Consider the following 72,089-nt stretch of genomic DNA (forward strand, 5'->3'; position numbering starts at 1 on the left):
ATTACAGCCGTCTTCGGCCCGGTTTGCTTGAATCCTGATGGTGCAATGAGCAAGGGTCTCACATCTGAGAATACCCTTCCACGCTTAGGGTGGACAAAAATATTTACAACAAGGGGTGGTGAGGGACAGAGTCTCTGAATTAAGCAGAAAGCTCTCACCCAGTCAAGAGATCAGGGCTAGATCCAACACCGTTTTTTAGCTCACTGCACCATCCCAGTTTCAGAACCTGGCTGTATGCAAATTAGTCTGTTCCTGTCCCAGTGCATGATGGGAACAGGGCAAACCAAACTACAAAAGCCAATTCTTACACTGGGAAGGAAACAAGCTCCCGGGGACCGGTTTCTGGCATTACAGCCGTCTTCGGCCCGGTTTGCTTGAATCCTGATGGTGCAATGAGCAAGGGTCTCACATCTGAGAATACCCTTCCACGCTTAGGGTGGACAAAAATATTTACAACAAGGGGTGGTGAGGGACAGAGTCTCTGAATTAAGCAGAAAGCTCTCACCCAGTCAAGAGATCAGGGCTAGATCCAACACCGTTTTTTAGCTCACTGCACCATCCCAGTTTCAGAACCTGGCTGTATGCAAATTAGTCTGTTCCTGTCCCAGTGCATGATGGGAACAGGGCAAACCAAACTACAAAAGCCAATTCTTACACTGGGAAGGAAACAAGCTCCCGGGGACCGGTTTCTGGCATTACAGCCGTCTTTGGCCCGGTTTGCTTGAATCCTGATGGTGCAATGAGCAAGGGTCTCACATCTGAGAATACCCTTCCACGCTTAGGGTGGACAAAAATATTTACAACAAGGGGTGGTGAGGGACAGAGTCTCTGAATTAAGCAGAAAGCTCTCACCCAGTCAAGAGATCAGGGCTAGATCCAACACCGTTTTTTAGCTCACTGCACCATCCCAGTTTCAGAACCTGGCTGTATGCAAATTAGTCTGTTCCTGTCCCAGTGCATGATGGGAACAGGGCAAACCAAACTACAAAAGCCAATTCTTACACTGGGAAGGAAACAAGCTCCCGGGGACCGGTTTCTGGCATTACAGCCGTCTTCGGCCCGGTTTGCTTGAATCCTGATGGTGCAATGAGCAAGGGTCTCACATCTGAGAATACCCTTCCACGCTTAGGGTGGACAAAAATATTTACAACAAGGGGTGGTGAGGGACAGAGTCTCTGAATTAAGCAGAAAGCTCTCACCCAGTCAAGAGATCAGGGCTAGATCCAACACCGTTTTTTAGCTCACTGCACCATCCCAGTTTCAGAACCTGGCTGTATGCAAATTAGTCTGTTCCTGTCCCAGTGCATGATGGGAACAGGGCAAACCAAACTACAAAAGCCAATTCTTACACTGGGAAGGAAACAAGCTCCCGGGGACCGGTTTCTGGCATTACAGCCGTCTTCGGCCCGGTTTGCTTGAATCCTGATGGTGCAATGAGCAAGGGTCTCACATCTGAGAATACCCTTCCACGCTTAGGGTGGACAAAAATATTTACAACAAGGGGTGGTGAGGGACAGAGTCTCTGAATTAAGCAGAAAGCGCTCACCCAGTCAAGAGATCAGGGCTAGATCCAACACCGTTTTTTAGCTCACTGCACCATCCCAGTTTCAGAACCTGGCTGTATGCAAATTAGTCTGTTCCTGTCCCAGTGCATGATGGGAACAGGGCAAACCAAACTACAAAAGCCAATTCTTACACTGGGAAGGAAACAAGCTCCCGGGGACCGGTTTCTGGCATTACAGCCGTCTTCGGCCCGGTTTGCTTGAATCCTGATGGTGCAATGAGCAAGGGTCTCACATCTGAGAATACCCTTCCACGCTTAGGGTGGACAAAAATATTTACAACAAGGGGTGGTGAGGGACAGAGTCTCTGAATTAAGCAGAAAGCTCTCACCCAGTCAAGAGATCAGGGCTAGATCCAACACCGTTTTTTAGCTCACTGCACCATCCCAGTTTCAGAACCTGGCTGTATGCAAATTAGTCTGTTCCTGTCCCAGTGCATGATGGGAACAGGGCAAACCAAACTACAAAAGCCAATTCTTACACTGGGAAGGAAACAAGCTCCCGGGGACCGGTTTCTGGCATTACAGCCGTCTTCGGCCCGGTTTGCTTGAATCCTGATGGTGCAATGAGCAAGGGTCTCACATCTGAGAATACCCTTCCACGCTTAGGGTGGACAAAAATATTTACAACAAGGGGTGGTGAGGGACAGAGTCTCTGAATTAAGCAGAAAGCTCTCACCCAGTCAAGAGATCAGGGCTAGATCCAACACCAATTTTTAGCTCACTGCACCATCCCAGTTTCAGAACCTGGCTGTATGCAAATTAGTCTGTTCCTGTCCCAGTGCATGATGGGAACAGGGCAAACCAAACTACAAAAGCCAATTCTTACACTGGGAAGGAAACAAGCTCCCGGGGACCGGTTTCTGGCATTACAGCCGTCTTCGGCCCGGTTTGCTTGAATCCTGATGGTGCAATGAGCAAGGGTCTCACATCTGAGAATACCCTTCCACGCTTAGGGTGGACAAAAATATTTACAACAAGGGGTGGTGAGGGACAGAGTCTCTGAATTAAGCAGAAAGCTCTCACCCAGTCAAGAGATCAGGGCTAGATCCAACACCGTTTTTTAGCTCACTGCACCATCCCAGTTTCAGAACCTGGCTGTATGCAAATTAGTCTGTTCCTGTCCCAGTGCATGATGGGAACAGGGCAAACCAAACTACAAAAGCCAATTCTTACACTGGGAAGGAAACAAGCTCCCGGGGACCGGTTTCTGGCATTACAGCCGTCTTCGGCCCGGTTTGCTTGAATCCTGATGGTGCAATGAGCAAGGGTCTCACATCTGAGAATACCCTTCCACGCTTAGGGTGGACAAAAATATTTACAACAAGGGGTGGTGAGGGACAGAGTCTCTGAATTAAGCAGAAAGCTCTCACCCAGTCAAGAGATCAGGGCTAGATCCAACACCGTTTTTTAGCTCACTGCACCATCCCAGTTTCAGAACCTGGCTGTATGCAAATTAGTCTGTTCCTGTCCCAGTGCATGATGGGAACAGGGCAAACCAAACTACAAAAGCCAATTCTTACACTGGGAAGGAAACAAGCTCCCGGGGACCGGTTTCTGGCATTACAGCCGTCTTCGGCCCGGTTTGCTTGAATCCTGATGGTGCAATGAGCAAGGGTCTCACATCTGAGAATACCCTTCCACGCTTAGGGTGGACAAAAATATTTACAACAAGGGGTGGTGAGGGTCAGAGTCTCTGAATTAAGCAGAAAGCTCTCACCCAGTCAAGAGATCAGGGCTAGATCCAACACCGTTTTTTAGCTCACTGCACCATCCCAGTTTCAGAACCTGGCTGTATGCAAATTAGTCTGTTCCTGTCCCAGTGCATGATGGGAACAGGGCAAACCAAACTACAAAAGCCAATTCTTACACTGGGAAGGAAACAAGCTCCCGGGGACCGGTTTCTGGCATTACAGCCGTCTTCGGCCCGGTTTGCTTGAATCCTGATGGTGCAATGAGCAAGGGTCTCACATCTGAGAATACCCTTCCACGCTTAGGGTGGACAAAAATATTTACAACAAGGGGTGGTGAGGGACAGAGTCTCTGAATTAAGCAGAAAGCTCTCACCCAGTCAAGAGATCAGGGCTAGATCCAACACCAATTTTTAGCTCACTGCACCATCCCAGTTTCAGAACCTGGCTGTATGCAAATTAGTCTGTTCCTGTCCCAGTGCATGATGGGAACAGGGCAAACCAAACTACACAAGCCAATTCTTACACTGGGAAGGAAACAAGCTCCCGGGGACCGGTTTCTGGCATTACAGCCGTCTTCGGCCCGGTTTGCTTGAATCCTGATGGTGCAATGAGCAAGGGTCTCACATCTGAGAATACCCTTCCACGCTTAGGGTGGACAAAAATATTTACAACAAGGGGTGGTGAGGGACAGAGTCTCTGAATTAAGCAGAAAGCTCTCACCCAGTCAAGAGATCAGGGCTAGATCCAACACCGTTTTTTAGCTCACTGCACCATCCCAGTTTCAGAACCTGGCTGTATGCAAATTAGTCTGTTCCTGTCCCAGTGCATGATGGGAACAGGGCAAACCAAACTACAAAAGCCAATTCTTACACTGGGAAGGAAACAAGCTCCCGGGGACCGGTTTCTGGCATTACAGCCGTCTTCGGCCCGGTTTGCTTGAATCCTGATGGTGCAATGAGCAAGGGTCTCACATCTGAGAATACCCTTCCACGCTTAGGGTGGACAAAAATATTTACAACAAGGGGTGGTGAGGGACAGAGTCTCTGAATTAAGCAGAAAGCTCTCACCCAGTCAAGAGATCAGGGCTAGATCCAACACCGTTTTTTAGCTCACTGCACCATCCCAGTTTCAGAACCTGGCTGTATGCAAATTAGTCTGTTCCTGTCCCAGTGCATGATGGGAACAGGGCAAACCAAACTACAAAAGCCAATTCTTACACTGGGAAGGAAACAAGCTCCCGGGGACCGGTTTCTGGCATTACAGCCGTCTTCGGCCCGGTTTGCTTGAATCCTGATGGTGCAATGAGCAAGGGTCTCACATCTGAGAATACCCTTCCACGCTTAGGGTGGACAAAAATATTTACAACAAGGGGTGGTGAGGGACAGAGTCTCTGAATTAAGCAGAAAGCTCTCACCCAGTCAAGAGATCAGGGCTAGATCCAACACCGTAGTTTAGTCTGCCCTGTTCCCATGATGCACTGGGCCAGGGACAGACTGATTTGCATATAGCCAGGTTCTGAGCTGGGATGGTGCAGTGAGATAAATAACGGTGATGGATCAAGCCCTGATCTTTGGACTGGGTAAGAGTGGTCTGCTTAATTCAGACACTCTGTTCATCACCACCCCCTTTTCTGAATCGTTTTTGGCCACTATAGGTGTGGCAGGGTGTACTCATACATGAGTCCCTTTCTCACTGCACCATCAGGATTCGAGCAAGCCGGGCCGAAGAAGGCTGAAATGCCAGAAACCGGCCCCCGGTAGCTTGTCTCCTTTCTGGTGAAGAATTGGCTTGGTAGTTTAGTCTGCCCTGTTCCCATGATGCACTGGGCCAGGGACAGACTGATTTGCATATAGCCAGGTTCTGAGCTGGGATGGTGCAGTGAGATAAATAACGGTGATGGATCAAGCCCTGATCTTTGGACTGGGTAAGAGTGGTCTGCTTAATTCAGACATTCTGTTCATCACCACCCCCTTTTCTGAATCGTTTTTGGCCACTATAGGTGTGGCAGGGTATACTCAGACATGAGTCCCTTTCTCACTGCACCATCAGGATTCGAGCAAGCCGGGCCGAAGAAGGCTGAAATGCCAGAAACCGGTCCCCGGTAGCTTGTCTCCTTTCTGGTGAAGAATTGGCTTGGTAGTTTAGTCTGCCCTGTTCCCATGATGCACTGGGCCAGGGACAGACTGATTTGCATATAGCCAGGTTCTGAGCTGGGATGGTGCAGTGAGATAAATAACGGTGATGGATCAAGCCCTGATCTTTGGACTGGGTAAGAGTGGTCTGCTTAATTCAGACACTCTGTTCATCACCACCCCCTTTTCTGAATCGTTTTTGGCCACTATAGGTGTGGCAGGGTATACTCAGACATGAGTCCCTTTCTCACTGCACCATCAGGATTCGAGCAAGCCGGGCCGAAGAAGGCTGAAATGCCAGAAACCGGTCCCCGGTAGCTTGTCTCCTTTCTGGTGAAGAATTGGCTTGGTAGTTTAGTCTGCCCTGTTCCCATGATGCACTGGGCCAGGGACAGACTGATTTGCATATAGCCAGGTTCTGAGCTGGGATGGTGCAGTGAGATAAATAACGGTGATGGATCAAGCCCTGATCTTTGGACTGGGTAAGAGTGGTCTGCTTAATTCAGACACTTTGTTTATCACCACCCCCTTTTCTGAATCAAAGACTGTTTAGACGCGCTTATTGCTACCAAGCTTAAATTTAACCAAGACACAACTAACAATGCCTCTAATTATTTACTAAAGTCTAGTGCAAAATTTTACGGCGGCCAAAACAGAGCTGGTAAATTGCTGGCCAATTACTTAAAAGCTAAACAAAATCGGGTTAACATAGACACTATTCATGGTCTGGACGGCTCTCTAAAGCATAAGGATAATGACATTCTGCAGGAGTTCCAACATTTTTATGAAACGCTCTACTCCTCTGAGTCTACTTCGTCTGAGGACTCCATTTCCCAATTCCTTTCTCACATTGAGCCTCCTTTTGTTTTCCCTCCTGATCTTTCTTCCTTAGAATCGGATATAACATCATCGGAACTCTTGCGATCTCTGCGGATTTTGAAACCTGGGAAGGCTCCAGGTCCTGATGGGTTTACTGTTGAGTTCTTTTCTCACTTCTCTCACTTACTTATCCCTAAATTGCATGCTCTTATTTCTACTTTTCTTGAATCTGGTTCCGCTTCTGGCTCCTTTTTAGACGCTCTTATCTGTATTATTCCCAAGCCTGGTAAGGATCCGCAGCATTGTAAGAATTATCGTCCAATTTCATTGGTTAATATTGATTATAAGATCTTCTCGAAAGCACTAGCTTTGCGTTTGGAATCGCACTTGCCTGATCTTTTGGGCAAGGAGCAGTCTGGCTTTGTTAAGGGCAGATTTCTTGAAGATAATACCAGGCTATTTTTCGATGTTATCTCTAAATCTTCCCGCTCTTCTCAGTCTCTTGCTGCCATTGCGCTTGATGCTGAGAAAGCTTTTGATAGAGTTGAATGGTTATACCTTTTTCAAACCTTGAAGTGGTTTGGTTTTGGTCCAAAAATTTCCAAATTGATTTCCCTCTTATATTCTCACCCGAGGGCGGCCATATCGGCGAATGGGGGTATTTCTCCTCATTTCTCTCTCAAGCGAGGGGTTCGTCAGGGTTGCCCTCTTTCCCCCTTTTTTTTTGATCTTGCTTTGGAACCTTTTTTATTACGAATTCGCCAAAATAAAGACATTCATGGCTTTACTTTCCAGCAGTCCCAAATTAAGATGGCGGCGTATGCAGATGATATTCTTTTATTTCTTTCCCATCCTAGTTCTTCCCTTCCTGCATTCTTAAATGAGGTGGATTTATTTGCATCTGTGTCTGGCTACAAATTAAATAGGGATAAATGCGAAATCCTGCCCCTTACGAAATTTACTCTTAAAAATGATTTTACAGCTTCTGGTTTTTCTTGGAATTCTCAGTCCATTAAATATCTGGGTCTTAACTTTACGGCTTCCCTAAAAGGTACAGTTATTCGTTGTCTTGATGACTGTGTTAAAAAATTAACCACTCTTACTGCTAAATGGCATCCGCTTTACTTATCCTGGTGGGGGAGGCTTGACACGATTAAAATGATGTTATCACCTATTGTTCTCTTTACTATTTCCAACATCCCGGTCTCTATCCCCTCCACATATTTCACAAAAATCAACTCTCTTCTTTCGGCATTTTTATGGGGTCACAAAAAGTCTTGTATGTCCTTGAATAAGTTGTTTCGCCCCAAATCGGAAGGTGGAGTGAATTTTCCTAATTTTCCTTTATATCATAAATCCTTTTTGTTGCATCATGTTTCTAAGTGGTTTTTGGAAGATGATGTTTTCTCTCCTCTTTGGTTAGATTTGGAGAAATCTTTTATTTCTCCATTTCAGTTTAAAGAATATCTTATGTTCTCTCGCAAACCACAATGTGTGACTACTCCTATTGTTAAACACACTTTCAGAATTCTCCCTAGTCTCCCGATTCCGTCCTTTTTTGATCAAACCATCTGGAATAATGGTTTGATTTTGATCAATAATAAGCCCATTTTTTGGAAGGCTTGGAGAACACATGGTCTTATTTGGATACACCAATTATATCATCATGGCCGGCCTCATACCTTTTCCTCAGTCGCTTCTCTCTTCCACTTTCCCTCTTCCTTTGTTACCAGATTTGATTTATTAATGTCTGTTCTTCAAGAGGCTCGTAATGCTTATCTGGTTTCTTCTTCTCCTGCTTTTCCTTTGCCCTCCAGCATGCCTTTCCTATATTCTTTACTTCTCAAACGTGTAAAGGCTTCCAAATTGAATTCCTCTCTTTTGTCACCCTCCTCTCCTAGACCTAAAACAAAAACAGAGGAGTTATGGGAAAAGGATTTCCAGGTTTCCTGGCCCATTGCTTTATGGGACAAGATTTGGCTGAAACTGCGCAAATCCTCTAGAGCTGCTAATGCGACCCAGACACTATTTTTTATCTATAATCGTTTATTATTTTCCCCACTTGCTCTTAGCAAGCAGTTTCCAGTTGCCACAGACTCATGGTGGTCTTGTTCCAAGTCAGGTGCAGATCTTTTTCACATGATTTTTGATTGTCACCTGGTGCATGCCTTTTGGTTATGGGTATGGTCCCAGATTAACAAAGTTTTTTTTATCCGCACATCCCTTTTCTGTTATACACATTTCCTTGGGGAGTGTTTCTCCTATTTGGAAACAGTGTACCATGGGTACTAGGATTATAGATTTATTATTAGTGGTTGCTTTTCAGCAAATTACCAAAAATTGGAAGGATTTTACCAAAATATCGTATCAGGCCTAGTGGTATGCAGTCTGTTATAATCATAGATTGGACACAACTTTCGTTTACCCTATGTCCCTGGCGACCAAGAGACGAGAATTATGGGAACCTGTAACCTCCTTGTTCGATGACTATGCCAGACGCTCTTTGCCAATTTCTCCTTTGCAACAAGAGGTTCCTAAACCCCCATGAAGGCTTCTTCATATTCCATAATGTTTTTATTATTTCATGTCACATGCCTAATTTTGCTTTAATGACTTTCGCTTGTTCTAGTACGAGTCTCTGATCTTTTATGTGGTTTTTTCATGTGCATTTTGGTATATTTATTATTCATGATTATAGTATAATTCCATATTTTTTTTTATCATGCTTTATTTATTCCTTTTTTTCTTTTTTTTTTTCTTTCTGATTTCCTTTCTTTTCTCTTTTTATTTTTATATATCTCTTCCTTTCTTCTGATATGTTACTTAGAATTTTAATGCCGTGTACCATGTTTTTATGATGCTAATGTGATTACTTTGTTTCAATTCTTTCAATAAATATTTTCTAAAAACTTAAAAAGCATTTGAGTATATGTTTACGGGGAGAGGAAGCGTAGCATAATAGACCTCATTATCGTTACTGAAAACCTGAGTCCATTTGCAGTCAATTTTCAGACCCAGAGTACGTGTTGTAGTGACCACAATCCATAGTGCATTGAGATTATACTTGGAAAAGATGCAGAGCCACCCAAAGACACAGTACTAATGGAAGATATGGAGGTAATCAGAATGACTAGCCTGCGTTTAAGGTGAGATATCTGTAATTCAGAGTGGCTCCTCTGCAATTTTATTGCAAAAGTAAATTCCACATTGATATCTGCCTGAATGAAAATTAAAGTAAGAGGGTTTTTGTGGAAATATCTAGAAATATTAAAGTGAATGAAATAAAATGCCCTAAACTAGTAAATCTACGCTGAAGGGCTGAAAGGCAGCTGTGAACAAATCCATGAGATTGAATGCGGACATAGCAGACTGTAAAAGGAAATATAAGCATGGCCCATAAATAGGCAGAACACGATAAAGACAGAGACCTGAGCTGCCTTACAGGAGGCTAATAAAATTCAGGACAACGAGCCTACTGATAAGTGCTTAATACACTGTATTTAAGAGAGTTTGGTGATCTGTCATTGAAAGTTGCCATTCTGTCCCAATAATAGGGTGCTCATTTTAGAAGAATTTATACAGATTAAGGATGTGTAGGGCATGATAGTTCTGAGAACTTGTGTGCCTCCAGCCTTAATCTCCAGTCAAAGGAGGCAACGCCTATGATGTGTTCATTGATGCTATTGTTAAAACGCCCGGTGCTAAAGCCCTATGTCCTGATGGTTTCCCGTTGGACCTTTTTGAGAATAACATTGAGTTCTGGGGCCCTCGCTTAACCCATATTTTGAAGGCAGTATGTGATATGGGTAAACTGGATTCATGGTCGGAATCACTAGTTATCCCCATTAATAGAAAGGGTAACTGGTGCAACCCCAGTTGCTACTGTTCGATATCTGTGCTAGATGTTTTAGTTAAAGTTATAGGTAGTTTTTTATAGGGCAAGCTTAAACAGTGGAATGAAAACCACTCCATTACCTCTGAGTGTCGAAATGGGTTCCGCAGAGTTATCGGAACTGCAGAGCAGTGCCTAAATTTGCAAATAGTGATCAACAAATATAGAGTGGCTAAATATGGTACAATGTATTTACCCTTCATGGATTTATTAAGCACTTATGATTGGTTTCTCATCACAAATATGGCACCAAATAGAAAAGATGGGGGTGGAGAGGCCAAACATCAAACTTCTCCAGGACATTTATACTGGAGCAAGAGCCAAAGTAATGTATGGCCTTAACCGGGTGTGCAAAGAACATTTCCTCATAGCCAGAGGAATGAGGCATGTTAGTGTACATGCTCCCTTCCTCTTCCTAATACAAATCAACAATTTTGAGAGGATGTTTATTGAAAGGTGCAGGGACATACCTGAGATACCTCATAGTCGAGTCCTGGCCCCTCCTGTATGTGGACAATACAGTGCTAATGGCTGGCACCCCAAAGGGCCTCCAACTACTTTAAAAAATGCTTGTAGAGTTTTTTAGGGTGAGTCAGGCCTTAGAGTAAATTTGGGTACAACCTAAATCCTAACCTGTGGGTCTCTGCATCTATTGTACTATAAATAGTGGTACATGCACTCCTTTTTGTAAAGATGCAAGAATTATATAGTTCTGCGTGCAGATAGGGTGTGGCTCACTGGTCCAGGAGCGTCTCTGTGAATATGTTGTGGGAGACGTCCCCTCAATGCACAGCAATATATTCGGAAAAATTGAGTAATTCCATTCAAAACGCTTTGAAATATTTGGGTTGCATCAATTGAATTTCTGTTTCCTTCATTAATTCTTTCTTGGTTTGTTGTAAGCAAACTTCATATTAATTCCAAAGAGAACAATTGCATTAATTTGGTAACAAAATTAGTTGGGTCCCAATTTGTCAATTAAAATGCATTTCAGGTTCGAAGGGACCCTTCATCAGGGGAATATCAATATCTGTATAAATAAAGCACAAACATGGTCTCTAGTGGTTATAATAAGTATGAATAATAAAAAAGATTTTAGTGCAGATTACACTGATGAAATGTGAAGTGACAGTCATGCAAAAATATGCACATAGGAAAAAATCTGTAGGGAGAAAGTGCAAACAATTACTGAATCAAAAGTGTAAAACTGAATCAAAAGTATAAGAATGAATTGAAAATTACTCCCATTCATGCATAGAGAGGTCAAGGTTAGAAGTGCTCCCATGGAGTTAACAGAGAGTCTGTCTCTCACTTAGTGATAGCTACTTAAAATGCTGTAGTGCAACTCATTTCATAAATGCGGCATGCACATAAAATATCCAGTGGCTGAATAACTGTGTTAACGGCAAACAGATCTTCAATGTGTACTGGTGTTTTAACCTTCTATCTACGCAAAAGTTCTCCAAAGAGCCGAGTCCCATGCGGTCTATGTAAAACAGTACGCATTCCGTGTACAAAATGAAAAAAACGCTCACCTTCCAACTCATTATAAAAATGCATCATGCATTTAGAATATTAAGTGACTGAATTTACATGCTAACGGCAGACAGTTTAACTTTGTGCAGCGATGATTCAACATGCTATTTACACAAGAGTTTTCCAAAGTTCTGGGACCCATGCGGTCTGTGTAAAAGCATGTGATGAGTGAGACAGTAATCTGTTCCATGTGCAGCGCAAAAGAAAAGCTTGCGAGGGACTGAGTTAGTACGTAGACACTTCTAAACCACACACCTTAGCGCGTGTGTAATACCACAAAAGGGATCGCGTGGCACAAATCACCTTTGCCACTCACTTTCTCCCACTTTTTTGGTCCTGAAGAAAGCCCTTGTAACAATGTATATGGGCTGAAACATGTAGACCGCCACACATACAGCAACGTACGGTAGATAAATCCAGATTCGTTGCATGACACACATATTATCCTTTTAACTATATCTTGAACCGCCACTATTAAAGTTATTGGCAAGGATCCCCACAGATACTTTTTAACTGTAAATACTTCACCTCACATCACATTTATGCACAACACCAGCTCCGCTGTAATCAGGCATCCTAGCACAACGGGGAGGCACTTGGCCGCCCGGATGGCCCCCCAATGATGAAGCATGACACCAACTAGGTTGGTGTGTGAGGGGTATTTTAAGAACACCTAATGGGTCCATGTTCTTACTACTCACAGTGATTTAATTGATTGCATACACATAGTGGGTCCGTCCACATTGTTTAGTCAAATATTCAGAGTGGTCAATGGGGCAGAAAAGTCTTGGCGGTAGGGAACACCAACCACTCCTAGCTCCATGGCCGTGCCTCATGCCTCAGTGGGGCTCCAGGCATGGCCCCCATGGGCATCTATGCCTACGTCCCACAGTCAAAAAGCATCTACTGGTCATGCAGGCCTTCACAATGGGAATCCACACTACTTCATCCTGCGGGTAGCTATCCCCAGGTTCCCCCCATGGTCATCCCTCTGCCATCCCAGGCCTCAAGCACTTCTGCAGGTGGGCGTCATGGTATCCTATGTGCGTCCTCACTAATTAGTGCTTGCTTCTCCGCCCCAGCCCAAATGTCAACATCTTTTTCCCACACTGCGATCATCGGGCAATCCAGGCCTACCACTGCACTGCTATCTGTCTTTTAGCTAACACTAAGGCCAGATCCACAAACCTTGTAGCAACATTGCATAACCTGGGTCTGGGAAACAACCCAAAGGGGCATAACACAGCTGTGCAGGAGAGTGTATGGTCCAATACCCCAATAAATGTGTAAACCACTGTGTCCCACAAGACTCAAATCCCTGGGTAGCTCTCTCTGGTTCCATGCACCTTGTGCAAGTCCACGGATCTCCCTCGCACAAGACCTGCAATCTTCGGGGGGGGTCAAGTAAATCATGTGTTGGTAACTAAATGATACATACTTGTACGTAGTATTCCTAGAGATATACCTAGGGCTCGTCACAATCTTACACACTCCAGGCCCTGAAGTTCTCTACCCAATAATGCTCCCCACTTCTCCTGAATCATCACCAGTGGCTTACTGATCATCTCCAGTTGTGCCATACAGAGCCACTTCAGCAGGTGGCGTACTGAGTCCAGGGACACCAGCGCCTCAAGGACAGCATGGGTCTCAGTTCACCATGGGCCATCAGACCACAGGTCTCCAAACATCCTTACTAAAGCATGATAGGTCAAGAACTGGCCAGGGGGTCCTGTAAAGGAAGAGGAAGAGGAAGTGTCACCACGAGGCAGCCCTACCAATGGCAAATCTGGGGCATATAAAGGAGTTCCAAAACTTTACAAATATTGTTTGATTGACTGATTGATTGATGAATACATAAAGATGTCACTGGCTGGGATTTCAAGGTCCATTAGATTCTGGAAAACGCTCCTCCTTTCATCACAAGTTTGGGTGGCAATCTTTAAGATGATTGTCCTATCAAGATTTTTATATCTGTTTGCAACACTGTCGATCATTGCCCTAAAAATCCTATTTTGGAAAATGAATGACTAATGTGGTATGAGAGGTGAACACCACAGATGTTCTATAAAAAACAGTAGCTGCTTACGAGAAATAGAGGCCTAGGTTAGTCCGGATTTGGAATTTTTTTATGTGGTGTCACAACTGCAGTGGGTGGTCAGATGGTTCTCAGAGGCTTTTAATCCCGAGCTAAAATATGTAATGCATGGTTATGGGATAAGGACTTCGTGTAAATCAATTTGAAAAGGGAGCAAGACATACTAAATATTTGCAATTAATGTCTGAACAAAATACAGCACAGCGAGAATGCTGACCCTCACTAAAACAAAACTGCATTTCACTCTTTGAATATAAGTATATCAGCTTCTACCCTTCTGTACACTTACCAGAATTTGTGGACACCAGGATCTGGACTGCTGCAGGGATAGAGGCCCTGGGAGATTCAGTGAACAATGACAAATGTAACACTATTCAATCGCTCACTGGTATAGGAACAAGACTGTTTATATAATTTAGAGCTATATTTGAGATGCTGCAGAAATATCAGGGCTCTAAGGTTGAACCCCGTCCAGAATACACTATGCTGAAAGTGATCTTCATGTTGGGAAAAACACGCATAACAGTGTCACAGACCTATAAGGGACTAGTAGAGATGACCAATATATCTTTAGGGCAGCTGTGATGGATTTGGACAGAAGATGTTGGTGAGGGCACAACAGATAGGGACTGGGACAAGACAGTGTCCAAGGCTGGCTCCTCCTCTAAGGTGGAGGAGCATTGTCCTATTGCTCTTTGAACAGGAAAAATAAAATGGTGATAACATAGTTATTATCATTTTATTTTTCGCATGTTCCGGGCTGGGTTAGGGTGGGGCAGGGCTGGAGGTACAGGGGGAGGAATAGGTTGCACACTACAAGTACCCATGACTGCTTGTGCAGCTGTCTTGGTCTGGCCAAACAGTCATGTTCACTATGCATATTCCCCACCAAGATGCATCACACAGCCTGGTGGGGAACATGCCCAGGCTCCCAGTCCTCATCTGAGTGCCAATCCATGGCAATCAGACCAATGACAATGGTGCATTGAGCCGTTGTGATTGGGGTAGGTGAGCCAATCACAACTCTGCATTGCAGGGTTGTGATTGGCTATCGGGAGAGTGGGTGCTACATGTTCTGGGACTCTAGAAGCAGAGGAGAGACACGACCATTGAAACAGGTAAATGTTATAGTTTTCTTCCACAGACTTGCAAGATGGGTAATGGTGGAGATTGTGACTTTGACTATGTTGGGCTCTCACGCTAAAAACTAGGAGAAGGTGTGATGAATGGGAACTCTATTCCCTTAAAATCAAAGACAAAGAGAACACTAGACCACCATAGATTATCTTAGATTATCGACTCTTATATATGAAATACTGGATTATCTGGGAATCTTTTGCCTAAGGATAAAGCTCCCTTCTGGCTGTAGAACAACTAATGAAGCCTTTTTTCATGAAATAAGAATTTGAAACGCCTACTGTTTGTCCTGGCCTTACTTGCTGAATTATTGCATTTGCATCATTGAATTTAAATAAAAATATGGAATAAACAAAAGCATACTTTATTTTATAATGAAGTGAATAAAGAACTTTATTTCACCAAAGACATACACCCTTATAATGTTTGGTCCGATATTTACTTGCAATAAAACCTTCTGGGGAAATAGCATTACCACCAGGTATAATTTTTCCCTGGTTCTATTTTTATGTCCCTATTTCAGATTTTGCTGGTCAAATGAAGGGTATGCTGGAGTATGAGCGTTTGCACAATCATCACTGCAGATGTTCTCTCTTTCTGGTCAGAGTTTCCAATGCAAAGTTTAATTGTGTTTTCCCAGTGAAATTTGCAGAGGGAGAGTTCCTAGGACCTGTCTTCATTTTGCCTATTTGTTGTGTTAAACTTAGAGTCTTGGCCCATGCTTGAATTAGTAACTCCCCTCAGAATAAGAGTCTTTTTACATTATTTATACACAGGTTACTCACTGTACAGCCATTATACAGGGATTAACACAATTAATATACATTTTTACATGTTCTAAGAAATAAACTATGTTATTATGCCTTCACTCTTATTGTAGAGTGCTGTATGCCATGTATCCGTGTGGAGAGCTGAGACAAATGTTTAACAGAGGCAGTGTGTGGGCCAAAGATAAAGAAATGCTGGTTGCTTAGTCGGGTGGCATATTCTGTGGTAAGAACAACAAGTAGTTCTAACGTCCCTCCTTGGTCAAACCAAAGAGGTAATGATTTGCAAAAATATTTGACCAAGTCACTCGAAATAATGATATGTTCATCATGTAATTATTGCAAAACAACTGTTTTATAAAAAGAGGCAGGATCTTATTTATATTTTCTTGTTATTCAAATAGCTAAATCATCACAACATATAAAAATATATATCAATAGATGGTTGCTTTAGGAAAGAGTGCAAAGTAAAAAGTGCTCATCTGTGAGAAGAATAGAAAAAAAACAATAAAAACAAAAACAAATGAAGAACACAATATTATATTTTTCAGTGAAAAATGGCTGAGATGCTGTTTGGAAAAAGAATCAACCAGTGTGAATGGGCCCATCTACAAAACAAATGTGTTTTATTTGTCAGGGAGAGGTGGTGATCCGTAGTGAATGTCCTATAATTCGACCCGACTAAATGCATAGAGGGTAACTTAAAACCTCCACTTGCGGGTCTTCATCAGGACAGAGGGGTATGTAGGAGACAACTTAAATGAAATAGACACAGAATTAGAAGATGTCTCTCTGGTGTGTTGGTTAAAAAGTAAATATTAGTGTGGCCTACTGAACGGTGGTTGGCGCCCAATTTGGAAAACCAGGACACATATCATGCATACGTGGTCTGTAAAATAAGGTGCATACATGAGTCATTCATGTTATGCTGATCCACAAAGATGTGAAGGATTTACTAAGAAACAATAATTTAACTTACCGCCACATTAATGCGAGTACGTAAAGACTTAAATTAAGCATCCAATGGGATTCCATTTGGAACAAATCACCAGGATTAACTAACCCTATTGCGTGGAGTATATATATATGGTGACTGGGAGGCTCTTTATGTGGAGGAGAGGATTGACAATACAACCTTCAAAATGTCAACCGGCATTCCACAAGGGGTGATGTCGGTCCCGGGAGCATGTACCAATTGCCCGATTTATCTAAAAATAGAATAAGGGAAAAGGTTCAAAATCCCATATTGCGGCTCAGTGAGCTGTCCCAAACAGTTCACCAGAATTTTAAGAATGCTGGAATCTGTCTCTTTCCTCCTCACACAGCTAACTGGCAGAAGACACACGTTCCTGTCCAGGCTGCAGCCTTCAAAGACTGACAAGTGTTCCGGGAGACTCGTGGTTAAAAAGACCTCAGCGTGCAAGCATCATGTGCACGTGGAGTCTAAACAGCATACATGGCCTATCTTCCCCGTCCATCATAGACACGGTTAGTGTCCACGCTGCTTAGATACTAGGAAGAAAATCTAACCTTTCTATTTTCCACTGTAGGAGAAGTGATTCTGCTAAATAATTTACTATCTTGTAATTTGAAGAATGAATTCTATATCAAATACTATCTTACATTGAAATATTCCTGAGAAAGCCCAATGTGCTGTGTATAAAAGTCTAAATACGTCTATTTTGCATTGTGAGATTGGGATACACCTGTCAAAGTATTGCATATACCAATCTGTGATTGATACAGTCATATTAAGACATAGCATGTTTTGTTCTGTCCATTTTGTTGCCACATTGTGTACATCATGTTTTGTTTTGTACATTTTTTGTCACATTGTGTATAGCAGCAAACGTGTTGGTTACCCTTTTCCATGTGAATAGAAATTCTCAGGAATATTTCAATGTAAAATAATATTTGATATAGCATTCATTCTTCAAATTACGAGGTAGTCATTTATGTAGCGGAATCACTTCTCCTACAGCGGAAAATAGAATAGGTTAGTCTTTCTTCCTAGTATCTAAGCAGCGTGGACACCAACGGTGTTTCTGATGGAGGGGAATGCTGGACCACGTACGATGTTGAGACTCTACGTGCACACAACTCGTGCATGCTGAGGTCTTTTTAACCACTTGTCTCCTGGCACGCTTGTCAGTCTTTGACAGTGGGTGCCTGGGGAGAATGTGTGTCTTCTACCACTTAGATGTGTGAGAAGGTAAGAGATGGATTCTAGCATACTAAAATCTCTGGTGAACTGTTTGGGACAGCTCACTGAGCCACAATATGTGAATTTTGACCCTTTTCCCTTATTCTATTTGTAGATATATTGGGTGATTGGTTCGTGCTCCAGGGACTGACATCACCCATTATGGGAAGCTGGTTGGAGTTCTGAAGGTTGTATTGTCAATCCTCTCCTCCGTATATGGAGTCTACCCTCTACAATATATATACTCCACTTAATCAGGGCGGATGCTCCTGGTGACTTGTTCCGATTGGAATCACATTGGATGCATAATTTAATTCTTTACATACTTGCATTAATGTGGCATATGTCTACATTATTGTTTCATAATAATTCCTTCACATCTTTGTAGATCAGCATAAATGAATGACTAATGTATGGACCTCATGTTACAGACCACATATGCACGAGCTGTGACCTAGTCTTCCAAATTGGGAGCTAGCCACCGGTCAGTAGGCCATGCTCATATTTCCTTTTTAACCAGCACATCAGCGAGATATCTTCTAATTCTGTGTCTATTTCATCTAGGTTGTTCCTTACATACCCCTCTGTCCTGATGAAAACCCGCAAGTGGAGGTTTTAAGTTACCCTCAACGCATTTAGACGGGTCGCAACGTCAACAGCCTTAACTTTAGGGGCTGGACTGCGGCTCACCACCCCTTTCCGAAATTGGATGATGCATTCTGAACTTGCTGGCATCATTCTGCTGAATGGATGTTGAAGAAAAAAATAAATTGGCTTTGTAGACATTCCCGTTCATACTGGTTTATTCTTTTTCCAAACAGCATCTCAGCCATTTTTCACTGAAATTTATACTATTGTGTTCTTTATTTGTTTTTATTTTGAATTGCCGTTTTTCTATTCTTCTCATACTTGAGCACTTTTTCCTTGCACTCTTTCCTAGAGCAACCATGTATTGATATAATGTTAGATGTTGTAAGGATTTTTCTAATTGAATAACACGAAATATAAAGAAGATCTTGCCTTTTTTTTTAAACAGTATTTGTTTATGCCTTTTTGGTGTGTCTTGAAGAAGAGTATTTAATTCTCTCATGTGCAATATTTACATGAGAAAAATAATATTTTTTTCGAGAGACTTAGTCAATTATTTTTACAAGTCATTACTGCTTTGGTTTGACCAAGTTGGGACGTTAGGTATACCCTGGTCCCTTGAAGTTTAATGGGTCATCCCATTGGTTCATAAATGCACATGGAACCACGCTCAGCCATGCTCTAAACACTTACTCACCTCAACCTCCCTGGCATCTCTGCTCCTATGGACACTCAGAGGGGTGCCTCAAGAGATGAGCAGAGTACTGAGAATGGATAACAGAAGTGGGATCATGAAATGCACTGCTGGTTGAAAGATGACACACTTTGACTACTTCTTCATTTACCATGTGAACTCTCTGAATCTTGGAGAAGGTGTGTGGTCAAGTTTAATAAGCAAGCTTCCCCAAAATGGTAGTTTGCCCATGGGATGTTAACACCAGTTTTCAAACCAAGATAAAGTAGATTCTATTGTTTGTGTTGTATTATTAGAAACATAAATAAGGAGGCATTTCCAAGTGAAGGGTTTGCCACAGAGCGCATTACTGATTGCCCACAAACACAGTCTATTTTAAGGACACATTCCGATGAGACAAATATTTGCATTATTTGAAATACTCTGTTTATTCTTATCACCTGCTGCACCATGATACTCGCATCTTAACAAAAAGGATATATTGAAAAATATTATTATTACGAAGAATGTTGGACACACTTATTTTTGTTTCATAATGTGACTCAAGGCAATAGTGCCTATCTTGGTGATGGAGAAACCAAATTACTCTTTTCCTCCGTCATTTAAACCTTCATTCTGCCCATCCTTTAAGACAGGGGTTCCCAAACTTTTTAGAACCACGAGTTACTTTTTAGAGAAATAAACTTTCACCTACCTTCAATGGACATGAGGTAGGGTGATTTATCAATGTAGCTAAATTATCATGTGGTTGCACATTGTCTTTTACAGACACCACATATTCCATTGGAATTGCTACTAAACTTGCACAAACATACAGTTTTACTGGTAAATATTCACAGAAGCACAGTTTTCTACACACTATCATTTGTGTGCTGAAAGTGCTAAATAGCACACAAATTATAATGCATGGAAATTGGATTTCTCTGAAAATGTTTCATTGTGCATGACCAAGTAAGTGTCTTTATTTGTTTGAGCCTGTTAAAATCTCTGTTTCCAGCACACTTCAGAATTTCAAAAATAGTGCTTCGTTTTTGCTTCCCTAACTGCTGATGTTTAAATTTACATTTTGTGTTGTAAAAAACAACATTGTGCATTGCAACATAATTGAATTTAAAATCTTATTTCACTTTGCAGTCATAGAAAGAAAAGTAAACACCAATCCTCACATTAAAGAATAAAGCATCTGACATTTTATCTCTGTTTTAGAATCATGGGCAAGTGTGACAAGTTAAATACAGAGAGTCAGATTTATCAAGGTTTTGTGTTGCCCTTATGCCACGCATGGGGTTGCAAGGGTGATTCAACACTTTTCAAGCCATGCAAGACCACTTTAATAAATCTGGAGTAACACAAAGCAGTGCAGATTCCGAAGGAAGCTTTCCAAGGGTGAACGGTGGGTGTTCCATGCATCCACCATGGATTTTGGTGCATTTCTAGATTTACTATCAGTGGTAGACTTGGGAATTGTCAAAATGCTACTAATCCCAGGTGAGGTGTAACAAGGAGAAATATCCTTACTCTCTTCGTTTTCTCTTCTTTTTGTGTGTGCTGCATTCTGCAGAAAACCAAGACACAGTAGGCACTTGTTTTTGTGCAGGAAAGTGTCCCTTCCTGCACAAAAACAATCCTGCCTACAACTCAAGCACCCTTGCGCCATGAGCACCCTTGCACCATGACGCAATTATGCCTGCTTTGGCACTAGGCAGCCAAACATGTACCAGAGCTAGGAAAAAGGACAGGAATGCGCTGTATAATGTTTAATACGGCACATTCCTGCCCTTTCATGTAGTACAGCACAGCAAGGTGGCTTGTTGCATAGCGCCACCTGAAAAAATCATAAATATTGGCCGGAATTTAAAGGCATCTTTATTTATTGCCCTGACTTTCACGACCCACCAAAGTTCAGCTTACGAACTGCCAGTGGGTTGCGACCCACAGTTTGCAAAACACTGCTTTTAGAGACAGCTCATTTTAAGCATAGTCTGGGATTTATTCTTTATCCACCGACTGAGCTGGCTCTGTGTGTTGTAAAGTTCAAACTTGCTCAACACTGCTGCAATGAGTCATATTCGGAATGAACAAGCCTCGAGCTGTTTCAGTAATGTATGTGTTCCCTTTCATGGCTCAGAAGTGTTGTCTGGATTTTGAAAGAGCTATTTATCTTTCCAAGGGGTTGACCGGCTATTTATTCTGCTTTTCATATTTGCCTCCGTTTCAGGGAGCTGGAACAAAAGCTTTAATGTTGCCTGATTGTCTAACCCAATAGGTATGTCTGAGAAAAGGTGAGTTGCTATTTCTGCAGGTGGTCCCTATCCACAATGAGCAGTTGCTACATGAATCTTTAGTGCAAATTACCACCTTGTGTACAATACAACCTATTGAGAGCTGAGAGGGAGATCATTATAGAGGCTCTGCATCGTTTGTTGATAGGTCAGATGCATAATGTTCCTTCTGTGACATCTGCGCAATTTATGGATCATACATTACTTTGGATAATCTCGACATCAATAAGAATGTGGTGCGCATAATGTAACTGGCTTCCAGCAAATATGTCCTTTCAAATGATATTGTTGTTGATTAAAAGAAGCACTAAATGTTTCTCAAGATGGTATGAAATGAGCCTTGCGTCAGTGCCTATTTACCAGCTTCTGGACTTGCGCATTTACACAGTCACTCAAGTGCAGTTTTACAACATCATAGTTTCAAATGCTTTCAGAATTAGGTCCAGATGTCTGTGACAGTCAAGGCTCCCAGGCGTGTTGCTGGAAAACGTTTCTAAATTAGCATTTGCAACAATGAGTAGGAACAGTAATTGGGCAAAGGAGAAATTAAATGCCATCACATTTTATTCAATTGCACTTAAATATCAACAGAGAGAATTTCCCACCTGCAGAAACCCCTTCTTCTAAACGCCAATTTTGAGGTATGATCCATCCCTTTGAGCTGATGATTTGCAGAAAAGTTTGAGAATACTATTAAGGGGCCGATCATGATGGAGGCTTTCCGACCCCCTTCGTCGGTTTGAATTCTGACAGGCTGATTATGTACCAGCCGGTCGGAATAGAAACCGGTTAGTCATTCTGTCTGGCTTCCAATAAATGCCAGTCAGAACCGGCTCATAAACCGAAAGGCTGGGGCTTTCCGCCCTTGGGATTACGATGCACGGCTTCTGGCATGGTTTCCATGCTGACCGGTCGACATGGAAACTGTGGCGGAAAGCGTGTTTGAGGGCCCCAGCAGGGCCACCTTGTGTGGGCAGCCTCTGGTTGGGGGCCGAGGAGTCGCTTATGCTGCACCCCTGTTGATCCCTACATCCCAGGATGGAGGGAATAACAGCACCTCCTATTTCCCTATGGGAGTATGTATTACAGACAATTACGGCATTCTCCCATAGGAAAATGTAGGAATGCAACAGGACAGTGTTCAGTCGCATCCTAATTAGACGGTCGGGACCTCCGACCAGAAGTTGGGTGGTCCCAGGACTGAGAGGGTGTCAGGCTGACTTAAGTCTGCCCAATATTGAAATTAGGCCCTTTGTGTCAGTCATGAGAAGGGAGAAAACAATGCTTGATCTGAGCTGGTGGCGGGCAAAGGCATTTATTTTTAGGGACTAGCACTTATTTTTCTGCATGAGATATTTACACTACGAAGGAACAGAGAGATGGAATACCATAACAAAGGGAAAAATCTGAAACCTGCAGGAATAAGATAAATGGCCCAAGGACTGTGTGGCAGTAGATTTAAAAGTCATGAGTGGATTTAGGACTACCGGTCTTGGTATTCGGCATGCCTGTATTCAACTGTACCAGCTGCTGGCTTCTGAGCAGAGCTTCCGGCATGGGCACTCTTTCTTTTACAAATCAAGCACTGAAGAAATTGTTTTAAATAATGGGTGGGCAAGTAGAATTTTTAGGAACCATTTTCCCAGTTTTCAGTTCTTCCTTGGATACTTCAGTTTCCGAGTTTTTCGGATCTTCCTTGGATACTTTTTCGTGTTTCCTGATCCTTGTGCACACATGACAGTCTTTATGCATCTTCCATTACTCCTCACCTACCGTTATCAATTTTCTTAGATCACCCAGCCAAACTATGTCCTGGTCAACCTTGTCATGTAGCAAAATTTTTTATTTTAATGTGCACTTATGATGTTAGCCTTTGGTACATTGGAGTTTATGAAGCTGTCTCCATCTTTTATGAATTACATGATTTCCGCCATTTTAATCTCTGGAACTTGAGTTTTGAAGTAACAATCACCCCAAAAGGCTTCATGTTCGGATTCATAGAGGGTTAAATGAGAGAGGTTCTTTAGGTTTTTGGGTGGAATTTTGCTTAATATAGCTGGCAGAGTCAGCCTCACCGTTCATTTTAGATGTGGGTAACTAGACTTTGTTAGTGTTTGGGCTTGGGTTAGACTTTTGGTCACCATTTGTTTTGAATGGTTTGGAAATGGATCACAGCTGTTGGGGTCATGTGGCTTTCATGGGTGGAGAAAGATTTTTGTCCAGTGTTCCGCCTGCAAACGCTCTCAGTTTTGGCGGTGACCAAACCAGTGCAACCTCAACTGCAGAGGGAAAGCACAGCAAATATAAAAAATAGTCTGAATATCAACAGGTGAAATAGGAATTGTACCTTGTAGGGGGTTACAGAACTCAGAGCAAGCCTAGTGGCCGTCTTTGATTTAAACAGTCATTTGAAGGATAAAGGTCAGCCGCGGTCCGTGCAGGTAATAGCAGTGGGGCGGTGGGGCCAGGTGGGGTGATTTTGAGGGACGATGCTGAGTGAAAATGAAATACATTATTATTTCTACCTAGGCCTCGTCCCTCAAAATACCCCTCCACCAGGCCCCACCACTGTTACCTGCATGGTCCGCGGCTGACAAAGGTGATCATCTGGTGTCATCATGGCTGAACATTTAATTGGCCATTACTGATACCATTTACTGTTCTGCTTTATGCTTCTAGTAGCACATTAATTAGCACAATAGAGTACTCCAGGTTTACCCAAGTCCACCCAATCACTGAGCCAAACCCTACACTGTGCCTCTACATGAAGCGACTCTTGTAAGCAGCCACTGTATATGCATAATACCAACACTGGTTACATCAACAACTTTGTCTGAGGTCACATTCAAATCTTTTTCACTGTGGTAAGAGACCAGGACTCAGTCACAGGAATAGGTCTATGCTCTTATAGTTTACAGGAGGTTGGGTCCCATGTTAATGATAACGGACCTTCATACAGCCAACCTATATTTTCAATAAATCCTACTGACTCTCTTCTCTGAAGCCATCCCTTTCTCCATGCAGAGCAGGTGGCCCCAGTCTTTAACTAAGCTCAAAAACAATACTTGAACACACAACTCTCTGGAGTCCTTTACTAACTTACTACAGAAGGTCACCTGAATATTTTAATACATGTATTTTTTACCATAGTGCATACATCATGCACATAACAATGTAAGCCACACCCAGACCCAGACCACTGACCTAATTTCTTACACCGCAGTTGTAGTGATACACCAATTGCTCTGACAAACCTACATAAACATCACTAACTAGAGGTTTTGAAAGCACAATACGAAAGTATTTATTGTTCAAGAAAGTATACAATTGCATCGTTCTTTGCTTTTTATTCCCGGTCACAGGTACTGCTGACCTGACTCGATAAATAAATGGAGTGGTAAGTTAACCACGTCTAGTAGTCGCCACAACGCGCCACTACAAATTCATCCGGTCAAAAAGAAAGCCTCTAGATGCAACACAAGGCTGAAACATGTCGACCATCACCAGTGCGGTAGATTGGTAACTTTGTCTACGCACGCACCTTGTTTTTACTTTCTCACACTACCGAACTCATTAAAGTATCTACCACGAAGGTGGTGTAGGGAATTTAAAACTGACTTCACAAGGACACGTCCCCCCCTTCACCCTTTATTTCTGAGCCCAACTGTAACACCAGTTGGTCTTCCTCCAGGTGGAGGTCAGCAAATTTTCAGAACAAACCCTATGATGATGCTGTCACATTAAAACAAAGGCGTAGAACCAAGATATACCGCCCCATCTTGTGTATGTGAATGAGGGTTTTTACAAAAAGGAAAATGCGTCCCTGGTACGCAGGACAAGTGGTCCATTCTCCCCCTTCTTTTTATTTTTTGTGTATCTTCGTTTGGAAACTGAATGGACCATTGCTTCTCCTTCCCTCCTTCCTGATTATACCCCAATTAAAAAGAATCTTAAGAAAATACCTGTCTGGTTTTGGGACAAGACTCGAATAGACCCAATAGCAGAGTTACCATCTAGCTTCACTACTAAAATGTGTATGCATCCCCAGTTGTTCTCTGTCTTAGATAAATACGGATAGATTTTGATACACAGGTCCTGTGCCTTGGACATCACCATAGCTCACAACTTGAAGCATGCTTGCTCTAAACATCGGTTACCTATTGTGTGTTCTAGCAACTTCTATCTGTATTTCCTGCTCTCATCACCGGTTTTCATTCTTGGTCCCCCTGGATTGAGATGAGTCTTATTCCTTATACTTATTATTTGTAAATACACAACAGGTGATTTATATTCTTTATATCAACTCCTTTTCGACCCACATTGGTGATTGGTAATTTTAGTTTATCTGTAATTTTGTGTGAATTCAAGACTCCTTTGCAACTTCGTTTGGCAACTTCTGAGTAAATTGATTCTATTTAGTTCATGTTTTGAAAGACTTGAATCTTTTAATTACTCTGTAGGAAAAATATTTGTGGCCCTCCTGATGAAGGCACTTCCAGTGACGAAACGCGTGTTGAGAACTTTCATCACCAGCCATGTCATATCAGTTTTTGTTTATAAATGTTTGCTACAACTATATGTATGAATATGTATCACATGTTTGTGTCCATTCAATGTTTTTGATTAACTGTTCGCTTGCTATAAGAAATGGTGACCACATTGTACCTGACTTATGATGCATCAATATGTGTTCCTACCTGCTATTTAATGCTTATTTTTAGATAAATATGAATAAAGCTATTTTTTATATGTTTTAAACAGTTGTCTTCACTTTACACTGAGTTTGAGTTATCCCTCTGGTCATGTTGAAAAAATATATTGATGTTATCTGAATTATTTGACTGCCTAGGAATTTTCCTTCCACTGTTGAATAGACCCAGTTACAGAGTACAAATATTTGGGGGTGATCATTGACAAAGGTGGGCACTTTGTAACCCAAAGAGGTACAATTAAAAGGAAGGGCATAGCCCTAGCCGCCTCAATGAGAAACGTCAATGCCAAACTGATGAGTCCCTCACTTGCCCCACTGGTTGATGCTATACGAGCACAACTCCTACCTAAAATAACTTATGGGAGCGAGGCACAGAGGGGAAGGGATTCAAAGCTCTTGGATGTTGTGGTCACAAAAGTGTATTTAATAATTTTTTGTTTACCAACACAAGTCTCTCCAGCACAAATTAGGCTCGAGTTTGGTGTTCAAAAACAGACCATTGCAAGAACAGGTGCAATGGTAATTTTCTGGGACAAAGTCAGGAAATCCAAATCAGGTACCCTAAACTGGCACTTGTGGTCTGAGCTATAACGGAAAGAAGCATCATCAGCTGCAACATATTTAGCAACTAGTCTGTCCACTTTGGGTCTTACCGAACTTATAGGTAACTCCTATAAGTCACTGCCTCCTTAAAAAATCAACAAAGAAAATAGTAAAGAATTAATCTTGGATCGGGGATAAGGCAGCCCTACCACGGAGGTTACATGGCTGGATGATCTTGAGTTCCTATTCCTGCTTGGTTGCACAATATTATCTAACTTCGGGTTTTCCCAAATGTACAAAAATTCAATTTTTAAAATACAGATTAGGTTTGCTGCCATGCACAAAGCACTTTTGGCTGAAAAACCAATCTGATTCCAATTGTTGCTTATGTGGTACATCGCAAGAAGATATGCTGCATCTTCTCTGCACATGCAAAGAACTAACAAAGGAAAGGAGAAAGCTTTTAAAACCACTTTTTAATCAGAGAGGTATTTGCTCTCAGAGACAGGCTGTGCTGGCATGTTTTGCACCAGAGGACATGCAGCTTAACTGCCGCTTTGTAAAATTCTTGAAGCATGTGGAGAAGAAAATGCCTAGTCAGAACAGCAACACAGCTGACAAGGAAAAGACAGACGCTGCAATATAACTGCTCTTATTCCTTTAATGTAAACATTAATTGGTTATAGTGGGGTTTTTGTAACTGGTTTTAATATTTTTAAAAACTGATGACATGTAATGAGATATTTTGTAGCAATGGTTTTAAGTAACTCTGCTAAATAAAATAAACTTGAAACTTGAAACCCATTGACATAAACTTATCTACCGGGCTGCTGCCCTTTGGCGTGTCATTTCTGTTATGGGGGAACAGCAGTGTGTGCCGCAGTAAGGGACTTAGTGACAAGTGGTGACCTGTGCATGGTACTTTCAGTGGAAGGACAAGGGGTATTGCATAGAAGAACTGAGGTGCAGTGGACGAGCTCTGTTCTTCATGTTGTGTTTACATTGCATTTTGAACTGCAGAAGGGAATTGAGGACCACTGATAAAAACATATGTATGCATTCCTTGTGTAGGAATATTAGGGATTATGCAAAACACTGAGGTTTTATATACAAAGATGAGTTTGTTCCTACTGTGGTACTGGGAGGGTGCTGAAGGGTAAGACTGAGGTTTGATAGTTTTATGTGTGCTGTTGTGGAGGAATAGCAAGGGGTACAGCAGTGATGGATTAATGTACACTAACAAAGCTATGTATGTGCTCCTTGCGTAAACTACCAAGGGGTGTTGCCCCACTGTATGTCTTGGACATTTTGCAAACTGTAGATGGGCATTTTTTTGCTGCTGTAAATATATAATGTGTAAAGGTACCAGCGGTGGCTGGCATGGATCAGGGAAGGCGGGGCGGGGTAGATGCAGGTGTAAAAAAAAAAAACATACCTTCCGCGCCACATCGCTACATCTCTCCTCCGTAGTCCCTCTCTTCAGACAAAACATAAACCACACCCAGGCTCCCCATAGCCAAATACAATGTTGTAATGTAGCATTGTGATTGGTCTGAGCGCTGTGCTTCAGTGCATAGACAGGCACTGGGAGCCTGGACAAGTTCTCCACTCAGGCTGCAATACAGTCTGGGTGGAAAAAATAGAAACTCCGCATGAATGTATAGCCGGCCTGATTTGGCAGGCCAAATATTCTTGTGCACTTACAGAGGGTGCCTACAACTTCTCCCCCTGCTCTGAGAGCAGAGCAGCCCACCCGCCCCACAAAGCTGGCTCAGCAGGAACAAATGAAAAGTTAATAACATTGATATATCATTTTATTTTTTCCTTTATTTCACTACTAAAATGGAGTGGGCGATGCTCCTCTGCCTTAGTGGAGGAGCCCTCACTGCAAGGTATTGAAGGGGATTTGGAAGTATAATAGGAGGGCTCACTCAAAACAGCCTGAAATAATATGAAATAAAACCAATTTCTTTTGAAAATTATTTTATAAAATAAAGGATTTGGCCCATTTTGACAAATAGTTCTTCAAGCATGAGCATTGCTCCCCAGGTCCCATGATGAATGTATGGCTCTTGTGATTGTTTTTTGCAATTTATGGAATTGTACGTACACCAGCTTTTTCAAACCCAGCAAGTACGATTCGTCATGTCAACACTCCGTACGACTCTTTTTCTATGGGAGCTCAAAACGTCTGTTAAAGCAGATTTTGACTCGAACCGCGCATGAAACGGACCGCCCGGGTACGCAAGTACACCCCATGATTGCAGGGGTATGGTGCGTAGGGTACGATGCTTAGAGGTATGGTGCATAGGGGTACGTTGCTTAGGGGTACAGTGCGTAGGGGTACGGTGCATAGGTTTACGGTGCATAGGGGTGTAGGGGTACGGTGTGTAAGGGTACGGTGCATAGGGGTATGGTACATACCCCCATGATTGCAGGGGTACGGTGTGTGCTATAGTAGGGAAAGTGTTGGAATGCGTAGGGGTAAAAATACCATACAAATATATAAAATATTTTTTTTTAATAAATAATGATTTAATTATTAAATACCAATAAATGTATTAGCAATACCAATAAAAAATAACTACCAAATAATAAATAATTAACAATTAAATAATTATGAATACCAAAAAATAATCTTTATTGAAAATTAATTATCAAAGAAAAATGTATTAACAATAAATAAATGTTCAATACCCAACAAATATAATTATTAAAACGGTATACCAATTAATATTGAATTAACAATACAATATTTATAATTACCAATAAATAAGCATCAATAAAAATTAAACCCCAAAATATTATTTAATAAAAATGTATGGACAATTACTCATTAATTGACAATACATTAATTATCAATACCCAACAATAAAATTAATAATTACTTAATTAGAATTAACTTACTTCCCACCCTATTTCCCTATTAACTCACAACACACTCCAATAATAAATTAATACACTTAATATAATTACCAATTAATCAATTAATAAAAAAGAATTACCAATAAATACAAATTAATTACAAATTAATAATTATTTAACTATAAATTAATTATCAATACCAATAAATAAAAATAAACAATTACTTAACTACAAATAAATTACTTCCCACCCTATTCCCCCATAAACCCACAACCTGCTCCAGAACTAAAATGAAAAATGTACTTAAAAATAAGTACTAATTCCTAAAAAATATTAATTAATTTACAATAATTACATTTCTTCCCACCCTATTCCCCAATAACCCCACAACCCGCTACGCTACTAAAATGCATAATTTACTTTAAAAACATTACTAACTTCTAAAAATGATTTATATGTATATATTCAAAAACCAGTATAATACTTAACCAAAAATATAAACACAAACATATAAAAAACATAATCAAATACATAACACTAATATAAATATCGATATTAGTAACATCAATACTTTTTGCTATCGATATTACTAACTTCGATATTCACAAAATCTATATTTCTAACCTTCAGGTCGATATTCTGGTTGTCGATATTCTTGATTTTGATATTCTGTCCGTACGATATTTACAAATCGATATTACTATAGGTCGATATTTAAAACTCGATATTTAGACTGCACACCCTTCAAGACACAGGGTATAATTTAGAGGAAGGGAGTAACAAGACTCACACCCTAAAGAGGAAAGAATCTCATCCACCTTCCTCTGCATTGTTCATTCTTATTTAAGGGCAATAAAAAGCAGATTTCATGATGTTTTAGCCTCCACCAATTCAATAATCAGGAATATAAGCTAACCAATGCCTAGACCACGCAGATGTCCATGATAGGTCAGTGATACTTGCCATGTGCGAACTAATAAAAGCACCCTGTACAAAAAATCACTTTTTGGGGATTTATGCTGCTTTTATGTAGACTCTGTGCACTGGAACTCTGCTAATCTGGCTGGCCCCAGTGCATTTGCTCTGACCCCTAAAACAAGTCAAATAGTCTGCACTCCTTACTAGCATATTTAACTTACCTGGGTGTCCAGTGTATATCATACAAAGTGTTCCCGGGGCCTGTCAATTAAATGTCACTAGTTGACCGCACACACATTGTGCCAAAACTAGAATGACTGTGCAAAACAATACTGCAGGCCTACTACTGTAACCTATCTTGGTAGCTCTAAAACTGCAGTATCAACCTTTCTAAATAACCCCTTGTGACTGGCCCAAACTTCCTTTTCAATATGAAAAAGTTACCCCTAAGTCACACTAAGTACCCCATAGTTCCCCAAAAGTCAGGGGAGGGGGAATGGTATATAAAAGTAGGATATGTAAATATTTAATGCAAAACATGTCCTTACAGAGACAAGGTAACTAAGTCCGATTTCCACTGTAGCAAGGTTAGCTGCCACATAAGAAAGCATTGGAATGTAACATTAAAATGTAATTTATTTCCTGCACTCTTTCAAATATTTATTACAAGCTCGATTCACTGATAAGGTACTGAGAAACACCTTACCTTTTGCTCTCATGGAAGCTCTGCCGCTTTGGCTGTCTTCGTTTTCAGGCATCATACATCCTTTTTCGAGACATTTTTTGGCCGCACTGGTAGCCCCCTCAACAAGGACACAATGGCCTCCTTTTGGGTGGCCATATTTTAACTAGGCTCTTACAAAATAGGGTTAGAGGAGGGGGAGTGTGGATACTATTCTTTGTATGAATATTTTGAGAGCTTTTTTATATAAATCAGGTATTTTGGATTATTTATTGAAAAAAAGGTCCTTAATTATTTTTTAATCCAAATTAATTGTTGTTCCCAATCCAAGATGGCTGAACCTCTTCCTTTACAGTGATATTATGTCCTGTTATCTGATTTATAAGGGCTCGGAATTCAGGTCCAGTTGTAGTGTAATTGTGTCTGCATCCTTGCTCACTCACTGGACCTTGTGGAACTGTGTTGTTTCCAGTTTCAGAGTACTACTCTCCCCTTTGCCTCTCTGTTTGCCCTCGCTAGTCTGAAAGGTTTTCTGGCCTCCATTTTTCTATTTTCCTTCATCCTGTATTTGTTTTCTGGTGCATTGCTAGACTTCCTGTTTCTATCTGGCACTTTGCCCTGCCTCTGAGGATAACGAAGGATTGACAGGTTGTAATGCCATTATCTTCAATTATGGAGCAGGTTCAAGAAGAGGGCCTCAAAGTTAAAATCTTCTTGCAACTTAACAAATAACACTGTGTGAGACACCATGACCTGTTTGTAGTGTCCCTCATTTTCTGCCCCCATTTTGACGACTAGATACTGGTTTTCCGACTTTGATTGTACCCTAAGCTCTGCTAACCACACCCAGGGCCTGTGCTCTGATTAAACGTAAATGCTAAGGTATAATTACAATTGGTACTGACATTCTACCTGTAAGTCCCTGATGCAGAGTAAGGCATTTCATTTTAAAGGCCAGGTACACTTAATGTACTTAAGTGTGCACTACTGTGCGGCCTGCAACCATTTTAAAAGCCAGCCTTGCTGGCTGCATTTAAAATAGAATCATGTACAAATTTGACTTCCCTTTGGAATTAAAGGTACTTCCGAAGTAGTAAATTGCCTTATTTGTACATGCAGGTCACCGCTAAGGTCTCCCCTAGATGCCCCAGAGCAATGGATCCTTTTAACTATAAGCAGGACATTATAAAAGATATCTTATATGCCCTGGTGGGTGAAAAACCTTTTCCCCATTGTAATGCATTTGCTCTGTAGGCTAACATGGGAATACTTTAAAAAGTATAACTATTGATAGAAAGGAGCTACAAATATGATTCAAGGACTAAAATGAAAGTTATGATACATCCAACAACTCACCACTGTTAGGTTTATAATAGCTATTACAGACAACAAGTTATAGATCTCTCTGTTCTGTAAGCCAAAATTCAGTCTTCCAACTGCCCTCTCCTGTTTGGCCAGTCTCTGCCAAGCTGAGCCAAACTGCCTTAATGCAGTGTGAAGTGGACTGCTATTTAGACAAAGCATTTCCTGTAGGAGAAGAACTGAAACAGCAGAAGGGAGGATGGGGGAGGAGCGGCCAAAATGGTCTTCAAAGGGAAAATTGCAGTTTGGACAGACACAGCCTCACCCCTCATATCCTGCTCCCCCATCCACACAGGAGCCCCTGTAATTAGGTTAGTGAAGGGGCTAGAAGGGGAGTGTTAGAGAAACTTAACCACACCAGTTGGTTGGCTTATCCACATCTAATTCTTCAGGAAAGACTTCCTTCATTTTGAATTTTAGAAGAATAGTGCTTTCTAGGACAAGAATATGCCACACTTTGGAGGAAGTGGTCATACCTGAGGGCGGCACCTTGCACCTCATTAGTCAGGGGTGCCCCCCTCCATGACACCCAGGCTTAATGGATACAAATGGAAGAGTTGCCAAGCGACTCAAATCTACTGTGTTAAACAACATGGAGAAGCAGGATAGCCCTGCTTGAACCCTGATCTGCACCGAAAGAACTGTATTTTGAAGGACAACACCTGCTGCAACATTTAGCACTTTAGCCCTAAGGACTTTACCTGGCTTCATAAGGATTAAGGAGTGGACTCCCTGAAAGCTAGAGGTTAAGAGAGTGCACCTGCATCATCTCCACCCAGAAGTCTCCAAGCTGGAGTACGTTCAGTGGAAGTTTAAGGATTTGGTCAGGTGCATTGTGGGAATGGAAGTAACACCATCCCAAAGACTATCTCAGAGCTTCTCGACCCTTGGATTGTTGTTGTGAATAGGCATGGGCTGAAGATTCATTCCGCTCACAGAATTTGCGGATATTTCACGATTTCGCGATCCGCGAATCTCGCGAAATCGCGGTAAAATCCGAGAATCAGCAGGATGAATTTTCAGCCAAGCACTTACAGAGTTACAGCAGCAGGTGCAAAAGTTGAAGCTAATTTTTTGTAACCTTTTACAAAAGGGTTACAAAGAAATTAACTTCAACTTTGGCACCTGCTGCTGTAAGCCTGTAAGTGCTTCCCGGCGCCTCGTTGCCTACTTGCAACTATTCTCTGACCCTGCTCTGACCCTTGAAGCAGGGTCGGAGAATAGTTACTAGTAGGCAACTCAACAGGAAGCACTGACAGATATAAAAACAAGCATTTGCAATGCAATAGATCTCGCATTAGGAAAGTTTGAGCTATTGGTCTCGTAAATGACAATTTTTTTTATTTATGTGTTGGTTTTAAAAATAGCTAAATTAATAGCTTTGTCATTTACAATGCCAATAGTTATAACTTTCGCAAATGTGACACCTATAGCATTTGTAATGCAACATGTTTTGTATTTACGTGACTTAGATGTATTGATATTACAAATTACAATGGCTTTTAATTTTTTTAAATAATTAATACTTAAATAAAAGTGATTTTAATTTATAATGGCAACAGCTTAAACGTTTGTAAACAACTTTTGTGAAGATTATGTTCAGTGTATTTTATTGTGACGAAAATCCAAGAACAGAAGTTAAATATTAACATATTTTTGTGACATTTGTAATAAAGCTTGAAACATTGAGAGAATATATTTGAACCAGTTGTTGTTGAATGGTTGCGAAAATTGATGCTGGGGTGGCCCTGAGTGGTGCTGTGGTGGTGCTGAGTGGTGCTGTGGTGATGCTGAGTGGTGCTGTGGTGGTTCTGAGTGATACTGGGATGGCGCTGAGTGATGCTGGGGTCGTACTGAGTGGTGCTGTGGTGGTGCTGAATGATGCTGTGGTGGTGCTGAATGATGCTGTGGTGGTGCTGAGTGATGCTGTGGTGGTGCTGAGTGGTGCTGTGGTGGTGCTGAGTGATAACGTGGTGGTGCTGAGTGATGCTGTGGTGGTGCTGAGTGGTGCTGTGGTGGTGCTGAGTGTTGCTGTGGTGGTGCTGAGTGATGCTGTGGTGGTGCTGAGTGGTGCTTTGGTGGTGCTGAGTGATAAAGTGGTGGCGCTGAGTGATGCTGTGGTGGCGCTGAGAGATGCTGTGGTGGCGCTGAGTGGTGCTGTGGTGGTGCTGAGTGGTGCTGTGGTGGTGCTGAGTGGTCCTGTGGTAGTGCTGAGTGATGCTGTGGTGGTGCTGAGTGATGCTGTGGTAGTGCTGAGTGGTGCTGTGGTGGTGCTGAGTGATAATGTGGTGGTGCTGAGTGATGTTGTGGTGGTGCTGAGTGGTGCTGTGGTGGTGCTGAGTGATAATGTGGTGGTGCTGAGTGATAATGTGGTGGTGCTGAGTGATGCTGGGGTAGTGCTGAGTGATGATGTGGTGATGCAGAGGGCCGAAAGGCACAAAAAGCAGTCTAACAAAGGGCAGTAGGGCAGAAAAACAAGGGAAAAACGAGCCTAACAGAGGGCAGAAGGGCACAAAAAACGAGTCTAACAGGGGGCAGAAAGGCACAAAAACGAGTCTAACAGAGGGCAGAAGGGCACAAAAAACGAGTCTAACAGAGGGCAGAAGGGAAGAATAACAAGGGAATAACAGAGGGCAGAAGGGCAGAAAAACAAGGGAAAAATGAATCTAACAGAGGGCAGAAGGGCACAAAAAACGAGTCTAACAGGGGGCAGAAGGGCAGAAAAACAAGGGAAAAACGAGTCTAACAGAGGGCATAAGGGCACAAAAAACGAGTCTAACAGGGGGCAGAATGAATTCAGCCCTGCGTGTTTGTCCACGAAGATGCCACCGTTTTGTGCAATACCTCTACTCAACTGGAGTACTATCTACTGTCTAATCAGTAAGTGCTCCCTCGTTGGCTAAATGTATAGGGGCAGATTTACAATAACTGGCGCATCCCCAGGGATGTGCCAGTTATTGTGCAACGCAGCTCCGCCGCCCATGGTCCGCCGCATTTACAATGCGGCGCACCATGTGGCTAAAACAGCACAGATGCGTCACGCATCTGTGCCGTGAAAGCAGCGCATTGCTGGAGTTGCGTCGCAAGCGCGACGCAGCTCCAGCAATGCTCTGGGGGGCCCTATCTCCCCAATGCGGCGTCAAGCCTTGCACCTGCTTCAAGTAGGCGCAGGGTTTTGACGCAGCATTGGCCTAAAAGTGACTGAGTGAAATCTTGTAGATTTCACTCAGCCACTTTTAGGAGGCGTTCCTGCGCAGGAACACCCTCCCCTGCGCCGCGGGCAGAAAGGCACAAAAACGAGTCTAACAGAGGGCAGAAGGGCACAAAAAACGAGTCTAACAGAGGGCAGAAGGGCAGAATAACAAGGGAATAACAGAGGGCAGAAGGGCAGAAAAACAAGGGAAAAATGAATCTAACAGAGGGCAGAAGGGCACAAAAAACGAGTCTAACAGGGGGCAGAAGGGCAGAAAAACAAGGGAAAAACGAGTCTAACAGAGGGCATAAGGGCACAAAAAACGAATCTAACAGGGGGCAGAATGAATTCAGCCCTGCGTGTTTGTCCACGAAGATGCCACCGTTTTGTGCAATACCTCTACTCAACTGGAGTACTATCTACTGTCTAATCAGTAAGTGCTCCCTCGTTGGCTAAATGTATAGGGGCAGATTTACAATAACTGGCGCATCCCCAGGGATGTGCCAGTTATTGTGCAACGCAGCTCCGCCGCCCATGGTCCGCCGCATTTACAATGCGGCGCACCATGTGGCTAAAACAGCACAGATGCGTCACGCATCTGTGCCGTGAAAGCAGCGCATTGCTGGAGTTGCGTCGCAAGCGCGACGCAGCTCCAGCAATGCTCTGGGGGGCCCTATCTCCCCAATGCGGCGTCAAGCCTTGCACCTGCTTCAAGTAGGCGCAGGGTTTTGACGCAGCATTGGCCTAAAAGTGACTGAGTGAAATCTTGTAGATTTCACTCAGCCACTTTTAGGAGGCGTTCCTGCGCAGGAACACCCTCCCCTGCGCCGGAACGCCTCCTGATGGCGCAGGGCTTTACAAGGTGACGCATCTCTCAGATGCGTCACGTTGTTAATACCCAGCACCATGGCGCATCTTTTGTGCTGCCGCTGCGTCACAAAAGTGATGCAACTGTGGTGCAAAAGAGGCGTAAGCGGCTTGTAAATCTGCCCCATAGTGCTTTTACTACACTGTAGCTGCGTAAAGGGCCAGAAGATGTGTCTCCAGTGACCATGTGTGCCTGTGCCTGTGATACAATTGAAAGGAAGGGGTGGGCCCTTAGGGGACGGAGGGTAGGTAGGGCCACAATAATAATATAAAACAAGGGGATTGTACCTATGCCTCCGGGATGTATTACTAAATCACTCAGTAAGACAATAGATAAAGCTAAATGAATTAGTTTTAACAAGACAATTTATTTTGTCAGTATCTTAGAATCAGTTTTTTAGATGATTATTTTTTAGGCAAGAGAATCAACATTATCAACTCAACCTCTAGCAACTGAATTTTCACAAAAGACTAATGTACAAATAACATACAAAAAACATTGAATTAATCATCAATAGACCTTAACAAAAAAGGACTAATGTACATGTGACATACAAAGAACATTAAATCAACATATATCATTTCATTCCAATTATCAAAAAACAGTTAATCATGGACAGAAAGAATTTGCCAATATTAAATATGCATTCAGTTTCCACAATGTGGTGCACTATTTCTTTTTAGAACCACATGAGTCAAAGTTTAAACATTCCTTTTAAACTTGAACATTCATATTAAATGTATTAACAAGAATTTTATGCGAACTAGTGGTAAAACTAATTCATTTAGCTTTATCTATTGTCTTACTGAGTGATTTAGTAATACATCCCGGAGGCATAGGTACAATCCCCTTGTTTTATATTATTATTGTGCCTGTGGTACAGGCACACATGGTCACTGGAGACACATCTTCTAGCCCTTTACGCAGCTGCAGTGTAGTAAAAGCACTATACATTCACTCAATGAGGGAGCACTTACTGGATTAGCCAGTAGAAAGAACTCCAGGGCAAATCGCAAAAAAATCCGCAATTTCGCGGGAAAATTTGCGAATTCACTGTTTTTTATTTCAATTTCGCAGGGAAATCCGCGAATTCGCTGAACACGAATTCGCAAATTTTACCCATGCTTAGTTGTGAACACTTTGAACCCTAACAAAGACCTTCTGGTAGAAGATCCAGAAATTAGGAGGAGTTTGAGCACCCATTGAAAAAAGTTCCAGACATTGAGCAGGCGCATTATGGGAGTTCTAGTCCCATACATCAAGAGGCAAACCTGAACCCTTGACTCAGGCTGTGGACTAATTTACTGCATCAAACAACACTTCTGGAAGTAAGTGTAAAAAAATCTTAACTTTGTCCAGGTCCAGCAAGACCTTTTTTAATCCTTTGAGCGACAGTTGCTTCTAAGCGCATGTTTTACTGTTGATCTTTACAAATTCATACCTCTGGTTCCCTAAGTTGAATTTTTGGTCACTTTGGTGTCCATTTGTTCATAAAAATATAATCAATTGTTTTAAATCAGTGTTAAGGATTTTTATTGTGTATTGTGCCTTATTTATTTAATGTATTGTTATTTTTAAATGCTTTACACACCTGACGCCTATGTTCAGCCTGCCTGCTTGCAGCCAGCTACCAAGGGTTGAGAAAAGGAATCATTTACTGAGACTGTGACTGAACCTTTCATCGTGTTTGTGGCCTCATTACTAGTGGTAGGGCCGTATTTATCACTACCAATAAACCACTTTCTAACATTTGGGGGTACATTAGTAAAGTCTGCCCGCCATACCAATGGGAAATGGGACCGCCTGCTGATGGTGCAGGGGTTCCGGCGGTCCTGTACATCCCACACTGACGGGCACATGCTGCATTTTTAACATTGCTGCAGGCGGTGCTGAAAGCACCGCCGGCGGCAATGCCAAAAATGCATGTTGCGCTTTTCAATGCACAATGTGCCAGGCACCACACGGTGCCTGCCACGTTGTACATTGAAATGCATGGTACACCTCATGTGCACCCCCCACCCTCTGGACTCCCTGGGGGCCCTCAAAGGGCCCCCCAGCAGACTCTGCATGCCTTTCCGTGGCAGCATTGTATTTCCAAAGCCACAGTGTAATATGGCTGGTGGTGTCTTTTAGACACCACCACCATATTGAAACCTTTTCTGCCCGGTTCACATGTCGACCGGGTGGAAAAGCTGCGGACGGTCTTTCCGTCTGCCGCGGACCCCTTAGCCATTGTAATATGCCGGGGGGGGGCATTATTGTAAGGATGGCGGGCGGATCGCCCCCGCCGGGATGGCGGTGACTACCGCCAGCCTGGCGGGGGCGATCCGCCCGCCATCCTAATGGGGCCCTTGGTGTTCAGCGGTGAGGATACATACTTGTGTTTAAATTACACCATTTAGTACATTTAGTTAAGAGCTTTAAAAATTCAATAAATTGACCTACATAAAAAAACCTGAATATTTGAAATTTGGACAAATGTTTTTATTACACCAATTTTTAGAGTTTTCTAAATGTTTCTTGTATTCAATTGGCACATAGTGTTTTTGTGACCAACAACTAGGAATAGCATGGAGCGTGAGCTGGCTGACCTGTCTAAACTCATTGTAGCTGAGCTTAGGGTTCAGTGTATGTCCAGGGGCCTACCTAATTGAAATAAGATCAGGAAGGCGGAACTAATTAGGTCCCTCAAGGTCTGGGCACAGATACGTCTAGAGAGTGAAGGGGAACCACCAGGTAGAGGATGATGACACCTCATCCATTTCTTCTAGTACCACGTTCAAATGTACAGCTAATTATGGAAGGGGAGGGGAGGCGCCCCCACAGAGGACCCAGATAGGTCCTTCAGAAGGCAAGAGCTGAGGGTCACTTACCTTCCACAGCTCCGGAAGAGAAAACGTTAGAACTGGCTAGGGATAAGTGGGAGAAGGCGAAAGCAAGAAGAAATAGTGGCACAAAGAAGAGGAAGCCACTGATATTTCCGGGGGTGAAGGGTTTGCTCCCACGCTTTCCAAGGTAGTAGTTTGCATGTATTTAGAGGTGCTATGTGCCCTGGTTAGGCCCACGTAGCAGCGCAGCTCATTTTTGACACAGTAGCGGCCGGCACGGCTCCCTGGTGGGGAAGCGGACGCAGGGTTGCGCAGAGTGGGGTGGACGGGTGAGTGGTCGCAAGGAAAGGAGGATCGCACGGGGAGGGGGGTTAAATATTCAAAAAATAAAATAAAACAAACCTTCCCCAGGTACCGCGTCTTCACTGCTGGGTCTGCTCTTGCTTTCCTGCCTCCGCAGGAACAGAAAGCAGGTAACCTCCCTCCCCATAGCCAATCACAATGATATGATGGAAGTGTTGTGATTGGTTGGGACGCCCACCACACAGGAGTCTAAGGGGAGGCCATTTTCTCCATGTAGACTGTATGCAGCCTACATGGAGAAAAGGGAGAGTGCCCATTACTGGTTTGGTCAGCCCCAGAAGGCCAGCCAAACAGTCAGGGCCCACAGCACTGGTCTAGCCACTCCTCTTCTGCCCACGAGCAGGACCACCCACCTGCCTCCCTAACCAAACCCTTCTGCTTTCTCGCAGTGCGAGAAGCAGAAACATAAAATGGTATTTATAACACCCTTTTATGTTTCTGCATCTGGCACCGCAAGAAAGCAGTGGGGTGGCGCTCCTCTGCCCATATGGAGGAGCCGCCTCTCTTCTTACATTGTCCTTTTTTTCACAATAACATTTCTTCTGTGACTTTTTGCACATATTTGCATGCACAACAATGTTGGATTAGGTTCACTGAAACTACTTTGTTTACACATCTAACTTCACACAACATTATCACAATGCCTCGAACATCATATACAATACCCTTCTACGCACTATGTTCAAATGTCATTTTATCTTCATCCACGGGGCGACAGAGCTATCTACATATCTATAACATCACTATCTATATGCACATCGCAAGGCTGTTTTCTATTATGAATAAATGGCATCCGAAAAGATTAGTAGAGGTGGCACTTCAGCTGAACCAAGGGTCCCTGTATGCTAAGACTTCACCAGGGGTGTCCAGTTTGTGACCAAGATAGGTTCATACATTCCCTCCTTCCAACTAATGGGATTGGATTGTCTCAAAAGACAAGCACACAGAGAAGCAACAAAGCAATTATTTCTCAAAATGCTTTAGCACACTAAAAGAATGAGAGTGTCCTTCATTGATGCCAAGAAAACAATCTCTTTAATACATCCTTGAGATGTTCTTGATGTCGTGATGATCAAACTCAACAGCCACAGAACAGCCTACGCGTTTCGCTCGAATACGGCTTCCTCAGGGCAAATAGTTGAGTCAACCAGTGTAGGGGTGAGCTCTGTTATATCAGGTGAATAGAATATAAGCTTCTCTCAAAGGTAACCCATCCGTCAAAGATAAGCATTTTCACTGACGAAATTCAGTTGAAAGTAGCACACCTTGCATAGAACGATTCCCAAATGCTTAAATGCTCCACATCTTAGAGCTTACTATGTTCTTCAGGCAGACGTTGTACGCTGTGATAGGCGGCACATATTGCAAGTGAGTGCTCCTCTAAGGCCCAGTCAGACGCCGGGATTCTCAACTTGCCGACAGCCCAACTTCAAAAACAAGCGGAGGGTTGGATTGTGCCATGGGGATTCTTGGCCTCACACTTACACATACTCCAGGTACACTTAAAGTAGGGGGTTCGCATAAAAGCAGTACGCCTGATTACTGCCTTGTTTATATGCCTACATATATACACTGTTTTAGCACCATGGTAGAATTTTATCTACTTTCCACTCTTTTGGTGCTTGTAATCATTTTCATCTGCTTCTGTCTACTGATTATCACAGCACATGTTTTCTATACCAAAATAATGTTTGTTCAATAAATATATTGAAAACATATCACTGTGTATTCTATATATTTCACTGAGCACAAGTAAGCACGAGTGACTTAGCAAAAGGTTCTGATCTGTTTCCACGATCCCTGAAGGGTCAGGGTTGTCATGTTTAGTGGTTGCCAGAAACCATTTGCTCCCTGATAAGGTTAGGGGGGCTTATGGTGGCACTTTGAGCTAGCTGGTCTCTAGGCCAGCATATCCTGCGGGAGTGGCAGGAATCAAACTAAGACATACCGTTAATGGACGAAATGCAGAGCAAATCGAACATTCACCTCCAGTCAGGAGAGGTCGGGTTAAATTCATCATTCTTTTGCTCACAGTGCCACCCCAGTTCAGACCCATCCATATGCAAATCAGTCTTGAGCCTATGCCTCATGTTGAAAAGCCCAGACCGAACCACAAACAAGCATCTTGGTACCAGTTTCAGGGCATCACCCCACATCAGCCAGCCTACCTTGAATTCGGTGGCACAGTGATCCCAGGACCCATGTCTGTGCATACCCGGTGCACTTAGGGCGAGAAAGCAAAAGACACACAGAGGATGGATAGAATGCAGAGCAAATCAAACATTCACCCCCAGTAAAGAGATCTGAGTTATATCCATCATCCATTTGCTCCCCAGGCCTTTCCAGTTCAGACCCTGTCTCCTAAATTAAGCTTGCTTCCTTGCAGCCAGCTATCAAGAGTTGAGCACGCTTTATTGAATTGGTGTCCTTATTACTAGTGATAGGTCCTTACTCATCACTACTTCTAAACCACTTGCCAAATTCAAAACCTGACCATGGAAAATGCCTCTCTTCAGCAATTATAAGCCATTTTATAACAACACACTCTGAATCCTCCCTTGGCTGGCTTGGCGAAAACGCTATTTAATAGCAGTATCAAGAAGCTACAGGTACATTCCACATTTAAACCTTACATCTTTGCTTCTATAGATGTAAGGTGGGGTTTATAATGAGTAATATAACCGGTAACGCTTTGGCTATGTCATAGGTTTCTAATGCCAGCCCCCTCTTGGTCAACTGTGCAGCCTTCCTCATGGAATTTTAAAAAACGTTTGACCACAAATTTCACAAATTATCTGCCCAAGAAGAAATTCTTGAGATCTGCCAAGGTTCATTGGCTCTTCACTCGTACATCTCAAGATTTAAAGACCTTGCAAAAGAGATTGTTTGAAATGACTGTACCTGTTTTACTCTTTTTTTAAGTCTTAAAGGATGAACGAACAGATGAACTAGCAAGGGTTCCTCAGCGATTTTTTCTCGACGATCTCATCCAAATAACAATTTAAATTGATATTTGTCTACAAGAAATACGTTTAGAACAGCAATGACAGTTCACATTCAAGTCAAATTATAAACCTTTAAATACTGGCTTATCCAAATCTTCAGACCCCGAAGATGAACCCATGCATGGGGTTGTTTTTAAAGGTGCTCTAACTGTGAAAGAAAGGGCTAGAAGACCAAACCTCAGATTATGTATGAACTGTGGTCAGAAAGGTCATCTTCTGAGATCTTGTCCTGTACTTTCGACTCAAAATTCAGAGAAGCCAGGGAACTCAAGAGCTCCCCCCTGGTACAGAGAATAGAGGTGAGGATAAGACATCCCTGACTATATCTATGAAATCCCCCAACTTCATTCTCTTACAAGGAGAGTTATTACTCCAACCCAAATCCATTTTGGTGCCAGTTCCTATTGACTGTGCTCTTCAAATATGTATATGAACATTCAATGGGCCTCAACCCACCACATTAATGTCTCTAAGAAGGAATTTCCAATTGCTGTAGAAGCTGTTGATGGCACTCTTTTGGCATCTGGCTTATTAGTTGAAGAAACTCAACCGTTAAACCTCAAGATAGCAGCTCATCATTAAACTCTCATTTTGTAGTAAATTTCTTTCCCTCAATACCCATCATTCTTTATTCTTCATGCCGAAAAAGGAACTTCTGAACTTCAACCCTATATAGACTACAGAGGTCTGAATTTGGTAACAATTAAGCACCATTACTGCTTGCCTGTGATCTTGAATGTTTTCGAACCTAGTCAAGGGGCTACGATCTTCATCAAATTAGCTCTAAGAGGAGCTTACCACTAAATCTGGATTCAATCTGAAGATGAGTAGAACACATGCTTCCGAACATCTTTTGAGCACTTTGAGAACATGGTAAAACCATTTGGATTATGTAATGCCCCTGCTGTTTTGCAATGGTTCATAAACGCTATAATCTAATCTTCCATCTAATTGTTGGTTGTCTATTTTGATTTTCTCTAAGGATCCAAATGAACTCCCCTGTTATGTTAAACAGGTTTTTGCCAAGATTAAAAAAAAACACAGAGTTTGCTAAGAGTGAAAAATATTTGTTCGAAAAAGACTCTGTAGATTATCTTGAATAGCTCCTCTCATAAGAAGATATTACCATTGCCACATGAAAGGTACAAGCCATTCTTAATTGGCCCATTTCATCATTCATAAAGGAAATATAAAGCTTTCTTGGTTTGGCAAACTATTATTAAAACTTTACTAAGAACTTCTCTATACTACTTTGGCTAATTACTGATCTACTAAAGAAGATAAAGACCTGTCACTGAACTAATGAAGCCATGCTTGCTTTTGAAAGATTGAAAACTGAGTGTATACAGGCTCCCATCCCCATCAAACAGATAGATCCATACCATTTATAGTAGAGACAGATCATTCAAATTAACCAATGGGATTAATTTTAATCCATTAAGATCATGCTGGAGATGAACATCTTTTCAAAGAAGGTTTCTTCAGATGAACATAATTACTCTGCCTTGGAGCAAGAACTCCTGGCTATCAATTCAGCATGCATTAAGTCAATGTATTTGAAGTATTTTTCCGAACTAATCATAGAAACTTTACGTTATCCATCAAGCTGAGTGCCAAAATAGCAGACAAGCTCCTCTGGCCTTCTTCTTCCAGCAATTTGATTTCTCTATCACCTATATTCCTTGGCTGAGAATATTGTTGCTGATTAATTATCATGGTGTTATCCTGACTCTGAGAGTTTCAAAACTGTTGAGAAAATAATTTTTTCCTCAAGCCTTCATTCCTGTTAAAACCACCATATTTCTAGAATCAATTTGTCAAGAATCTAAATAATCCAATCTACGCAAACAAAAACAATAATATCCTCATCTTCAAAAAAAAGACACCAATTGCCAGTTTTTGTATAGAAAATACTCTTTATTCCTACAAAAATTATTGTAGATACCTTAATCTCTGGGCACCAAGGTCAACGAGTCACTGAAGATCAAGTCAGGATAAAGTTCTTGTGGCCTCCTCTTCACCAAGATATTGTGGAATTTGTCAAATCAAGTGAAATCTGTGCCAAAAACAAAAATAAAATACAAATAAAAGCAAGGTTACTTATGTCTCCTGAAATTCCTTTGAAACCATGGTAAATTATTTCAACTGACACTAGTATAGACCTAACCCCTTCTGCAAAGTGTACTGCAATCATGGTCACTATAGATTCTTTCACTAAAATGGCTAATTATTAATCTCTCTGTAACGTTTCTACTGCATCGGAAATTGCTGAAGTTTTAGCATACTGACATTTTTCCTTTTTGGATTACCCATTCAAATGTGATAGTGCTCCTCAATATGTCTCTAAATTTTGGAAATCTCTATGTCTAAAGCTTACCATTGAAAGAACCTTAACTTTTGAATTCTACCCTCAGTCTGATGGACAAACAGAAAGGTTGAATATACGTCTAGAAGAATATTTAAAGTGTTACATTTTAGCCTATCAAGACAATTGAAAGTCCCTTTTGCCCGCAGCAGAATTTGTCTATAAAAAACTCTATTCATATATTAATTGGATTTTCTTCTTTCTTTGCATTAACCTCACACCTTTTCAGATCTAATTGAAACTGAAGATCTAGTACTAGCAATTCAAAGGCCATTGGAGAATTTGAAGAAGATTTTAGAGTAAGTCCTTCAAAATGTTTAATATTCTAAATTCAAGCAAACAATTCATGCCAACAAGCAGAGGTGACCTGGTCCTACCTACAAGGCATGTGACAGATTTGGGTTATCTTCCATCAATCTACCTCATTTAATGTGTTGATCCAGATTTTACCCAAGATATTATGGACCTTTTCAAATTTCAAAAATCATAAATCCTGTATCTGTAAGACTAACTTCCACCTCTGTGGTAATGGTCATGGTGCTAAAGTAAGACCAGAGCCTATGCTTGTTGATTGACAACCTTAATACAAAATCCATTAGACGTATGGTTCCCAGTATGTTAGAGGGAAACTCCAGCTCCCTTTTAATTGAAAATGTGATAATCCTACTTTAAGAAAACATAAAACAAGAGCTCCTATGAGGAGGCAGTATGTAAAGAGAAACACCTTAGCTTTTGCCCACATGCAGGCCCTGCTGAGGCAGCTGCCTTTCTCTTCAGCCACCACACGTTCTTCCTCACAACATTTTTGGGCTGGACTGGTTCTCATTTACAAAGACACAAAGTTGTCCTAGTTCATGGCCATATTTAGGCCAGGCACTTTCAAAATAGGAATTAAAGGTGGAGGGGGCGTGTTACGGGGTGGGATGCCACTGTGAGGAAAACGGTGAGGAACATGATGCTTCACGAGACTGGTGGTCACCTGTTCCCTTGTCGCCCCTTTATGTTCCCATTCAACAGACTACCTCCCCTTATCCGGAGGAATGGCCCCTTGCAGACACTGAGCATCATTGGGGATACGAGGACGAAAAAGGACAAGGCGCCTTTAATTCCGCCCTTGAGGACGACGAGACTCCGCCCATCTGCGGCGTCACAGAACCAAAAGGAGGAGGACCCCGGAAGACATCGGACGGCGTTTCCCCGGAGAGAGAAGACGTTACGGAGTGGGGAGCGAGAGCTGATTCGAAGAATTGCGGTGAAGACGAAGGAGAAGCCCCGACGAGCCCAGCAGTGGACATCAAGCCAGGAGGCCAACGTATCGGTAAATCGCCCGCCACGTTCCCGCGGGAGGAGCGTGGCTCACAAAGGTACGGGGCAGAGTGGCGGGTTGGGTAGGTCGGAGTGGCCAGCCAACTTACAACCAGTGTACATAGTGTATAGTCTCCTTGTTCCTTTCCCCTAACGAGCACGAAAGGCACAATACCGTCCGTTGTACAGACACTCTGCACTTGGTTTCCCTCACTCCCGGCCCCCCTCCTCGAACGTCCTATGCAGGACATCCCAGTGATTGCTTTTCTTTTTCCTTCCTTTAAGGTCCTGGCCCATATTGAGGACACCGCTTAAGAAGGACATTGCTGAACCACCGGTTTGGCGGAAACTCATCCCCTGCGAGGCAGAACCACCCTGGAACTCCCTGTGTTCCCCAAGAGCGTAAGAACAGAGCCGGACGAGTTTGCACGGATAAGACTCTCTAACAGGAGAAGAAAAGCGTATATGAAAATAAAACTCTCCTTGAAATCTTTACTACAAGTGTCAGACTCAGTTCCTTCTGCACCTCCTGCTCCCGGTCCGGTGCAGGGCGGTTTACTATTACTTGTCTGAATATGTTGAGGGCTTTTTTATATATAAATAAAATGTTTTTGATTCGCTGAGGAAAAAAAGTCTTCAATTACAAAATATTTTTTCTTTCGAAGCAAGATAGCTAGACCTGTTCCAATACAGTGATGTCATGTCCTGTTCTCTATTATATAAGGGCTCTAAAGTTATGGCCAGTTGCATCACAAATGTTTTTGCACCATTGCTCGCTCACTTGATCTTGTGAACCCTGTGTTCTTTCCAGTTCCAGTGTACCACTCTCCTTGTCTCCTCTGTGTTTGACCTGGTCAGTCTGAAGGGTTTTCTGATCTCTAGTTTTTTCCCTTTATACTGGATTATTTTCTGAAGCATTGCTAAATTTCCTGTTCAAATCAGGTGTCAGGCACTGCCTCTGAGGATCAAAGGCCCTTTCTTCAACCCAAAAAGTCACTGCCGGTGTCACCCCGATAACCATCTGTTCATAGGTAAAGTTGAATCCTTTAAAAAGTCACCTTGTACCTGCCTAAAACGACTTGGAGCCCATTTGTACAAGTTTCTTCCTGTTAACTAGGAACTGAATAGCTCCTTGATGAGGTGTGAACTTGCTTCCCGAGCTCAGACAAAGGCCTTGATTGTGGGGAGGTGTTCTGTTCCTCTGACAACATGACCATCTGGACAATGCCCAGGAACTTAAGTAACTTCAAAGAGGCCTACCATGTCACAGGCCAATGCAGCTAACACCTGTGCCTGCCCCTTTCTTATCCCCTCTAGTCAGACAGACATCAATCTCAGTGGGAGAGGAGCTGCCTTCTGTCAGAACTAATTTCAGCTTGCCGAGGGCAAGCATGGATTACTATTGGTAAGGGAGCCTCCAGGAGTCACATAAAATGCACAGACTAGTACTACGTATAAATTTGGCACCCTCTTCAGATCAATACTGGATGTGTGAAAAGACTGAAGAAGAACTGCACTGCTGTTGAGACTTGCAAGGAGACCTGCAAGGCTGGATCTGCTCCCAGCGGTACAAAAGGGGGTGGTGATGGACGGAGCATCTGAACCAATCAAACACTCACACCCAGTCAACAGATCTGGGTTTAATCCATCACTGTTCTTTAGCCCACTCTGCCACCCCAGTTCAGATTTGGCCATATGCAAATTAGTCGGACCTTGTGCCTCATGGGAACATTCCAGCCCGAACTGCCAAGCCTTGCCTTCCCTGAACCGGAAACAAGCTTCCTAGGACCGGTTTCTGGCATTACAGCCGTCTTCAGCCAGGCTTGCTCGAATCCAGTGGCAAAGTGAGCAAGGGACTCATGTCTGAGCATACCCTGCCAACTTATGGCAAACAAAGCGGTACAAAAGAGGGTGGTGATGGACGGATCGGTCTGCTCCCAGCGCAAAGAAGTGGAATGCAATGGTTAGTTGACTTACCTCCTATTAAACCGCAGGGACACAACAAGCTGCTAAAAGCCCTTTTTCCCTGAAGAGCCCGGCTGGCATGTTTCAACTGGATCAGCCCTGGACCCTGTTGGTGGTTTCTGTTGGAGTGGGTCCTGATCACCAAGTGCTGTTCCTGAGGTGTTGCAACTCTTGGTTGTTGTCAGGGTGTAGTCCTCCTGAATAACCTTAAATGAGGAGACTTAGGAGCGTATTGCTAAATTTCTGCCTGGAGACCCACCTTGGGACCAGGAAGAGCCTGTCAGCCAATCAGCTGAGGGTACATTGCCAGTTGGCCTGACTTTGCTGCAGCTCCTGGTGATTTCTTCTCTGCAGCAGCACATTTGATTCAGCAGATCTGACCAACATCAGATGACTTTCAATCCTCTTCAGCTACAGCCTGCAGCCTGCAGCCTTGCCCCCGGAAGGCAATCTGCCTTTTAGAAAACAGCCTAAGTCGGAAGGAGAACAACTTCATTTGGCCAGACAGGGAGCAGCATCGGATTGATGATGATGACTTCCTTGGTGTGGGCTGGAACTGTTCCCACTTGAAGCCTTTCCTACCTTCACTAACCACATCACTGAGACCTTATCCTCATCAACCGATTGTTGATAAACCAGTCTTTGGATCCAGCGTCCCGCTTTGCCCTGCAGAGCATTCTACCTTCTAGAAAATGTTCGAAATGTGAAGGAAACTTTTCAACTGGGATATATTCAGACTGTGTACATGACTTGCACTTCATCCCAGTCAGCCTTAAAACGTACCTTTGTCCCAATCTAGCACGAGATTTGAACTTTTAGCTTTTTTGACACTACTTTTATGTAATTTTGCAGAAATTTACATCTCAGATTCTCCTAATTGGATTTTTGTCGTTTTGGTTATTTTGTTCATTAAATTATTTTCTATTTTTGTAAATTGGAGTAGGATTTTTATTGCGTTGTGGCTTCAAGTTTTTCACACTACCACTTTCGTATGCATTTCCAATATCAACCTGCAGTGTCAGTAACTGCACTCTACACTCTGGCATGATTGTTTATCCCCCATTGCAGCTCCTGCCACTGAGATAGAAGCTCCAGCCCCAGCACCCTGGTGCCATTTTAATATATGGTGGGCCTTTCAAGTGCCTGTGCTGTGGTGATAATATCGCCTCCCTGGCAATGAGGACTCCTGCCACACACTCTTTCCGACTGGAAGTCAGAAAACTGTGTTCTAATACTTTTTGACAAAAGTATGGTGGCCTATTGTTAACAAACATTTTGCTCCATCTGGTGTAGATTTTCTATTATTATTTGTTAACTCTAATTGAGCGATATTGTTGTATGAATATTTATAGCACAATAATTTTGCCTAACAATATTTATGCCAGGATAATCTGTCATGAGACCTTCAATCAGGATAGAATCTGAGACATTAGTCTTTTTTATAAAGATATACAAGAATATTCATCCGTAGACAGGGATTGTTTATTGTCAATAAATAATTGTTAGAACTCCTTTTTCATTCACAATGAAATAGAAGGATTGGGCCATTTGCCTGAGGGTGCAATGCATACAAATACTGCATGTATGTTTAGAGCAGCATTGCAACTTATGAACAATTTAAAAAGAAACATTTGATAAAGGCCTTGAAAAACAGAAGAAATAAATCCCAAAATTGCCATGGTGTAGAAATCTCACAGCACACATAAGTCAGGAAAAAAATAAAAACTGATGAAAATCAATTGATTAAGTGGGAGAAGAAAACCAGCAAACCTCGCGTTTTGAAGAATTCCCAAGCCAAAACAATTTTTTTGCGGTTGTAGAAAAACAGGTACCAGCAAAATATTGTCTGCTGTAAAGTTTACTAAGAGGTAAAGTTCTGCAAAGATTTCAGACTTAGACACAGTTCGCTGGCAAACTGTTTGTTTCGCACACCGTAGGTCAAGGCCCAGGATCCAGTACACTTAATAGACCTGGCATGCATTGTATGGGTGGGTTTCTGAACCACTATACACTAGCATGACACCAGCAAATGAAGAAAGATGGACACGATTGCCGGACACAATATTGAGTTATCTTGCAGGCCCTGCAAACCTTCATAAACAGCTAATTTTGTAGAACTCCTTTGGCGTTGTTGTCAGATCAAATTGTCTCACCCCTACTGAACATATATGCCTAATGGTACTTGGCGCACAAAGGGAAAACATCCAGCCGAGCTCAGTTGGAAAAGAGGGAGGGTCCACTGGGACATTGTTTGCAAGAACGAACAAACAGTGGTTTGTTTTTTATTTCAACTTGAGTTAGGAAAATAAAAGACCTCGGGGATGCAGTAGACACAAGACTGAGAATCAACTTTAATATCAGTGCAACTACTACTAAAATTCTACTTAAAATTATAATAGTAACCATCATAATCAGAATACTGTGGTTCCAAAGAGCGTTTACTATCTACTTCTACTATTTGTACACAATGTCATTAAGTTGTGTGCAACTATTCTCCAACTTAAAGACACTCAAAAAATCTTGTAATCTAATCTCCTAGCAAGAGTGCAGGAACAAAAACGGATCTATATGGCTGCAGAAACTAAAGTCATAACTGAAGGAGGAAAAGGCCGTCTCCAGACGCTGAATATTAAACCACACGCAGCTGGACTGCACTGCACTCCCATCACAGAGGCCAAACAGGAGGGAATTGCAAGAATCAATTTCCGAGGTAACTTGTGCGTGAAGGGGTGACTTGGCCTGTCTGGTTTGTTTACTGTTGACTGGTTTTGAAAGTATATCCTACAAACTGGAAAAAAAAGTCGAACGAGGGAATAAAGATCACGCACAATCCATTTTCGTCTGACTATCTTACTAGAAAGTGGTCACGTGTTTCCAAGCTCAGCTGGAATAGTGGAGACCCCTTCTCAGGAGCAAGATTCCTTCTGTCTGCAGAACCGTAGCTATTAATAGTCCAGCAGGTGCAGTGGCACCAGAGTTGGTTTGGGATCAAAAATCGGTCCGGGCACACCAAAAAAAGTGGCCCACAATTGCGTATTGCCTTTCCACAAAACACTACTTTGGCGAAGTTTTATGAAAAGAAAGGGAGTGGGGCATGTTTTATTAACTTCACACTGCTGAGCCACATATGAATGCAAGTGAGACCACTTCTGCTCATGCCGTTTGCCCCCGCTCAATCAGCATACATCAATGGGCTGGCACAGCGAGAGAAAGGGAGTGATACCTCTGCCCATCTGCCTCTAAAACAAGCATTTGCAATGCAATAGGTCTCAATTTTTTTAGAGTTAGAGCTATTGGTGTTGTAATGGGAATGTGTTTTACTTGTGTGAGGGAGAATGTGAGTGCGAAAGTGATAGAAAGGGAGAGTCGGGTGGTATATAGAGATAGATGTATTTGCATATATAAGTGAGAGGTAGCGGGAAGAGAGAGAGAGAGAGAAAATGAGATAGAGAGTGAAAACGAAAGTGACACACACAGGGCACTGAAGAAGCTCGGGATACCAGGGTGCAGGTATTGTAAATTCAAGATAGGGAGAGATAAGTCACAAGCTTGTTCATCCTTCCATAGAGATCCCTAAATGATTTGTTTTGAGAGCTGTTTGGAGACCATTCCCTCTTATTTTTGTATTACTGTGCAGCAGCGACTAAATAGAATGGAAAAAAGAATCTGAGGCCTTCTAAGTAGTCAAGACCTGTTTACTACACCAAGCCACTGCAAATATGGAAAAAAGGATATAAGAGGCAATGTTTGTCAAACGCACAAAGAAACAAGCCAAGAATGCTAAACGAGTGGCTATGCTAAATAAACTTTAAGGAAAGAGTGCATGGGGGGTTGGGCATTTCATTATTAATGTGTCACACGTTCGTAAAAGGATGCAGTAGCTTCTTTAGGAAATAGCTCAAGACTTGACTCTTCAGACATTGAGCCATTTTGGGGTCAGAACGCTGCAAGTTTTTGCCTGGTTTGGCAGCTGAACGCATTAAAATGTGAATGCTGCTGTAATTGTTTAATTTGCATGTTACTTGGGACATCTCGTGCAACTTCTGTTTAAGTCTGTGTTCCCTGCTACAAACTGCATCCAAATATGATTAACTTAATAACTGAGCAACTTTGTTGTAGTGGCTGACCTAAGATCGGACTCTGTATTTGTATTTTTATGTACCATTATTTTTCACAATTACAAGAAACTGGCAAACAGCCTAATCTAGCTCTATGTCAAATCGAAGAAGAGCAAATGGTCATTTAAAGAGGTTAGTCAAGGGTTTTTATTCTGTTGTATTTCCCGAATTTGACGCTAACATGGCCTCAAAAGAAGGATAACAAATTATGTCTGTATTGCTCAACTGCAAGAAAGGTAGGAAATAAATGAAAAAAAAATTCAAATTCTGAAACACTGGCCCATGTGGTTACACAAGCCAACCTATCCGAAATGAACACACGCAGAATAGGAGAATATGAGAACAAATCAATTAGTGAAATAATAACTGCATGAGTAGGTCCATTGACATATGAATAAAAGAATGACTCAGCATAGGGCTTAAAGTATTAGTTAATGAGTAGTTTCAGAGTGCAGACACCAGCAGCGCGACAGCAACCTACAAGATCTTGGCACCGCTTAATAATGCAGTCAGTCTTAAGCGTTCATCCAGCCACACAGTTACTTGCTTTTCACTCATTCATGCACTCTCATTGATCCATCCATACATGCATTATTCGTCAATATACTCACTTTTTCGAGCATTAATTCAGCCACGCATCCTATGACTCACCCATTCATTCTGCCTTGCACTCGGTCAATAACCTATAAACCAGGGGTGGATTGGCACTGCGGGCACTCGGACATAGGCCGAAGGGTCGGTGTCTCAGTGCACTCTGTGGGCCGGTTTTTCCACAGAGAGCACTGACAGGGAGAGGAAAGCAGCTTTCCTGTGCGGCCGGCCGTTTGATGATCAGCTGTGGCCTCTCCTTGACCCCCTAACCTGCCAAGCAATCACCTAATGGTGGGCTGGGCATAGGTGATTGTTTGCCAGAATCGGCCTCCCAGGGGGCCAGGTGTTGCTCAGGCCATTGAGCCATTTTCACCTCGGTCCCCCTGGGGCCACACAGCCCAGAAACAGTGCTTGCATTAGTTCTTGCCCACAGTCCTTCTCATTCAGGGCATAGTGGGCGAGGAAGAATGGGTCTCCCTGTGGGGGCCGGGTGATGTGGGGAACTCGCACCATCTTCACCTCAGCCCCCCCCCCACCCCCATGGATGGCCCAGAAGCTGTGTTTTTGCTTTAGCCCCTCTCCTGCAACACCATTGCCCTGAGGCACTGAAGGGCTCTGGAGGGCTGAGTGATTTACAAATAGCTGGGGCCTCACTGTTTTCAGGTGGAGGACTGGGGAATACTTTTTTTAAAAGAAAGGGGCCTCGCTGTTTTCAGGTGCTCCTGTGCTGGAGGGCTGTGGAATAATTTTTTAATAGAAAGGGGCCTCACTGTTTTCAGGTGCTCCTGCGCTGAAGGGCTGGGGAATCATTTTTTAATAGAAAGGGACCTCGCTGTTTTCAGGTGCTCCTGCGCTGGAGGGCCGGGGGATAATTTTGTAATAGAAAGGGGCCTCGCTGTGTTCAGGTGCTCCTGCGCTAGAGGGCTGGGGAATCATTTTTTAATAGAAAGGGGCCTCGCTGTTTTCAGCTGCTCCTGCGCTGGAGGGTTGGGGAATCATTTTTTAAAAGAAAGGGGCCTCGCTGCTTTCAGGTGCTCCTGCGCTGGAGGGTTGGGGAATCATTTTTTAATAGAAAGGGGCCTCGCTATTTTCAGGTGCTCCTGCGTTGGAGGGCTGGGGAATAATTTTTTAAGAGAAAGGGGCCTCGCTGTTTTTCAGGTGCCCTTGTGCTGGAGGGCTGAGTAATCATATTTTTATAGAAAGGGGCCTCGCTGTTTTCAGGTGCTCCTGTGCTGGAGGGCTGAGGAATAATTTTGTAACAGAAAGGGGCCTCGCTGTTTTCAGATGCTCCCGCGCTGGAGGGCTGGGGAATGATTTTTTAACACCTTCGATGCTCATGACAAGCTCAGCTCGCATGAGGTACACCTCTCGTACACTCATGACGAGCTGAGCTCGTCATGTACAATGGGAATAAATAAGGGTCAGCACAGGAGGGGAATACCATCAGCATTGATGGTGTTATGAGAATGGGGCATCGCTGTTCTCAGATGCTCCTGCGCTGGAGGGCTGGGAATAATTTGGTAATAGAAAGGGGCCTGGCTGATTTTCAGGTGCTCAGCTTGTAGGACATTGTCACCTTGGCCCTGTGTCTTTCCCAAGTACAATATCCTCCCACTTACATTCCATGTGTGTTTCATGAAAGGGCACGCCCGCGAATGTGGGCCCCACCCCGCAAATATGGGCCACTTTTTTCGTCAGTGCCCGGGCCAAATTGTGATGGATGAATGAATGAATGAATGTTGGATTTATAGAGCGCGTGGTTACCCTGAGGCGTCCCAGCGCTGTACCACTGGGGAACCCGTCCTGGCTTTCCCAGTGAGATGGGCACTTTACTGGGCATCCCCAAGGTGCAGCCAGGCATCCCCGGCGGTGGTGGGGCCGGAGTGGAGATTAAGCAAGCTGTTGCCCAGAGTTGCAGCGTGGGACCCCATGGTTAGAGTGGCACCAAGGCGAGATTTATCGGGCCCGCTGACATTAGTCCTGCACCCGGCCGCGTCAGGAATTGAACACTGGTCCCGGGCCGACCTCTGCCTCCGGGTCTGCCACCTCTAACCGTTGAGCCACACTGATCCCAATCTGACCCTGCTATAAACCGATGTACTTCCTTATGCTTGCATTTGATTGCCCCTTGACATGCTCTCGCCTTCACCCAGGCACCATGTGACATAAGCACTCGTATAAAATTATCTTTTCAAAAAGAAGACTTATTGGCTTTTCTAGTGCTCATTCTGTGTAAAATAACAAGTGATGCGGCTCTACTCAACTTGGTCACAGATTCAAGGCACATGAACTGCAAACAATGAAAACGTCAACGCATTGTTTTGAAATGAAAGCAACCACTGCAAGGGATTGTCACGTGGTCAGCACTCTAACTCCCTTTAATTGCTGGTCTCATATGAGGTCTGCCATAGCACATTGGACATGCTACTTACTGGCTACTTGCCATTTTTACTCTGCAAGGAAACCTCCATTGGCTATGTTGAATCACACACTTACAAAGGCACTGCTTTTGCTGCGCGAGTCCGCATTTGCAAAGGTGGGGCTAAGTCCTGAGCGGTAGCCATGCCAGGACCAGGCTATTTCATCATTGGAGTGGGGAGGACTAAAACAAAGTCGCTTGTTGAAGCACGCTTTGTGTGTTGAGGGCATGTCTTTCATGAAACCCAGAGCACTGGGGCTACGTTTATAATTTAAAGGGAAATGATCAAATGGTTTTACGGTCAGCTGTGCAGATTTTGAAACAAGGGAATGAGAATTGTGTGCTGACGTATGAATAATATACAATATTGAAAAAATACAGTTTGACGAGCTGCGCCAAATGAACGAAGGTGCGGCTTGGGAGGGAGAGCAGAGAAAGTGGGATGCAGCAGCTGGGAAAAGACATGAGAATGAAAGTAAAACCAGCGCGGTACTCACGAAACGGGCTCTGTGCTGGTAAAGTATCTTCACAGTTATTCAAAAATGCGGGACCTATGTCGGTATTGTCCGTGCATGCCCATGGCACACTCAATGTAAGCCATGCATGTTGTGCCTACAGGAGAAACTCATTAAAGTAAATAGTGCTCAGAGACTAAAGAAGAGGGACCAAGTAACATCCGAAGTAAAAGGGCAAGTCGCCATGGGTGGTACCAAATGGAGACAGTGAAGTAACAAGGCGGGACTAACAAGCCTCATAATGAATCGGTAGCCAGCATTTACCAAGGACAATGACACCCGCCAATGAAAAATATGGGAGGAGAGTGGGCGAGGCTTCCACAGCATACTCAACTACTGCATGCCTCGCAGAGCGAGCACTGCATGTTCGCTGCAACGCTAGGCTCATCCTAAAAAGGCCACTCAGACACCCACTGTGCTGCTGGTGGCATCCTAACAGCACAGACGGCCCCAGGCTGTCTAAAAAAGCAGCCCACAGCTAGAACTCGGCTACCAGCCCTTCAGCCATTTCCCTAGTGCCTGCGTTACCAATCCAACCCTGGATGGCACCAGGGCGTAGGACAGTGAGAGGCCCTGTGAGAGTCACAGTTGTCATTCATTACCTAACTAGGGCACTAAGGCGCCAAATCCCCTTGCTTGCCTTAATACTGAAAACATTCTTGCCCCTTTATATCTGTGGCACCGATTATAAAATTATCAAAACTAGTAAATGTAAATGTGTTTCGATTTATATAGCACACTTTAACCCAGGGGTCTCAAGGCGCTTGCTTAGGGAACCCGTCCTGGTATTCCCCTGTGAGATACCCCAGCCAGGTATCCACAAGGTGAAAGCCAGGCATCCCCCCGCGAGGGGCCATAGTGGAGATTAAGCAAGCTATTGCCCAGAGTCGCAGAGTGTGACCCTGTGTGACGGGTAGGCACCGGAGCGAGAATTGTCGACACGGTGGAATTTTTGAGCCCGAGACCCGCCGAGGCGGGGAATTGAACCCTGGTCTACGGCCGATCTCAGCTTCCGGGTCTGCCGCCTCTAACCACTGAGTCACGCTTCTCCACAAGCATTGGCAAAGCAAGTATGTATAGCTTTTTTATTATTCAAAAGGCTTGGCAATTGTTGTACGAGTTTGTGTGGGTATATAGTCATTAGTGGGGTGTTCCTTTGAAGTGGCGAGTGCCTGAGATGGGTGTTTGTTAAAGAGGTGGGCTTGCATGAGAGAGGTGCCAAGGCCCCCACTTTGAATACAAATAGGAATTACACACACAGCTTGATGATAAATGCATGAGCAGCACTGAACAATTGCAAATATTCAGTCCGTTTTGTATTAAGTAAGGATAACACTGAAACAATCTACTGGCATCTTATACAAAGTACCCACGGACTATTTGCCTCCAATATCAATGTGCCCCTAAAGCAAAGAAAAAGCCCTTCCACGCATTCGTGGCAGACCAGTTCTGTCCCAATTTTGACATGAGTTATTCGGAAGAAAACGTGAGATGTGTCTGCGAGTACCGTGACGAGAATCCATTCTTTAATAGTTTGTGAAATACAATGACTTATGAATGTTTTCACCAGCTGACTTTTGGTTTGTGTGCCTCTGGAAAGTCAATTGGTCAACTCACTTTCCAACAGAAAACAGCAGAAGTGGATTTCTGCTGGCTGTCCCTCTCCCGTCTATCTCAATCTTAGCCAAAATGTATCCAATGGGCCTCCACCGAGGTGCTAAACCCTGAATCTTCTGCCGTGAAGTCCAGAGGCGCTGAGAGTAATGTTGTTATGCCAAGGAGCACATGGTCATTCTGCGCCATATTACAAAATATGCCACAGGCGTTTCCCAGTCACCACTGATGAACGTAAGGGTTCTCAGTGTTCAGGAGGGGAGGTTGGATAGTGCACCTGCTGATTGACGTGCTGCAATGCTGTGATGGAGCAAGGATTCGCACATTGAGCAACTTGCTTGTATCAAGAACCTCAAATAATGTAAATAAACTAAACCAACATGTTTGTCTTACTAATATTGCACATTTTACACTACACGGGCTGTCCCAGTGATGCTTGCCTATATGTTATTAAATCTAATACGCTTGCCTCTAAAATGGCTGCTGCTACGTGGGAATCTAGACTGTGCACGCGTAGGTCATACCCATGTGACTTAACGGAGACAAAACTGAGCTCATGCTCCTGGGCTCAGTATCCCCAGTGTCTCTCACCCCCCTTTGGCCTCCGTGCCTGGGTACCCCTCCAACTCCCAAGGACAGCGTAAAAAGTCTAGGAGTCTGGCTTGACAAAAACCTCTCCTTCTCCACTCAGGCCACCAAACTATCCGCCACATGTTTTGGCCTACTAAGAACACTAAGGAAAGTTCTCCCCCTCCTACCAATGGAAGCCAAACAAGTGGCAATACAGGGCCTGATTCAGTCCCGGCTACACTCGAACAACGCCCTGTATGTTGGAGCTCCAGAGATGACCCTGCGAAAGCTACAGGTGATGCAGAACTGTGCAGCCCGCACCCTGTTACAGATCCCACGGACTCAGTCGGCTATACCCGCATTGAACAGCCTACACTGGCTTCCAGTGAGACAGAGAGTGGCATTCAAGGCACTATGTATTGCCCACCGGGCCTTTTGGACGTCGGGCCCAGCTATCATTGACAAACTAGTCACGCAATACCACCCTAAGAGAAACCTTAGATCTACGGAGGCCTTCCTGGCCGTTGTACCCAGAGTAAGGAGAGCTAGGTCCGGAGGTAGGATGTTCGCCTTAAACGCCTCTAAGATGTGGAACTCACTCCCCTTACAGCTCCGGACTAACTCAAACCTACTCTCCTTCCGCAAACAATTGAAAACCTACCTGTTTGCGGTGTCCACCGAATCCTAAATCCTTCCGTTATATTCAGTTCTGTCTTATGCTTCAGCGCTTGGACGCCCACTGGGCAGCAATCGCGCTATATAAATGACAATACAATACAATACAATACGTGACGTACTCGCAGTTCTGGTGGGAATTTGTTGCTCATGCGCAATACAGCTAAAATGGCTGCTTTTTGTTCTCACATGCTCCAAGCTTGCACTGTCTGTTCTGCCTAAAACTTAATGCTTTAGTTATTATAAAGTAATGGGAATAATATAGCAACTCATGGTATACACTGAAATCATTTATTCCAATGTATTAAAACTGTTCTTTTCCATTTCATGTAACACTTCGAAAACTTGGCCTGTTCTAACGTGATCTTGATTGAATCTGAGTCTGCGCAAGATCTGCGAGTCTCCACAGAAATGATCTTTGGACGGAAGCCAGATGGCAACCCAAGCCAAGATGAGCCTGGGAGAGAGCCTTCTCACCTAGTCGATGAAGCCGAACTGTACTACATTTGTAACAATTATATATGAAAATTGTATTCACCATTGTTATGTGAAAACATATGTCATGGGAAAGTAAAATTCGAGGGGCGGGTAGAAAATTCAAATAAGGAGCATGAGAAAGTTTAAATTTTAGGTGGTGTGATGACCTAACCTCCTCCTTTTTCCAATCAAAATTGGGGATCCTTACACTTGCAACATTGGGGGTGGTACACTGACCCGAAAAACAATATAACTAGCGTAGGTTTAGCTAGAGAAATTGTCCGACTTGTCCAAATAGCTGACCTGTCACTGACCCAACGCACTCTATAGGTGACTGAACTCAGAGAACTGCGAAGCATTCTGTTGGGAGGTTCGAGAACCCAATTGGGGTTATTGGCAGATTCCTTGAAGAGAGGGAGTAGCGCAGGCATTACAACCGAAGCTACGGGTGTTGGTCCTACCCTTTGGTGAACCCGGTCCTTATCCAAATTCTGGGGTTATCCTGTCCTGACTGTCCATGAGCTGTACCTGCTCGCCTACTGGCACCTTAGTCCTTGAGGGTTCTTTCCTGTCTTTCCAAACTGACCCGTGGCCAGGGTTGGTCTTCACTCTATCCTAGGTAAATATAAAGTCTGTGTGGGTGATTGCTTATCTATATTTGCATTTCTAATTCTCAAATATTACAAAGCATAATTGCATATGTTCTTTCTCTCCCCTACCCTTTATAAATGAGATTTTCATGCATTATTTGTCTATTAGCATGTTCCATTTTTTGACCTACCTTTAGTTAATGCTAAATCATTTCTATTATAGTATATGTTCCTTATCTTACCGTCCCTCTAGGAGATAAGCTGAATTGAATAGTATGTTCCAAGCTTACCTACCCTTTAGTATTTTGAGCTAAACTTAATCTCGAATTTCAATAAAGTTTCTTTGGCTGCTCTAAAGACTTTTTGAATTTAGCATGTTCCCTTTCTTTACCCTCCTTTAATCAGGTTGCGAAAGATTGTTATCTAAATATAGCATGTTCCTTGTTCTTACCTATCCTTCAGTTTAAAATCTTAAATGCTTAGCATACTCTGTCTTATTCATAGCTATATACTGTTTTTGATGCTAGTTATTGATAGTCTTATCACATTTAATCTTATGCTCATGACATATGATGATGATGATGATGATGATTAGATAAAGGTTTTCGAAACTTCCTGAGTCTGTGGTTATTATAAAGAGTGTAAACTATTTTATTGGATGTCATGTTGTGATGACTGCTTATCTTTTCAGCTAGCTCCTTGATCCATTGTGATCTTAGGTACCTGTGATGAAGATTGGTAAGTCATGTACATTGGAAATAAATAGAAAGGAACAGGGTTACTGGTAGTGGAGTGTAGGTTACCCGATTAAATAAATGTCATAAATAAATTATGGGCCCAAGTGTGCATATTTGGTAATAAAACAGTCGGGTAACCTGCGCGCTCTATCAGTTATTTTCTGGTAGCAGAGGATGGTTAAGGACTAGTTAAGATAGGTAGATAGGTTATTCGCTGCTAACTGTGAAATTTTATTGCTGCTAAAAGTATTGATCGATCAAATGTAAAATAACTTTGAAATGTTATGAAATGTTTTGAAATATTTTTGGTGAAATGCTGTTATATTGATCCATGTATTAACACAACTCGTAAGTAATTGTTATATGTTGTCTGGAATCCCCGGGGGCAGAATAGCGAGTGGTGAGGAGAATCCACCTCGCAGTGAGGTCAGTGGCTCGAGGAAAAATTAGTGCAGGTTGGGCAGAACTGGAAGCACTAATTAGGGTTTTCTGTATGAATAATTGAATAAATGATAGCAACGAGTTCACTAGCAAAACTTCTATTGTGATATAACCTAGTAAGGGTCACACGGAAGGAGTAGCAGGTTCGTCGGAGCTTGATTGATAGCAAAAGGGTTCGCTGGTGAAACTTTTAGACTTAGTATACATCCCAAAGTGGATGAGTCAAGGGAGTAGCAGGTTCTCTAATGCTTTATGAAGGGTAGGCAGAAGGGATCTATCCGCAGTATATGAAAAGTAGACAGAAGAGGTTCATTTGCAGTGAAACTAATCTTTCCTTTTTAGACACTTGAGTACAGTGGCGAATGTTTCACGTTGTAAATTAAATAAAGCACTTGCACTTTAAGAAAGAAATTGAGTTTCCGTTACCTTGTGAAGGAGGGAGTCAGTCGCGGCGCTGCACTGAAATCACTCAGTGCCGCGTTGGTATTGGTCGAGACAGCGGGCGTGTAGCTGAGATAACATTGTAAAGCATGGAAAGGCCGTGCACCCATTGGTCGAAACTATTTGAAACCACAGTGTTGATTGGTTGTCGGAAATTGTAAGACTCACTAGCATTGGAAGAATATAGTAAACAGAAGTACGTATTTTCACACGATCTAAGTCTTTGTGAAGTATATGTGGTATCCGACTCGACCTGATCCAAGATATCATGGTTTTGTGAGAGATCAGTGGAAAGGCCGAAGACTAAACGCCATGTACGGAAGCAAGAGGAAAATGACTCTGGTAGACAGAGTAAAAAATTATTTTAAGAAAGATAAGCCAATCAAAACTTGAGAAGGAGTTATTATTCCACCTCCTAATACTCCTGCATCATTTATGATGTTTGATAGAGGCTACCATGCTTGCGTATGGTTGGAAAATTGGGTGGAATACACTAAAGATGACGGAATTTTAGCATTTCCCTTAGAAGGTATCTTTAATGGTAGGATTTTGTTTAATTTGAGGACTCGAATGAATGATTTACATCCCAGACCCAGACTAACGCAATATGAGGCCTTAGAAGAATGGGAAATAGAGGCTTTTGAGCGAGACAGACCCAGGATTGACAAAGGGTTAGCAAAAGTTTATCCGAAAGTACAGAAAGGGACCCGAGAGAAAAGAATGAAAGAATGGAGACAGAACATGATGGTAGAGGGACTGTACCCGTGTATTAACCGTGGAGGAGCCTATGGGAGGTATAAGGACTGAGAAAACTAGACATTTAATGACTGCTGGTGATTCCGAGGATGAATACCTGGAGGATTTATTAATGAAAAATCCACCACCGTATAATGAGGAACCCAGGTCCCTGAATAGAGAAATCCATTCCTGAAACCAAATTATGATGAGGGACCAAGTATGGCAAATCCGAGTGCACCGAATCTTTACCCTCCCTTGATTCCACAGATAGTACATGAAACCACCATGGAAAAGGTATTACAAGACCAAGAGATGGAGGCTTTAATTAAACAGAGAACTGAACTTATCCAGAAGATTTCCCAGTTAAATACAAGTCCTGAGGCTTTGACAATTCCAGTAACCATTGGCCCAGTTGTTCCTCTGTACGGAAATAAACAAGCTAGTCCAAAAGCTCCAGTTGTAACTACATCAGTAGTGCAGCCAAGAAAAGAGCCCTTAATAGTAGATGACCAGGCAAGTGAATGCAAATCTGCAATTTCCCTGATGGATTTACCCATACGGGAACCAGAAGGCAGTTCACAGAGGAAGAACACTCAATTTAGTTCAAGAGAAGTCCAGATGGAGTCCTCGTCTGATACTAGAAGTGCCACAGTAGTGACTCCTGAAGAAATAGATCGATGGACCCGAGAAATAGAGAAAATAAATCCTCAGCCAAAACCGTTAGATATTTACAAATTTAGAATAGAATTGGAAGAACTAATGGCTGGGAACATGGGATTGGACAGGCTGAATACCCTTAGTGAGGAAGAATTACTATTAATTTGCAAAAGTATTACCCGAAACACCAGAGTGTTCCAAGAAAAATTAATGTACACCGCAGCTAGCATGGGAATAGACGTCAGCAGATTCAAAGTATTGCAAAAACCCTACAGAGCAGAATTTTCGGACAAGGATTTAGAAAACATGAACGTATTAGGAAAAAAGGTACAGATAAGAGAATTGCTGAACCTGTTACAGAAATAGGGAGACTTACAAAAATGGAAAGCCAGATGGGCAAAGAAAAAAGAAGATTGTAGATCCAAACAAATGTCTTCAGAACTTGTCCTAAAAGAAGCAGAAAAGGTAGAAAAATTATGTCCCATGTGAGAAGTACCAGGTGGAGGATATGTACATGTTCCATGGTCCAGACAAGATATTGTGTCATTTACAAATGATTTCCCAAAATTACGAGAGAAACCTGTAGACTGGTACAGACAAGTTGAGAGATTTGTTAAAGTTCAAAAATGCCTCCTGAAAGATCTAGATGGGTTATTTGACATTGTAGTTCCCGTAGATTTATGGACAGAATTTAGAATTGCTGTTGATTGGCCAAGTGAAGAATACGCCAGAGACCCAAAGACATGAGCTCCCACAGGGGAGGTGATGAGGAAGTACAACCAGGTAATGTTGTACCTGAAAGGAAAGATCCCTGCAAAAGTGAGAGACTGGACCCGAATAGATAGAACTACTCAGAATCGTGATGAAACAGTGCATTCATACTATGAACGACTGTTACAGGTGTTCAAGACATACAGTGGCTTGGATAATATTGAAATGAAGGACATGACCCACTTCATTTATCGATTTGTGTTAGGATTAAGACCTGAAATTTCACAGTGGATTAAAGATAATAAAATCTGTTGGCAAGCTAAACCTATAGATGAGGTCCTGAAATATGAGAAGTATTGTGAAGATGAGCTGGAAAACAAGAAAAAGGAATTAAAAGAAAAAGTCATGTGGGCACAAGTAAAATTAGCAGATCACCAAGAACAGCAGTTAAGCAAAATGACAAATACTCAGATTCAGAGCCCTGGGGGTGGAGGAAAACCAAGGGTAAAAATGAGTCAAGAAGAGGCCAGGAAAAAGTTCCCCTGCCACGGGTGCGGAAAGATGGGGCACTGGAGGGACGAGCGTAAGGCTGTGCAGAATGATAATTTGCAAATTAAGGATTTAAATCCACAGGCGCAGAATGAGGGACCACTGAAGACACAGCAACAGGTAAAACAGAATCAGTTGCCTCGTGCACCTAGGCCATTTATAGGAGCAAAGAACAACAGGGTGAAGAAGCAAAGTTTGGGAAGGAAGGGAGGATGGAAATGCAGCAAGTTTGCAATTTCTGTTAAATGATACATTCCTCTGTGACGAACCTTACTGACGGTGCCTGAGGGGGAGGACAAGGAGTGCGTGCTTGGCTCCTCGTTGCCGGTAGACCAGTCAGGGACATACATTGAAGGAAAGGTTGAAGGAAATGACGTCACCTTTCAGTTGGACACTGGTGCTACCCGTTCTACTGTGAGAACAGCAGACGTTCCAAACCTACCCCTCTCGGGAGAAGCGATTCAAGTAGTTGGCGTTTCTAATAAATTAATTAGTACCCCAGTTACAGAACCCATGGAAATTAAAATAGGGAATTTCAAAGAGATGCATAGATTTATTGTTTGTGATTCAAATCCTGTGAACTTACTAGGACGAGATTTGCTGTGCAAAATGAACTGTACTATCTTTTGCTCACCAAATGACGTTGAAATTCAGATCCCAGATGAAGATAGAATCTACAAATTAATGCTGATAAGACCTGACTCAGAAATTAAAAGACTGACAATACAAGACTTACCGGAAGAGCTCCAACAGACAGTGAAACCAGAGGTATGGGATTTCACTTGGAAAGAGGTAGGATTAATGGCAAATGTTGACCCAATTAATATTTCCATAAGAGAAGATACAGTTTACCCGAATACTAAACAATAGGGTGAAGAAGCAAAGTTTGGGAAGGAAGGGAGGATGGAAATGCAGCAAGTTTGCAATTTCTGTTAAATGATACATTCCTCTGTGACGAACCTTACTGACGGTGCCTGAGGGGGAGGACGAGGAGTGCGTGCTTGGCTCCTCGTTGCCGGTAAACCAGTTAGGGACATACATTGAAGGAAAGGTTGAAGGAAATGACGTCACCTTTCAGTTGGACACTGGTGCTACCCGTTCTACTGTGAGAACAGCAGACGTTCCAAACCTACCCCTCTCGGGAGAAGCGATTCAAGTAGTTGGCGTTTCTAATAAATTAATTAGTACCCCAGTTACAGAACCCATGGAAATTAAAATAGGGAATTTCAAAGAGATGCATAGATTTATTGTTTGTGATTCAAGTCCTGTGAACTTACTAGGACGAGATTTGCTGTGCAAAATGAACTGTACTATCTTTTGCTCACCAAATGACGTTGAAATTCAGATCCCAGATGAAGATAGAATCTACAAATTAATGCTGATAAGACCTGACTCAGAAATTAAAAGACTGACAATACAAGACTTACCGGAAGAGCTCCAACAGACAGTGAAACCAGAGGTATGGGATTTCACTGGGAAAGAGGTAGGATTAATGGCAAATGTTGACCCAATTAATATTTCCATAAGAGAAGATACAGTTTACCCGAATACTAAACAATATAAAATGAGTGCAGAAGTAAAGGCAGGGGTTGCTATTGAAATAAAAAGGTTGTTGGAAGCAGATATCATACAGGAGGTATGAGCAGTCTTTGTAATTCACCCATAATTGGAATAAAGAAACCAAGTGGTAAGTACAGGGTAGTACAGGCCCTGCGCAAGGTAAATAAAATTGTTGTTCCTTGCTGTCCTATTGTGCCAAACCCTGCAGTGATCTTGTACCAAATACCATGGGATGCTGGATGGATTACTGTCATTGACCTATGCCATGCATTCTTTTCAAGTCCATTGCATCCAGACAGCAAAATTCTTTTTTCATTTGAATTCGACAGTCATGTTTACTTCTGGAATCGTGTCCCTCAGGGGTACACAGAGAGTCCGTCGATTTTCAACCAAATTCTGAAAAAATGCCTTGAATCCTTGGTATTGCCTAGGGAATCAGTCCTGGTGCAATACATAGATGACCTCGTGGTGGCGTCTAAAAGCAGGAAAGACTGTGTCATTGACACCATTGCCTTACTGAACCATTTAGGTGAAGGGGGACATAAAGTGTCACCAGACAAATTACAGTTCTGTACCTCCTCAGTGAAATATCTGGGGCACCAGATAGAGAGAGGTATCAGGAAAGTTACCACAGAAAGAATTAGGATGATTTGAAACATGCAACTGCCCAATACCCAGAAAGAAATCAAAATGTTTCTTGGAGTTGTAGGATACTGTAGGCAGTGGATTGTGGGATTTGCAGTCCTAGCAAGACCATTGATAAAAATGACAAAGAAAGGTGCAAAAGACCCAGTGGAATGGGTTGAGGAAAGCATGTCAGCTTTTACTAAATTACGGGAGTGTCTGTGTACAGCTCCTGCATTGGGAATGCCTGACTACTCAAAGGAGTTTGCACTGTTTTGTGACACACGAGACAATTGTGCACTTTCAGTCCTGACCCAAATTCATGGTTTAACCAGATGTCCTGTAGCATATTTTTCCTTTACTTTGGATCCAGTGGCTGCTAGATTACCTGGATGTCTGAAAGCAGTAGCTGCAACTTGCATGAGTCTTTAACAAAGTGAGTCCATTATTATGGGACATCCCGTAACTGTGTATGTTCCACATGCAGTTGTAATTTTGTTGACCAGAACCTAAAATCATTACCTCACACCTAGTCGGCTGACTAAGTATGAAAGAATCCTTGTAGGTGTAGGAAATGTAACTATTGCCCGATGTAATATCTTGAATCCAGCTACCCTCCTACCAAATTCACTCACAGCAGGAGTGAAGGGAGAAGTTGAGCATGACTGCCTTGATCTCACTGAGCATAGCACAAAACCACACCAAGATATAAAGGAAGTGCCCCTAACTGATGAAGATTTTGAACTGTTTGTAGATGGCTCATGCCTGAGACATGAGGATGGAGGCTTAAGTGCTGCTTATGCAGTATGTACTTTAGGAGCTCCAGTTTTAGCATACTATTTGTATGGAGTCAAGTCTGCACAAGTAGCTGAATTGTTTGCATTGGCAAAAGCCTGTAAATTTGGGAGGAACATGAAAATAACCATATACACTGATAGCCAGTATGGTTATGGGGTTGTGCATGACTTTGGCCAATTGTAGTCACACAGGCGGAGGTATCGGATTCGTCTCCTGCCTTCTCCCCTCCAACTGGCTATCAGAAGTTGCTCGCTCTGCTTAGGTTTCCTGGCAGAGCTGAAGTCCTTGCAGTGATGGAGGCTGCCCTTGCGTGACTTCTGCAGAAAAGGACTGGAGCCTGTTATTACTTCTGACTAAGTTTGAATAAGAGTGAAAGAGAAAGATTCCCTGACCCTGAAGCTGCTCCTGTGTGTGTGTGTGGGGGGGGAGGGTTGGGAGGGGGAGACTTCTTTTGACTGAGGATGTTATTTTTTTATGGTTGAGCCTGGCAGCCCATGTACTGCTCTGCGAGGCATGCTGTATTCGAGAATAGACTTGAAGCCCCACCCACTCTCTGCCCATATTTGTCATTTGCTTGTGTCACTATCCTTCGTAAATGCTGGCTTCTGATTTGTTAATAGGCATGTTAGTCCCTCCTTAGTACCGCCTTGTCTTCATTTGTAAACTCCCATGAAGACTGGCCCTTTTACTTCTGTGATTACACGGTATGACGGAGCAAGACTACTGACTCATTGTCAGCAAAATTCTCTCCCACCCTCGCAGCTCCACCATTGATTGAGGTCTCCCACGAGCCCCTGCACTCTCGAGTGTTGGTGTTTGAGGTCCTCTTCCACCCGCAGGTTTACCTGTGCCTCATCCCTGGTGGTCCGGTGGACCTCTGCCTCCTTTCTCTCGCTCTGCTTTCCTCTCCGTTTTCATTCATTTTCACCCTCACTTTAACCTCTCTTCTGCACTCCTCTGCTTTTCTGCTTTATTCCACTTCTATTTCCTTTTATTTCTCCTTTATTCCTCCTTTCTCTTTCCCGACCGTTTTCCCTCTCTGCTGCCCCCGTGGCCCCTCCCCCCAGCACGACCAGCGTGATCGGCCCAATCCAGCTCCCCTCCCCGCTCCCCCCTCCCAGCTGTCCAGCCCTCCCTGACCCCTACTGAATGCCGGCTGCTGGTATCCATGCAGCAGACGTGCACAGCAGGCATGCCGAAGGCGTGCCAAAGGCAAGCCCGTCTGCGCTCGTCCGTGACCTGACCGCAACCAGTGCCAGGAACCCTGGACCTCCACCCGCCAACGCCACGATGCAGCAGCACTCCATCTACCCAGGCCGCAACAACAACTGCAAGCTAGCATCACCACCCAACACCCATCGACCCTTCGGCTGTCACTGCTGCCGGCATGACTACTGCACTGCCAGGAACACAGACCCAGCATAACCCAACTGCAATAACACACAGATACCGAAGACCCTGCAATGCATCCTCCTCAACCTAAGATAACTCCACAAACAAGCCACCGAAATCTGGGACCCAATTGATAGCACCACCCCAGACGTAGCATTCCTCACTGAAAGCTGGGCCAACCCCACCTCTGGACCGGACATCGCCATCGCCATTCCCCAAGGATACAAGATCTCCAGGCAAGACCGCCCCACACGCTTGGGAGGAGGAATCATTATCGTCCACAAATCCACCGTCTGCCTGAGCACACTCCTCGATGAGCCCACAGACCTGATGGAACACCTGCACTTCAAGATTCAGGCCAACCACCACCACCCTCCGGGGAACTCTCATCTACCAACCCCCTGGACTGTTCACCGACTCCTTCATGGACATCATCTCCCCGCATGCCATCGCATCCACCAATTACACCCTGCTGGGAGACCACAACTTCCACCTCGACAACCAACTAGACCCCAGCACTGCATCCCTCCTAGAAAACCTCCACAACATTGGCCTTCGCCAGATCATGACCAAATCCACACAACAGGAAACTCCATCACTTTCAGCCACACCACCGAACTCCTGTGGACAGACCATCAATGCATTCACTCACCTTCAGAACACCCACCCTCCACAGACACCAGCACCGGACCAAAATCACTGACGACCAGCTCACCTCCTCCATCAGCTACTCTACCCTGACCACCACAGAAGACGACACCCCAAACACTGTCACCTGAACTCTGCACAGATGGATCTCCAACAGCGTCAACACCATAGCCCCCTCAAGAACAACAATAATGCACATGCCAAGAAGGAGAGATGGTTGACCCCGAACTCAGAGAGTCCAGGCACACCTACAGCCACCTCGAGAAGACATGGAGGAACTCCAAATCGAGGAACTCCAAATCCACAAAAGCCCACAACAACTTCAAAGCCGCCACCACCGCCGACCACCAGCTCATCTGAAACACGAGGAAAGCTGCAATTGAAGACAGAATCTCCACACACGCACACAATAGCAAAGAACTCTTCAACATCATCAAGGAGTTCACCCAACCTGCCAGCGAGTCGACTGATATTCCCCCTCACAAGACCTCTGTAATAAACTCAGCACCTTCTTCCACCACAAAATAAAGAGCTTCTACAACAACTTTGATGAAGACAACCAACACACGGAACCCCCAGCAACCACTCGATGCATTGAAGCCAACGATTGACAGCTGGACAACCCTCACCTCCAAAGACACACTGAAGATGATGAAGTCAATCCACTCCGGGACCCCCACGGACCCCTGCCCCACCGCATCTTAAACTGAGCCGCCAACACCACCGCACCCATGCTTCGCCACATCATCAACTGCTCCCTGGCAAATGCCTCCTTCCCCAATGACTGGAAACAAGCCGAGATCAACCCCCTCCTAAAGAAACCCTTTGTGGACCTCACCAACCTCAAAAACTACAGACCGATCTCCCTGCTCCCAGTGAAAGTCATAGAGAAAGCCATCAATAGCCAACTCGCCACCTTCATCGAAGAACACAACATCCTCGACCCATCACACTCTGTTTCCAGAAAAAACACAGCACATAAACCGCCTTCCTCGCTGCAACAGATGACATCTGCTCCCTACTGCACAAAGAAGAAACGGTAGACTTCATCCTCCTCGACCTCTCTGTAGCCTTCGACAAGGTATCCCACCGCATCCTAACACACAGACTTCACTACACAGGAATTCTGGACAAGACCCTCGACTGGATCTACTCCTTCCTCTCCAGCAGAACTCAGCGGGTCGGACTCCCCCTTTCCTCTCGGACCTTACACCAACCACCTGCGGAGTCCCCCAGGGGTTCTCCCTCAGCCCAACACTCTTCAACGTCTACATGGCTCCCCTCGCCCCCATCGTCAGAACCTACAGACTCAACATTGTTTCATATGCAGACGACACCCAACTCATCCTCTCCCTGTCCAACGTAGCCAATGCAGCCAAGCTCAACTTCAAAGGAGGCATGGAAGCTGTTGCCAAATGGATGAAAAGCAGCTGCTTACAACTCAACACCGACAAAACAGAAGTACTCATCATGGGCCCACACCCCGATGCCTGGAACAACACCTGGTGGCCCTCTGCCCTAGGCAGCCACCTACCACCATGGACCATGCACGCAAGCTTGGAATCATCCTAGACTCCGAGCTCAAAATGGACCGCCAGAGCAACTCTGTCACATCCTCCAGCTTCCACATCCTCCACCTCCTACGTGAGACCTTCAAATGGATCCCGCTCAAGCACAGAAAAACCATCACCCAAGCCCTCATCACCAGCAGACTCAACTACGACAATTCCCTCTATGCCGGAATAAACAGAAACCTCATCCGCAAGCTACAAAACATCCAGAACGCAAGGCTGGTCCTCAACTTACCACGACACTGCCACATCTTCCAACCCCTGTGCACACTCAACTGGCTCCCCATTGAGGCAAGAATCACCTTCAAGAGCCTCACCCATGCACATAAAGCCCTCCACAACACTGGACCAGACTACCTCAACAGCCGAATCAACTTTCACGCACCCCAAAAAACCCCACCATCAACCCAGCTCTCCTACGCCATGGTACACTGTGCCAGAAAGACCAGATCAGGAGGCTGCTCCTTCTCCTTCCTTGTGGCCAGTGCATACCGCTCCTTTTCAGGCAGATAACATCACTCCCAATCTTCACGAGAAACCTCAAAACCTGGCTCTTCCACAAAACCCTTTCCTTGATTGACTGGAACCTGCACACACACCCACCCCGGCACCTTGAGAACTTCATGGGTGAGAAGTCGCACTTAACAAACCCTTGATTGATTTGATATGTCTTATTTAGTCTGTAAGCACTATTTTCTTTAATGAGTTTCTCCTACTGCATGCACAATATGCTTTACTGCAACATTAAGTGCGCCATGTGTGCTTTCACTTTTCAAGCAGCCCAGGACAATGGCGGCCACTTATTTGAAATGAAATAGGTCTTGCATTTACAAGAGTGTGAGTTATTGGCATTGTGAATGACAAAGCCTTTTATTAATGTCTTAATGATCAAAATAGATCAAAAAGTCATTGTAATGTACAATGCCAATACCTTAAACTCTCGCAAATGTGAGACCTATTGCATTGTAAATGCTTGTTTTAGAAGCTAGCTGAGCTCAGATTTACTAACATTTGACACCATGCAGAAAGATAGCTTTCTGTGCTGCATCCAATGGAGATAACATTCCTACTCTATCTGCCTGCGCTGGCACTATGAGTGCTTTCTAGCACCAACGCAGGCACCCTTGCACCCTGGTGCAAGTGTGTCTGCATTACGGGCAGGATTGTTTTTGTGCAGAAAGGGACAACATTTTGCACAAAAACAATCCTCTGAGGCATTTTCCTCTTTCTATGTGTGGTATAGAATGCAGCACATGTAGAAAGAGGAAATAATGAAGAGA

The sequence above is a fragment of the Lissotriton vulgaris genome, chromosome 1_1, assembly GCF_964263255.1.
Source record: "Lissotriton vulgaris chromosome 1_1, aLisVul1.2, whole genome shotgun sequence".
Taxonomy (NCBI): Eukaryota; Metazoa; Chordata; class Amphibia; order Caudata; family Salamandridae; genus Lissotriton; species Lissotriton vulgaris.